This window comes from Haliotis rubra, unplaced genomic scaffold (assembly GCF_003918875.1).
Source record: "Haliotis rubra isolate DU_JTF1 unplaced genomic scaffold, ASM391887v1 Scf207, whole genome shotgun sequence".
Classification (NCBI taxonomy): domain Eukaryota; kingdom Metazoa; phylum Mollusca; class Gastropoda; order Lepetellida; family Haliotidae; genus Haliotis; species Haliotis rubra.
In genome coordinates this window covers 575,411-647,499 of record NW_025766081.1, presented here as the reverse complement: position 1 = coordinate 647,499, position 72,089 = coordinate 575,411, and the positions used below count along the sequence as shown (strand labels likewise).

The following is a 72,089-nucleotide window of genomic DNA, read 5'->3' as shown; positions in this document are numbered from 1 at the left end:
ATTTAGTATCAAGATCAACAGTTTATCCAAGGTTTTAAATGATTCAATCGATGGATCACTTTTTGTGGATGATTTTAACATTTCTTGTCGCGGTAAAAATATGCATACTATTGAACGGCAACTGCAGTTGTGTTTAAACAAGATAAATAAATGGTGTCTTGAAAACGGCTTTAAATTTTCTAAATCCAAAACTAATTGTATTCATTTCTGCCGTAAATACAAACCGCATAAAGACCCTGAACTATCTTTAAATGGCACACCCATCAAAGTTGTGAAGGAAGCCAAGTTCTTGGGTTTAATTTTTGACTCCCATTTAACCTTTCTTCCGCATATTAAATCCCTTAAAACTAAATGCCTGAAGGCACTTGACTTGTTGAAAGTTGTTTCAAACTCAAAGTGGGGGAGGGGATCAAACTACACTCCTCCACCTATATCGCTCATTGGTCCGCTCGAAACTTGATTATGGCTCCATCGTGTATGGTGGAGCCTGCAAAAGCAACCTAAACCTACTTGATTCTGTCCACCACCAAGGTCTGAGACTTTGTCTTGGGTCCTTTCGAACTTCTCCTGTTGACAGTCTCTACGTCGAGGCTGATGAGCCATCTCTTACACAACGCCGTATAAAATTAACTTTACAGTATATTACAAAACTTTATTCCAATGAGTCAAACCCTGCATATAACTGTGTCTTTAGTCCACTATATGAAGATCTGTATAACAAGAAGCCTTCTCTTGTTCCGCCTCTTGGTATAAGAGTGCAACCTTTCCTTTCTGCTGCTGGCATTGAGCTAGAACATATAGCTCCTTCCCGTCTTTTCTTCTCCGCCTTGGCAATTGGTTAGGCCACAAGTTGACCTAACATTAACTACATTTAAAAAAATCAGAAACAAATGAATTACAGTATAAAACAAGAATTTAGTCAATTAAGAAATAAATATAATACATACAAATCCTTGTTTACAAATGGGTCCAAGGATGGTGGCGCAGTGGCATGTGCCACTGTTATTGATCCCGAACAATATCTTCTAGAATACCGGATAACAGCTCTATATTTACAGCAGAAGCAAACGCCATCTTAACAGCTCTTAAATATATTCAAAGACATCCCAAACATAAACAATATATAATATTTTCTGACTCTCTTCTTGCCTTCAGGCTATTAAAAATCTCTTGCAAACATCCACTTTTAATTGAAATAATCGAATTATATAATGATCTTGCTACTGGCCAATGCGACATCGTCTTTTTGTTGGTTACCCAGCCACGTTGGCATTTCTGGGAACACGATGGCTGATATTGTTGTTAAGGCAGCCCTCAACAAATCTGTGACACCACTTCTTATCCCATACTCTGATTATAAAGCCAGCATTAGAACATACATCCGCGATCTAATGCAAAAGAAGTGGGACACCCAAGTAGGTATTAATAAATTACATGCAATAAAACCCTACATTGGTTACACCTACTTGGGTTGTCAGTCCAGATTTGAAGAGGTCATTATGCGGCGATGTCGCATTGGCCATACTAGATATACCCATGAATATTTGCTTAAAGGCGAAGATCCTCCGTTTTGCATCCCTTGTGATGAAAGAATCACAGTCAAGCATGTCTTGATTGACTGCATTGAATATTCCATCACAAGGGATATCTATTTCAAATCAAAAACTCTGAAGGATCTTTTTAATAATGTCAGTTCTCATTTAATTATTGCATTTTAAAAAAAATTAGACTTGCTAACTGATTTGTAAATAGATATATATTTTATTATTGGTAGTTTAAATTAGTAACTGAGATTGTTAGTGGCTGTACCCTCAAGGGGGATTGAAGTAGCGTAAAATTATTGTCCTCCTGAGAGGGTACGTAAGTCCCAAACCATTTAGTCAATTTAAGTGTACCAGGTTTTTAATCGTAGAATATGTGTACTTTTAATTTATGGCTGGGTTTCTCTTCTGTTGCCAATGGCTGAAGGGATGGTGTAAATCCAGCTAGGGTCCATGCAGGAAGCAAATGTACTGTAAGTCCCCATGGTCCCTAGTATGGTGATCTACCTTCAGTTGTTGGCGATCTATTGCCTATTTTTATAGTGTGCTGCCCCCTAAAGTTAAAATGTTTTAGATTTAATTACTAGTTTTACATGTATATCTGTGATATTCTAGTTGTTTTACTGTCCTTCGTCGGCAGGTTTTTATAATATCTGCATATATATTCTCTTTAAATGTCAAATGTTCTCGTCACGATATGGCTGAAATATTGCCGATGTGACGTTAAATATTAACTCACTCACTCACTCACAGCGGGGGACACCAGAAATGGGCTTCACTTACTGTACCATGTAGGGAGTCAAACCGGGAATTGGGCGTGACGAGCCATCGCTTTAACCACAAGGCTACCCCACCGCCCCTCCCCTGCGTATGAGAGACAGGGCCAATGAGATGCAGGTGACAGTGAGTGAGTGAGTTTAGTTTTACGCCGTACTCAGCAATATTCCAGCTATATGGCGGCGGTCTGTAATCGAGTCTGGACCAGACAATTCAGTGATCAACAGTGGACTAACACCTATCTGAACAAGGGTCAACATATGTTATGATATTTAACGGACGTCACTATTTGAGCTCTCCAGATTAAGTTTGTGTTTCTCTACATATTATCAATAATATATATTCTGATTGGCGACAAAGACCTATAGGGGGAATGAATTACTCACAGAATAACATCACAGCAGTAGGTGAATACCACATGTAATACGATATCCGCTTCTTACATGCATGAATTTTACAGCAATTAATCTATATTTCACAAGATTTACACAATTTTGATTCTGGTGAGCTCGTTTCTGGTCGAGGGGCGGTGGGGTAGCCTAGTGGTTCAAGCGTTGGCTCGTCACGCCGAAGACCCGGGTTCGATTCCCCACATGGGCACAATGTGTGAAGCCCATTTCTGGTGTCCCCCGCCGTGATATTGCTGGAATATTGCTAAAGGCGGCGTGAAACTAAACTCAGTCAGTCAGTCAGTCGTTTCTGGTCGCGGAAATAACGAGCTCTTTGTGTTTCATCCCGGTACATTAAGGGCAATTTGCTTTTTAGGTACATGAAACCAGGTGATTTGCTTTTTCGGGACATGAAGACACGTGACTTGCTTTTCGACTTAAAACTACGGTATACCTTGATGTCCAAGATATTTTTATGGATTAAACTTCTTTTTAATTTCTCTCACGACGTTTCGAGACCATTCCAGGTCCCTTCATCAGTTCTTCTTATTTTTAATTTTTCACGACAGTTCTGAGATTATTCCAGGTCCCTTCATCAGTTCACCTGATGAAGGGACCTGAAATGGTCTCGAAACGTCGTGAGAGAAATTAAAAAGTGGTTTAATCCATAACAATATCTCGGACACCAATGTACAACTTCTAAATGCCACTGAAAGACACGGTATACCTTGTTTATAATGCCACCGTTTGTCCGGGAGAAAATTTGGCATTGTATCCAGGGTGGCATTATAACCAGGTGGGACAGTCAGAGGCCCTTTGGCTTCAAAGAAAACAAGTCATTACTTTGTTGATCATTCTTAATTTCTCAGTTATATAGCACATGTACACTCGCACATACATCCAAACTATATTCTGCTCTAATGAATACACACTTCATTCGAATGCAATTTTGATCCACATTGATCTACAGTGATTTGAAGAAATCTTTAACTGATGTTTGCTTAGTATGGCAATGACCTTGCGGGCCTTGCAGGGTTTCAGAACATTTGCGGGGAGATTGTACATATCCAGTCTGCGAGGCTTCCAGCAAAAAAGAAAATCTTCAATGTGATCTTAAGTCATTTTCAAAGGGGGGGGGGGGGGTGTCGAACCCCCTGAACCACCCCTCTGGATCCGCCACTGCAGTCTCGTACTTTTGTTACAGAATATAATTTCCTGCGCCTATTGTTTTAAGTTTCGTTTTGCCACGACCAAGGAAACAGGTCGGCATACACACGGAAACAAGCCACGTTAGGCTTGAATATGACTTGTCAACATGTGGTCGTGACGCTTCCCTGTATGACACAGCACGTCACATGACAGAACATCTCTCTCAGTGTCCATATTGAAACTAAAATATAACCAAGGATTCAAAATGTACAAAATACTTAAGTGCCTTTATTAAAATTAACGTACGTGTACAAAATGTATATACATATTTCATAGTAAACAATTGACATGCATTTGCATGTGTTTGTCATGGGTGCCCCCAGTAGACAGGATGCAGGATACGCTCACTTTTTCGCAAACACCTGATGTCATCAGTCTACGATAGTGGGTTCATGCTATGCTCATTAAACATGTATAGTGAAATGTATATGGCACAGTCTACGCTTTCAGTAGACTGACTGAGTTTGGTTTTACGCCGCTTTTAGCAATATTCCAGCAACATCACGGCGGGGGACACCAGAAATGGGCTTCACACATTGTACCCATGTGGGGGTTCGAACCCGGGTGGTCGGCGTGACGAGCCAACGCTTTGACCACTAGGCTACCCCACCGTCCCGCTTTCAGTAGAGAACAGGGAAGGGTTGTTTCATATATATTTCCACAGTAAAGGCACTATGAATGTTGTGACGTTAAATATTAACTCACTCACTCACTATGAATGTGCCGCCATATAGCTGGAATATTGCTGAGTGTGGCGTAAAACTAAACTCACTCACTATGAATGTATTGGTGTTTACATAATATTATGTTACTGGATTTGTGTACTCCCGGCTTGGGATTCCGTCTTAGCATACGCTCCTTGTAAACTATGCCTGTCGAAGGAAGCGACCAAGGGGAACGGGAGGTCTGGCTCGCCAACTTAGTGGAATGCCTGCCCCAGTGCATGAATCGATGCCAACATAGTCGAGCACCGGATTGTCTGCAGAAACAGTATCTACAGACAGTCATCATGAAGCTGGATTGTTCTTTACTACCTTTACATTACTGTGGGAATAAGACAGAACCATTCCATATTCAGGTATTCCTTCTTGTCGAAACTCTACACAAGATCTTTCGCCGTTCAACGGCTTGTACAATGAGTAATATCTGGACTCATGTTAATATTCTCAACAAAAAAGTTAAGGATCACCCAAATATTCATATTATGGTCCATATGATACTTAAACATTGAATACTGGGGTGGTCCTTAACTGGTTTTGTTGAGTATATATTTACTGCTTATACACCTGCAGAAATCACTTGCTTATGAATATAACATTTAAATATGTAAAAAAATACAAAATATAAGACAGAATACAAGTATATATAAGAAGCACGAAATGAAAGAAATAACGTTCAGCAATAATGAAGTATTGATGATTCAGAACAATTCTGTTGTGTTAAAGATTCCTGTCTCTTTTCAGTAGATACCTAGAGATCACAGTGACATTCCATACCCGGACATAACATGGAAATGAAAACTCTCGTAGTCAAACAGGGCATTCAATCTGAATGTGAAACTTACATCGCGTTATATCCTTGTCATAATTGCATGTGTACTTGCAAAACTGAACAAAACGCTGCAGTGGTAGAGGTTCCCTTCGTCATATAATATTATGATTTCTGATGATTTCTAAGCTCGATCGTTTCTCAAGTACGTTGTTGTTTGTAAAATAAACATAGTGATGTTCAGTAACTATTATGTGTAATTCCTTAACGTATTTTATAATTATATCGATTCGTCAGCAGCAAACTGTAACACTAGATTTTTCCCGTCAAAGGAGAAACATATATTTGAGTCAATTCCTTTCAGAAAAAATGTCACATCCATATACAAATATTTACATATTACCGGACCGGGTCTATGGTTTAGATAGAGCGTCTATCTCATAATGGAAGGTCGGCAGCTCACGTCGTACCAAACAACGTTAAATGATGGTACTTGGTATTACATAGGCTGCAGGCTCGGCAGTAATAAAGACCGAGTTAGCATAATGTGTCTGAGTGGGGTATCATTGATAAACTGGGGCTAAATATACATGTACTCAATTAAAACAAGAACTGGAAGAAATACAGATAAAATGTCGCCATATAATAAAAGATATGCAAGATGATCTGGTCTGCTCCAATTATTAATTTTGCAAGGAACTATAGTTAACAGTGAAAACGATTAAAATTATCAAAGGACACACAACGAGCAAAACAAATAACAAAATATGCTAAAACATACTGCATATGAAACTATTCGAAAACACGTCTGTTTTGAGTATCTCACTATATTGACTTTCTCGTGAAAAACATTGTGCATCAAAGACTTTGTTGTGATAAAACATTGATCACATCACCAAACTAAGCTTGTATGACCTTGTGTACTGTTTAGTGATTTAGGGATACAAATGACGAAAAAACAACGTCTATCATCTGATCTATTTACAAAAAACTGTAAATCAATCTTTGATCAAAGTACATGCAGAAGGTGAGAAAGGTTTGTTTCTCTTAAAGAAAATCAAAATGGTTCTTATTGTTAAAGATACCATAAGAACGCTGTTTAAGGCTGTGTCCGCTATAAGACAAGATGTGTACTCCTGTCAGAGATTTAACCCTGAACTTGAAATAACAGACATTGACTTTCGAAGATATATGAACAGCTGGTTCAAACAGTCTGTCGACGCTTTGCCTTCTCCTCAAACGTGGCCTTGTCATCCTTCTTCACTCTGAATGTTACCCTGTTCAGTTGTCGTCGACGCCTGCAACGTGAAGAGTGAGTGAGTGTAGTTTTACGCTGCTTTTAGCAATATTTCAGCAATATCACGGCGGGGGACACTAGAAATGTGCATCACACATTGCACTCTTGTGTGGAATCGAACCCGGGTCTTCTGTGTTACGAGCGAAAGCTTTAACCACTAGTCCATTCCACTGTCCCACAATATGAAGATATTACAGCTGTGACGATATATCGTAGTATCGATTATCGTGATACTTTATCTGACGATAAATATATCGATACTTTTTTCGTATCGTGATATGTATCGCTGACGTTAAAATTACTACTTTTCACTAGAAACTGACAAGTATGTCAAAATTTACACTGTTACTTGCTATCAAAATATGCTTTATTTTTAAAGGAAATAACTAAAGATAGCATATCGTGATATGCATCGAATCGAATCGTATCGTTCCAAGACATTGCGATCCTATAGCAGACATGTGGAGGGAGTTTTATCATTTGACGTATCAGTGACAGCAATGATGTCCGATAAATTAAATATTTTGACTTGTTACACGCGTTTTCGACTGTTCCCAGGTGAACAACTGACAAGCCTTTGCATTTGGTCATGACATTAACGGGGAATCAACTCTTCGCGCACACCTGGTATCATAACTACACTCTTCAAAAAAAGAAACGCATAGGTGATTAAGAGAATATTTGACTCATGTAGCTGCGAAAAAGAACAATACAAATTTACTCTTTATTTGCAAGTCGTCATCTTTGTGTGATCATCTTCATCGCCAGAACGCGGCAATTTTTTTTCCCCCTTGTTTTAGAAGCATTTGAAAACGTCAAGCAAAATGCACGTGCAAGTCATACGGTATCGATCACTATAAAAAGACAAACGTTGTGTTTAATTTTGTCATTCTTTTTTGCCTGGAAAAGATGAAATCATCATGCCACGACTGAGTGCCGCCAATCGAAACATCGCCATAGGCCGCCTTGAAGATGGGGAGTCGCTGTCTGCAGTTGCCCGACATTTCAACGTTTATCAGAGCATCATATCTCGCTTTCCTGCAGACCAATTCCACCCAAGATCGTCCGAGAAGCGGCCGCGCAAGTGTTACCACCCAAGCCCAGGACTGCTACATCCGGGCTGCTCACTTCCGTCATCATCTTGCCATAGCCACGGAGACTGCACAACGCACCCCAGGTTTATGACGAAGTTCCGACCAAACTGTCAGGAATCGATGGCGTGAAGTGGGGATTTGACCAAGAAGGCCAGTGGTCGCTCCTGTTTTGAGAGACTTCCACCGGCGCAATCGCTGGCGGTGGTAAACAGAAACACAACAATAAAGGCTGTTGTTGGGTTGGTGAACTCTTTGTCTATAGACGTGTGAATTTTCACCTTTTTACCATTGAAATTACATGAAATAATTGCTTTTAAACTAACGCAATAAATTCGTCTAAAAACGGCTTCTTTTTTTTTCTTTTTCTTTTTGAAGAGTGTATTTGAGAAGAGATGTCTTTTGGATGTGGAATGGTTTAACGTTTTTAATTGATGTGATTGTATGATTCTTGTACACAAACAAAACAGTCTGTACAACTCGTAAGGCTCCGCAATGGGTTGTGCCGAATTGTGTCCCTAGGGCGTGGTTCGAATCCCAGTATGTATGTCAGCAACATTCCCATGTGCATGAGTTTCACAAAGGTCGTAAAACGTTAATGTACAATGTCAGATAAACCAGTTTCGATTATGGGCTGAACACGAATCCATTGGTAATAGTGTAACCATTACAGCTTCTCCCGTATAAACACGATGTAGATAACTGATGTAATTTTCAGAGTAAAGTGAAACCAGACTCACCAACTCACTCACGCACTCGTCCACCCAACCACCCACTCACTCACTCAAAAATGCTCATGGTTCGGCATACAGTTGAACATATCGATGTCATCACCACACACAATCTGACATTTACAGGGAACATAGCAGACTGTCCCAGCATTACCTGACCAGTATCATAAGTTACTGAGCAATGACGAACATACAAAACTGTACTATTTCACAACATTTTACCTTCAAATGACTAGCAGGCCAGTATGTGGTCAACTAATTTCAAAGTAATGGACTGACTGACTGACTGAGTTTGGTTTTACGCCGCTTTTAGCAATATTCCAGCAACATCACGGCGGGGGACACCAGAAATGGGCTTCACACATTGTATCCATGTGGGGATTCGAACCCGGGTCTTCGGCGTGTCAAAGTAAAGAAAAGAATAGTGGTAAATGTACGCCAGGGAAGCACCAATTAAACGGTACAATACAGACCATCTTTGGCGCAAGGAGGTCTCATTACAGTTGTCGGTCAGCTCTCAATCCATTTGTTGAGAGTGAGTGAGTATGGTTTTACGCCGCTTTTAGCAATATTCCAGCAATATCACGGGGGTTACACCAGAAATAGGCTTCACATATGGTGCCCATGTGGGGAATCGAAACCGGGTCTTCGGCGTGACGATCCAACAATTTAACCATTAGGCTACCCCACCCCCCACCCCCATTTGTGGAGAACACTCGTGACATTCAAACAGTTTATAATCTATTTCAGCAGATATAAAGTCTTGTTTCACACGGCATGCTGCTGAATAATAGGGAGAGTAATTAGAGACCGGTCACTGCCTAATTCGCAGTCAGGTATGATGAAGTGAAAGATCAATCTGAAATTATTCAATAAATTGGGCCAATCTAAACGTTCAAACTCACCACAGGAGGAAGCCAACAGACGCAGCTACAGCGATGATCAGCATCACCACTATAATGGCAACCAGTGACCCGACTGAGCTCGAACCTGGAGCATGAGCTGTTTGGAAATAAACATGTTTGATTAAATGAATGATTTTCATAAATTTTCGAAAACAAAATGAAGTGACTGTTATTGCAATGTACGTGAGGGCATTTCCGTCAATGATAATGATAACTTCAATTCAACTTGAAGTCTTTTTGGAGTAACTTGTTGTCAATGAATATCTGATGGAAATATGCCAGGGGAAGAAAGCCCATTTTAGCCATTAAAATACTTGATACTAGGCACATATTAAGTACTACTAGTAAGATGTTGGCACACCTTTTCCTGGTGGTATTTGAGTCGTTGCCGCCCATGTCGTGGTAGTGGTTGGTGGCAGTTCGCTGCTGTCATCTGAAACAGTTAAAGTAGCAAAACAATTCGTAAGTTTACTTAAATGAACTTGAGCACCACTCCAATGTGCACAGTATTCTACCAATATTTAAATAAGTAAATTTCATGATATCTGTACATTCTAACAAAAACTTGTTAAAATTGTTAAAATATGCCTTAAGTTTAAATATTACTATTACGTGTGAGACTGGTGAATAGTTGTGCATCTGGAATTTGTATAGCTTGTTTGTTTTAAGAACGCAACAGTATATGGCAAAGTTTATGTTCACTTACTGACAACTCTGAAACAGGCTGTTTTGGAGATGTAGTCGATGTTGTTGCTGATGGAGCAATGTACGCAGTCGTTGTCTCCCATTGACACGTTATGAAACGTTACTTGAGATTTGTCAGAACTTAGGGTCGCCTCCGAGTCTGTTGAACAAAGCAAGTATATATTTAGACCAAGGATGCACTCAAATTCTCACTCTCGCTTGGTTTGCTAGTTTTCTCACTGCACAATCGTTTAAAGCATGATCAATGTATGCTAATAAGGAAAATCAAGGAGATCCTGGGTACGTGGATACTCAGCTCTTCTCGGAAACCCACAAAGACAGATATTGTGCTGACTGACCAACCACCATTGCCAGTCAACTAACATGAGGCTGGATTTTTAAGTTGTTGGATGGCAAAGTGGGCGCAATAGAGCAATAGAAAACATCTGTATCGTAGCCTAAAAGCAGTTTTGTTTAGGACTCTTAGACCTCTTAGTAGAATAAATGTAAATATGGTACAGAATATATAGGTTAAAGACGAACAGTTTAACCAATCGGCAAACATGAGAGAAATCGTCACGAGTAGGTGAAAAATGGAAATATTATATTACAGTAAAACAATAATGATAAAACAATAATGGTAAAACAATAATGATAAAACAATAATGGTAAAACAATAATGATAAAACAATAATGGTAAAACAATAATGATAAAACAATAATGGTAAAACAATAATGATAAAACAATAATGATAAAACAATAATGGTAAAACAATTGAGAAGCCAATTCAACTTGTGCTGCTACTCACCAAAGTCGGCCCAAGATGTGACCAAATCCGACGTGGCACCAACAGCTCTTGCCTTGCACATGAACGTCACATCCCCTCCTTCCATCACTACCTGGGAGTTTGGTGCATTCACCCAGAGGGGGCCAGCTGGAAGTAAGGACCGTCATTGAGCAGATGAAGTGTCAACATGTTTGGAAAACAATTCCACCTTCTGTTGATCTACTTGTGAAGATCCGGGTTAGAATCGGTCTTCAACAACCCATGATCGTCCTAAGAGGCGACTAACGGGATCAAGTGGTCAGGCTCGATGACTTGGTTGACACATGTCATCGAATCCCAACGATGCTCATGTTGATCACTGAATTGTCTGACCCAGACTCGATTATCTACAGACCGCCGCCATATAACTGGCATATTGCTGAGTGCGGCGTTAAACAGCAAACCCACAATCAAACTTCTGTTGAAGATTCAGAATATTTTATAAAGAACGGAGTTTCAGATATACCATGGCGTAGTTTTAGAAACAACTGGTCGCCATGTTGACGAGCAATTGTGTTGATATCAAATATATGTTGATAGTATTCAACAACAAAAAAGTATGAATACAAAGATATCACAACGAATAAATCATTATAAAAAACATTATTATAAATATTAATGAAACTTTATTATTTGATAGCCATCATATTGAAATCCCATCCAAATAACAATATGTATGTGAGTCTTGAGGAATTTAACTTACAAACAATGGTCAACTTGATCTCAATCTGTTTGGTGCCAACAGGATTACTTCCTTCACACTTGTAAGTCCCCTGGTCGTCTTCCTGGACATTGTCTATCCTTAGTATACCGACATTTTGGTTGTCATCTTTGTCTGCTGACGTCTTGATGTCTTTACCGTCCAGAGTCCACTTGACGACGGGAACAGGTCTGAAAAAACGCCATCTTTAATCACCCCATCACATAAATGACTCCAATTGTGGATCTGTTTCGAGTTCTATAAGACCAATACTTACACATTCCCTTTATCTCGGGGACTGGCATTTCGATAAATTTATACTAACACCAGAATTCCATTCGAGTGGTTCTTGCGAACGTAAACTTCCACGACACTTCCCAATGCAAAAGTTTCGTGTTTGTGCTATACTTCAAGCCAATTAAAAAAAAACATTGTGGGTGGAAACAGTATCACATTGATTGTGTTTATTCCACATTTCCAATCACCATTCCTTGACAACCGATGTTGCAATTGTTTGTGTACGGCCGAGTGGACATTGAAACGTATGCAATCTATGCAGCTAACATTTGTGATATAGGTTTCGGCACGCAATGCTAAGGAGATGAGTAGGTGTAAATATCAGATTTCTTACTTTCCGCTGAATATGCAGTCCAGTTTCAACTCTGTACCTAGCACGGCTGTTGTTTCTTTACTATTCCAGATAACTTGGGGTCTAATTTGAGCCGGTGCTGAAACATTCCAATAATAAATTCCTCACACTGCAAGACAACTCAACTGAAGAAATGACGTTGTTTAGACCAGAGACATTCCACATGGAAGATAAAATAAATAAAGAATCCATCATCGTTCCTTGTTACCATACTACAACGAGTCTTGTAGACTTTGGTGAAAAATTATGCTTTTTTCAAACATACGAGGGGCGATCAAAAAGTACGTAGCCTAACTATATTCTCGATGCCCAATGTTCCAAAAGCTGCCATTTTATTTTGAAGGAATCATTAGCAAATCCGTATCCAAAATTTCACATATGTGGGTAATGTGGTTAACGAGATATTAGTCATCACAACACATTGGGGTATAATATTTTTGACAAAATTGCAGAAAATCAAAAACGATCTGTCATTTGGTACCTCTTGGATAATGGTGCGCCCTCAGATAATAGGGGCGGTGGGGTAGCCTAGTGGTTAAAGCGTTCACTCGTCACGCCGAAGACCCGGGTTCGATTCCCACAAGGGTACAATGTGTTAAGCCCATTTCTGGTGTCCCCCGCCGTGATGTTGCTGGAATATTGCTAAAAGCGGCGTAAAACTAAACTCTGTCAGTCAGTCAGCCTCAGATAATATCATATAAAATATGTTCAGTATAGTATTGGATGACTTCCCGTCATAATCAACAGCCAGAGATTTTGATTGTTTTGAACCCTTTGAAAAGTGTATGAAAAAGTGAAAACAGTAGAATAAGTTATGTCCTAATGATTACGTCATCTGAAAGGGGCTGGGTTGTGTCTTCAAAACAAGCTCTTTCAGTTAACATGAAGGGGAGTCACTTTAACAAGCGATTGTAGGTTCAAATTGCTTTTTTACGCACATTACTATCTAAGCTTGATTCTTGCCGACTTCTGTCAATCTCAAACACACACAAAATTTCTTGAATATTTTTTTTCCGGAAGTTTGTGACGCATTTATTTCAGATTTTGTGTGTTTGTAGTGTACCAAGATAACAAAATGCTATGTTCGCGAGACTTGAACTTAGCAAAACTAAATTGCTTGAGGCTGACAGATGATATGTAGATAAAAATAGAACATAAAAATAACTGCGTCTGTATCATTTTCTTGGTGAGGCTACATACTTTTTGATCGCCCCTCGTATACAAGAAATGTTGGCTACCTCCTCCTCTCTTTGACCGTGACCTTCACTGGACTGCCAAGCTTTCGAACGTCCAACCGTGTGTTAAAGATGCCGCACTTGTATAAACCGCTATCTGTTTCTTTAACGAAAGCGAAATGAAGTGTTCCTGCAAGTAAAAAAGAAACTACTGAGCCATTTTGATTGGAGAAAAATGCATTGTAAATATCATTTCCTTTAAAAGGATTGTCATACAGCTCATTATTTCACGTGTATGTTTCTTGAGAGTGAGGGAGTTAAGTTTTAGGCCGCACTCACCAATATTCCAGCTATATGGCGGCGGTCTGTAAATAATCGAGTCTGGACCAGACAATCTAGTGATCAACAGCATGAGCATCGATCTACGCACTTCGGATCATACGATGACATGTGTCAACCAAGTCAGCGAACCTGACCACCCGATCCCGTTAGTCGCCTTTTACGACAAGCATGGGTTACTGAAGATCAATTCTAACCCGGATCTTCACGGGTTAGTTTCTTGAGAGGCATACAGAAGTTGGTATTCAAGTATAACACAACACATTATGGATGTCAACTTCTTCTATATAAATAAAGAAATAATTGAAAATCATAATATTTTGTCTTATGCATGATTTAGTTTGTTTTCATACCTTTGCTGTCCATCATTACTCTGTCGTCCAAGCGTACATCATGGTCTTTTGCCAGACGAACGTTCCGGTGGGGGCGCTATAGGGAGGGTCCTTACATTCCAGTGACATGTGCTCTCCGGGGGATTTGGTCAACTGTGTTTCGGTAACATCCCACTTAGTTTGTAGTGCTGTAAAATATAAACCATGTGCCATTAGCGTTTGCTGGGATGAATTTGTAAGTACATGAATGATTAAATGACTTGTGATAATGATTAGCTATAGCACTCGTGACTCATGACGTTAAACGTCAACCATTTTGGTTGACGCTTGTGCAATTAAAAGTTTGTATGTCTTTTCAAAACTCAAACATCCTTTATGAGGAGGAATACTAATGCGATTTATCGTCGCGTTGAAGAATATTTCAGTTACATCGCAACGTGCATGCGTGCATGCGTGCGTGTGTGTGTGCGTGCGTGTGTGTCTGCCTGCACTAACTCTGGTCTATGTCAGTGACAGCCCATGAAGACACCATGTCGGGATTTCACAGATACCTCACGTACGTTTTATTGTCCCTTGTTTAGGCAGGGTAAGATCAAGTACCATTTCTTAACATTAATCGTATGACGAGGTCGGTGGATGGAATATAGTATACAATGTCAAAGCAAAAGAATACCCAGTCTTGACTATCCTAAGTAAGAAATTCATTTTGGCGTAAATGGAAAAATATACTTTTTTCCCAGACAGACACTATCCACTCCATCAAAGAGACGGTCGCTCCACAATTCAAAAGTATATAAATGCTTAACTCGAAACACACCTCACGCTTGACAAGGAATAGATCCATTAAATGAACCTATTGACATTGAATATTGCTGGCGTGAGTGAGTGAGTGAGTTTTACGCCGTATTTAGCAATAGTCCAAGTCAAAACATTGAGTACACATCAGTCTCGTTTCCTGTTGACTGGGTTCCGTCCTATTGCGCAACTTTAGTACAATAACCAGTCCAGAATGTTTAGACCAATTCATTTAACTGGATGCATAACTATTAATCAGTATTATTTGATAAGCACTTTGAACATTGCAAACATAAGCGTGCAGCGTGCTCTGTCGAATAGCGAGCACTGACAAACAGTAGAATCGTAGAAATATCAAAATGAGGTTCTGCCGCTAGAAACGTTTGGCGGTCTGGTACGGACTTGATATGACATCAATCACACTATCCGTTACAGAACTACACTGAATAAGCGCAAATAACACATAACAGCTGTAACCAGTGAGCCGGATGAATTGTGAATCATTTTACGACCTCATCAAACTGGGGCAGTCTGTGACGTCTTAGTTAAGGTATGCTGCCAACACCTCGCCATAAAATATAGAAATACAATGTTATTAAAGTTTAAAATTGAACTTCATTTGTAAATACCATTTTCTTATGAAACAAGAAATTTGAATTCAGTGTAACCATAGTTGTTTGTGATGTCTATTTTCACTTTCACAGGAGAAAATTCGGATCGGCTGAAAATTAGGTCATTGTCTGAAAAGGTTAATGAGACTCATGTTTCGGTTTGACCAATATCATGGCGGGGGACACCAGAAGTTGGCTTCACACATCGCTTTAGCCACAAGGTTATCTCACCTCCCAGGTTGTTTAACATGTCATATAAAACAAAACAACCCAGATCACATATAGGTACATTATCTGTGTTTAGACTCTTACTTGCTTGAATCAGGGTGACAACAGGAGAGATGTCATAGCCATCGTCATTGAGTACTTTACACGTGTAGTTTCCATTTTCACGCGAACTGAAACTGGAAAATGTCAGTGTCCCATTTTCCGAAACCGAAAGTTGCTCTCCATTTCGCATCCATGTGTAGCTGGGGAGAAAGAGTACAGAGTGAGTGAGTTTAGTTTTATGCCGCTTTTAGCATTATTCCAGCAATATCTCGGCAGGGGACACCAGAAATGGGCTTCACACATTTTACCCATGTGGGGAATCAAACCCGGGTCTTCGGCGTGACGAGTGAACGCTTTAACAACTAGGCTACCCCGCCGCCCCTATGTACAGAGTGGGGGAAATTGGAAATTGGAAAAAAGGTTAATGGTCATTACAAATACTAAAGTTAATATAGAGATCAATAATTTTAATATTTGCCGATATTCGTAAACCAATTACTGGCATTAGAGTTTATAAACAGATTTCAAGCACTCATTACATATAACAGTGGACAGTTGGCATACAGTAAAGTACGATTATTACAAAATTGATCACCAATGTAAGTTCATTACAGTCGTAGTTCTTAAACATTACAGCAAATGGACGGAACAACGAGAACAATACTGTTCGTTACATCCGTCTGTTCCGCATATGCGCGTTTGTTACAAACGTGGTTACTATGTCTTTTTGTTACGAACGTCTTCTACCAGAAAAATAGTTAGGATTCGGTTTCGCCTCGTTACTCTCCTACCAAGCCACCCGTGAAAATCCGGGTTAGAATATTCATCTTCAGTAACCCATGCTTGTCGTAAGAGGCGACTAACGGGATCGGGTGGTCAGGCTCGCTGACTTGGTTGACACATGTCCTCGGTTCCCAATTGCGCAGATTGACGCTCATGCTGTTGATCACTGGATTGTCTGGTCCAGTTTCGATTATTTACAGACCGCTGCCATATCGCTGGAATATCGGTGAGAGCGGCGTAAAACTAAACTCACTAACTCACTCCTACCTACCCATCAGATAACAGACGTCATGCGTACCAAACGTCCGTGTTAAATAACATTACATTAAAAAATGTATTTGTCATACAATAATACACCTATGTGCATGTTATTAAAATTATACAAAATGTATCTGGTTTTGAGATCAGATAAGAGTTCGAGCCAAGCCCGAATTTAACACATCCAATTCGACTCGCCGGTTTAATGTAGAGATGAATGATATAGTAAGAGTTTAGTCAATGTTTCGTGTGGGATGCACATGCACTAGTGTTGAAAGTAAGTGCCGATTAAGCCGTTGGGGATGGGGGTTGGAATCTGGGATGAGGTAACTGTCATACCTGTGTTCCTTAGGCACATCACGTCTCCGTGATGTTGGTTTTAGCAAAGAGGTTACCAAAACTGTATTACTTCGGGTTTCCCTCCCACATTAAACTGAGACGCCGTCATATAACAGTAAAACTAAAGAACACTCCGTCACACTCCACCGGAAAATTCTGAAAAAACGTTGCACTTTTCTTTAAAATTGTCACAGGACGCAGTAGAGACGCAGTGACATCACGAAGGACTCCATGGGGATTCCGTGCAAGCGCCGCCGACTACCAGTGCGTCCATACTGCGATCATGTGCGTTTTCGGTGCGCGCCCACAGAGCGACCCTACGGCGTTCCTACTGCGACGCATGTCAGAACGCCATGCGACGGCGCGTACTTTGTGCATGCTCAAAGTGCGCGCCGTCGCATGGCGTTCTAGGCGACCCTACCGCGTCCAATGGAAACACCACCGCGTTGCCGCGGTGCTGTGGGAGACCTTACTGCGCGCACCTCGGCGTTACAAGGCAACCTTGGGATCGCCGGTAGGTCGTAGCAGTGGTGTGAAAGCTATTTTGATAGAAAGAGTGAAAGAGAATTCGCACTACCTTAATGGTGGGTCGCCATCTGCCACACATCGAACTTGGAAATCGTTTTCAGAAAGCGGATACTGAGTGTTTCTTATTCGTGGCTCAGTAATTGCGGGTTGAGAGGAGGCTGGGAAAAAAGACGTTCATGTATTTTATTCCCATGAGCTATACGATTTTAGTCTTTAGTCCTTTAGTAAATTGTTTCAGTGATGTGTTTTTTGTCTAGGCAGAGAGGCATTGATAATTATCGAAGTCATGGCAAAATGTAATTAATGCTCCCTAAAATGTACTGACCGAACTAAAACTTCATGTTAGTTGTGGATTGTTGAATCTTATTTTAAACAATAACATCTTAAATCGGTCATTTGCAATTAACAGCTCAATTAGCTTTGATCAGCACCTATGTATATTTACACACAAAACACTTGTCTGAACAACAAAAATATATATAGTATACTAATTATCAGTTAGGCCTAAACAACAAACACAATGCATACCAACAGCTTCACCGAGCTGCCATATTTATACCAACAACCAGAATAGACATGACCAACAATAATGCGTTTGATTATGTCTAAACAACAGGCAAAACGCATTCTAGTGATTAAGGCAATAGGTTTAAGTCAACAAAACACTTCCTACTGACGCAAGTCAATAAGTGTAAGCCAAAAAACATTCTAGTGATGTAAGTCTATAGGCGTATGTCAACAAAACACATTCTAGTGATGTAAGTCTACCGGTGTATGTCAACAAAACACATTCTAGTGATGTAAGTCTACAGATGTATGTCAACAAACGCATTCTAGTGATGTAAGTCTATTGGTGTATGTCAACAAACCACATTCTAGTGATGTAAGTCTACAGGTGTATGTCAACAAAACACATTCTAGTGATGTAAGTCTACAGGTGTATGTCAACAAACCACATTCTAGTGATGTAAGTCTACCGGTGTATGTCAACAAAACACATTCTAGTGATGTAAGTCTACAGATGTATGTCAACAAAACACATTCTAGTGATGTAAGTCTACAGGTGTAAGTCAACAAAACACATTCTAGTGATGTAAGTCTACAGGTGTATGTCAACAAACGCATTCTAGTGATGTAGGTCTATTGGTGTATTCAACAAAACACATTCTAGTGATGTAAGTCTACAGGTGTATGTCAACAAAACACATTCTAGTGATGTAAGTCTATAGGGGTATGTCAACAAAACACATTCTAGTGATGTAAGTCTACAGGTGTATGTCAACAAACCACATTCTAGTGATGTAAGTCTACAGGTGTAAGTCAACAAAACACATTCTAGTGATGTAAGTCTACAGGTGTATGTCAACAAACCACATTCTAGTGATGTAAGTCTACCGGTGTATGTCAACAAAACACATTCTAGTGATGTAAGTCTACAGATGTATGTCAACAAACGCATTCTAGTGATGTAAATGTATTGGTGTATGTCAACAAAACACATTCTAGTGATGTAAGTCTACAGGTGTATGTCAACAAAACACATTCTAGTGATGTAAGTCTACAGGTGTATGTCAACAAACCACATTCTAGTGATGTAAGTCTACAGGTGTATGTCAACAAAACACATTCTAGTGATGTAAGTCTACAGGTGTATGTCAACAAAACACATTCTAGTGATGTAAGTCTATAGTTGTATGTCAACAAAACACATTCTAGTGATGTAAGTCTACAGGTGTATGTAAACAAAACGCATTTCAGGGATGTAAGTATACCGGTGTATGTCAACAAAATGCATTCTAGTGATGTAAGTCTACAGGTGTATGTCAACAAAACGCATTCTAGTGATGTAACTCAATTGGTGTATGTCAACAAAACACATTCTAGTGATGTAAGTCTATTGGTGTATGTCAACAAAATGCATTCTAGTGATGTAAGTCTACAGGTGTATGTCAACAAAATGCATTCTAGTGATGTAAGTCTACAGGTGTATGTCAACAAAACACATTCTAGTGATGTAAGTCTATAGGTGTATGTCAACAAAACACATTGTAGTGATGTAAGTCTACAGGTGTATGTCAACAAAATGCATTCTAGTGATGTAAGTCTACAGGTGTATGTCAACAAAACGCATTCTAGTGATGTAAGTCTATTGGTGTATGTCAACAAAACACATTCTAGTGATGTAAGTCTATAGGTGTATGTCAACAAAACACATTCTAGTGATGTAAGTCTACAGGTGTATGTCAACAAAATGCATTCTAGTGATGTAAGTCTACCGGTGTATGTCAACAAAACACATTCTAGTGATGTAAGTCTACAGGTGTATGTCAACAAAACGCATTCTAGTGATGTAAGTCTACAGGTGTATGTCAACAAAACGCATTCTAGTGATGTAAGTCTACAGGTGTATGTCAACAAAACGCATTCTAGTGATGTAGGTGTATGTCAATTAAAATCCGCGAGTGGATTGCTTTTACTTTCAACAAGTACATTTCCACGAATGTTTAAATGCACTGAGTAAAACGAACACATATTTTTAACCGAATTAGGTACATATCATCTTCATTGTAATACTGCTATAACTTCCGATGCCACGCATCCTACACCTCTGTTAAACGAAGGTCATTTCCCGAGAAAGATGAAATTGAGTACAAGGATATTAATTCTACATGCGTTCTGGTTATGCTATATTTCTGTGACCACGCCGTGTTTGTGTAATGGTATTGTTTCCATTTTCCGTTTATCAACCCTGTTATGTTTCGTGGACGATTAAACAGACTTCAGTATATTTCCTAGATACATAGGGCCAGTGTGCTAGTTCACCGCTACTGGGAACAGTGATTCTATTATATAACGGTAACATGTTTGCTTCACCGCTACTGGGAACAGTGATTCCATTATAGACTGGTAACATGTTTGTTTCAACATGTTTGTTTCGCTACTGGGAACAGTGAGTGATTCCATTATATATTATAGAATGGTAACATGTTTGTTTCACCGCTACTGGGAACAGTGATTCCATTATATAACGGTAACATGACCGCTACTCAGTGATTATATAACTGGTAACATGTTTGTTTCACCGCTACTGGGTAACAGTGATTCCATTAAATAGACTGGTAACATGTTTGTTTCAGCTACGGATTCTTCATTATATAACGGTAACATGTTTGTTTCACCGCTACGGGGAACATTCCATTATAGTGGTAAATATGTTTGTTTCATTCCATTATAGAAATGGTAACATGTTTGTTTCACCGCTACTGGGGAACAGTGATTCCATTATAGAATGGTAACATGTTTGTTTCACCGCTACGGGGAACGCTTACGGGGAACAGTGATTCCATTATAGACTGGTAACATGTTTGTTTCACCTCTACGGGGAACAGTGATTCCATTATAGACTGGTAACATGTTTGTTTCACCGCTACAGGGAACAGTGATTCCATTATAGAATGGTAACATGTTTGTTTCACCGCTACTGGGAACAGTGATTCCATTATAGACTGGTAACATGTTTGTTTCACCGCTACTGGGAACAGTGATTCTATTATATAACGGTAACATGTTTGTTTCACCGCTACTGGGAACAGTGATTCCATTATAGACTGGTAACATGTTTGTTTCACCGCTACTGGGAACAGTGATTCTATTATATAACGGTAACATGTTTGTTTCACCACAACGGGGAACAGTGATTCCATTATAGACTGGTAACATGTTTGTTTCACCGCTACGGGGAACAGTGATTTCATTATAAAATGGTTACATGTTTGTTTCACCGCTACGAGGAACATGTTTGCTTAACGCGGAGAAAAATCCGAACTGATGTCTGATGCGTTTACCACTTTGGTGAAATTTACGAGCACAGTTTTCTTGTTATGATGCCTACAAATAAAATTCAGATCAAATCTTAAAAATGAAACTCACGATCATAGCTTCCTGGTGTGGTGAAGGGAAGTGATTCTGCATAATTATTTGGAGTATCATAGACGATAAATGCACGCATATCACAACGCATATCACAACTGCCACCAAGCTACCTGTGTATAATGAAACCCTAGTTATCGGTGTTTCTGTTATAACGGATATCTACATTAAAGTCCTCTCGGTATTATTGCAATAGGAAATAATTGTTGACTTTTTAACAAGTAACACTCAAACTTAACTGTCCTTTAAGCATCAGTATATAATTTCAGCACTAACAGATCATATATACTTTGCAGTTCCTAGTAGCTGTTCAGCGGACAGTGGTTTCCGAAATACTAGTAAAGTAATAGACACCCAAAGGTTAAGTTAGCTTCCGGAATTATTTTGTCCAGATGTTATTAATTATTAATGATCTCACGATTGGCGGAACGTCACAAGACGTCATTGGCATCAACAGCGGCACCGCTGGACCAACTGTCGTTGGGCAAACGCTATGTTTTCGGATAAATAGATTTACTGTTCAACAACAGAGCTTCATGTAGACTGAAGGAGCGTTTTCAAGCCGTTAACATTAAAATTTGATCGATGGTTTGGGGATGGCTCACTCATGGTGTGGAGAGGGATCTCCGTGACTGGCAGAACACAGTTACGTGCTATTCATGGACGTGTCATTGGGCAGTGTTACCGTGACAACGTCCTGGCACAAAGGGTGCCATTACCTAGCCTCCATTGACGCCGTTTTGTGTTGCAGGATGCCAACGCAAGAACACAGGGCTCATATTGTTACCACCAACAGGAGGACATATCCACCTAGATATATGTGACACTTGCCGAGTACAACACACGTTTGTCAGTTCCAGTTGGTTGGTTGGTTGTTTAAACGCCGTACTCAGCAATATTCCAGCTATATATGTCAGCTTTTTTTCTGAAAGTGGCGTAAACGTACCCATTAGCTTTAGTGAGTGAGTTCACTTTTACGCAACCCGTGAAGATCCGGGTTAAAATGAATCTTCAGTAACCCATGCTTGTCGTAAGAGGCGATTAACGGGATCGGGTGGTCAGGCTCACTGGCTTGGTTGACACATGTCATCGTATCCCAATTGCGCAGATCGAGGCTCATGTTGTTGATCACTGGATTGTCTGGTCCAGACTCGATTATTTACAGATCGCCGCCATATAGTTGGAATATTGCCGAGTGCGGCGTAAAACTAAACTCTCTCACTCACTGACTTTTACGCCGCTTTTAGCAAAATCAAGCAATACCACGGCCGATGGCTCTAGCAATGGACTTCACACATTGTACCCATGTGTGGGGAATCGATCCCGGGTCTACAGCGTGACGAGCGAACACCTTAACCACAAGGCAACCCCACCGCCCTCATTCACATTAGTAATTATCTTATAAAGTGGATAATGGAGAAAGATCGTACGTACCTGTATGCGCTATCACAAACGCCAATAGTGACGTAAGAGAACCACCCAACATGACGGTGCTGAAGGCAACGGTACACTTGTACAATGATGAGGCAATGGCAACACAGCTGACGGTATTGTGTGACTTATATACGTTTATCTATCAGTACATTTCAAGGAATGAGTCACATCACAAGGAAATAGTTACTGAGTGTGTTGTTTGAAATAATCGACTTTTGGCAACGTTCTGCATGACACAGATTGCTGATTTTACAACTCATGGAAGAGCCAGGGTAATAACGCTAGTCAATAATTACAGGCACTATTGAAAAAGAAATAAAACTAAATCAACAGTGGAGGAGTCTACTGAGTGAGTGAGTGAGTTTAATTTTACGCTCCACTCAGCAATATCCCAGCCATATGGCGGCGGTGTGTAAAGAATCGAGTCTGGACCAGACAATTCAGTGATCAACAGCAGGAGCATCGATCTATGCAATTGGGATACGATGACATGTGTCTACCAAGTCAGCGAGCCTGACCACCCGATCCCGTTAGTCGCCTCTTACGACAAGCATGGGTTGCTGAAGACCAATTCTAACCCGGATCTTCACGTGTTTTTACATAACGAAAGTTCGCTGCATTAAATCATAGTCTGAGACTGCAGCTTAACTTATCTTGTTAAATATATATCCCGTTTACCATATACTTGCACACTCCACTCTTACAAATTATGACGTTACAGTGTAATGTGACTTTGCATGACCTCACTCCCACCGCCTAATCTGCATATCACGTGACCGGACACATTTTTCTCTTGTTTGTAAGCAAACACGCTTATTCCGTAGTCAGACTGGCAGCTCTGTTGACTTATCGTATTATCGTTCGTTAAGCCAAACTCAATCATAGCAGAAAGATTTAGAATAAAGGTGAGGTGAACTTGGGTTTAACGTCGTGCTTGAGAATATTTCGCTCATATGACGACGCGCATGCGTGTGTATGTGTATGTGCGGCTGCTTGTACTAGCCCAGACTTAAGCTGGTTTTATAGTGCTAGCCCACTGAGATACCATGCCGCAGTGACGCATGAATACCCCGAGCATACCAGTCCTAGTTGTACCTAGTAATGCCTTTAGAATAAAGAATAAGCGGGGCTCTTCACTTTACACCCGGGTTCTATAGCTTCATGTATGACGTACCAGTGCCCTGTGTTGTGAGTTTGAATCACCTCTCACCGGGATGAAACAGAAAACCTTGACATGTAGAAACCGGAACATAATAGTTGCATCCGGGCAAAACCTGTCAGCAATATTTAATATTATATTCTGACTCATCGCAATCCCTGTATCAACCGAATTTATACTATGCATTTTTATGATAAATTTGTAATAATCAGACTAATGCTAGGTTTACACTATGTTCCCGGCGGCCATGGTAGCCCGGGCCGTTTCGCCGAAACAGGGACAAAACGGGATGGACGTGAGACAACGTGGGGTTACTGAATGAGCAAACGTGACAGTACGTTTTTCCCAACGGCACATCACGGATACCGTGATAGACCGCGAGACAACTTAGCAGGTCCTAACAAAACTTGACTTTGAAGGTAGCAAATGGAAAATTCCCACGGCACACTACCAGTGTTCGAAATAATCGCCGGCCCGGAGGCCCAGCGCCGGTTGTTATTGTATCGGGCTAGCAGTTTCAGATATTTGCAGGCCCTTGTGGCCTTCAGTAAATTATCTGTCCTTTTTTCAACTGGAATCTTTCCCATCATTATTTTCTTTATTAACGTTCGGGAATCATCCATGGTCCACCATGTTACGATAACTGACAGTTTCATCAATCTTACAATTTCTGATTCCTTATTCTTAGAAACTTTATTAATGAAAATTCGAGGAAAGACCATATCTTTCTCATCCTACATAAAAAAAAATAAAAATACCGAAGAACTGGAACTAAAAATAAAACAGGTTGAGGACAATATTAGAAAAACTTTCAAAACATAGATGAAGAACTTCTTAGTGAATTATCAAAGTATAAGAAAGAAATGGAAGAAATCAAAAATGGGGAAATGAAAGGAGTACAAATCCGAAACAGAATTCTTTGGTACGAAGAAGGAGAAAAACCTTCAAAATATTTCTGCCATCTGGAAAATAGAAATTTCTCAAAAAAATCAATCAATAAATTGATAACTAATGATAACAAAGAAATTACAGACAGTAAATCAATACTTAATGAAGTAAAGTTATTTTATAAATATATCTATGCTGCTCAGGAACAGAAAAAGGAGGAATTCTTCTTGAATCACTCTTTGAATGATATAAACCTCCAACTCTTAACAAAACACTAAGAGACAATCTTGAAAAAGAAATCAGTATGGAGGAAATTAGCAATGCTGTTTACAAGATGAAGAATAATAAAAGCCCAGGGATTGATGGATTTCCTATTGATTTCTTTAAAAAAAATTGGAAAGAATTAAAAATATGGATTTATAGATTCGTTAAAAATGTATCAACTAAGAATGAAATGTCTTTAAATATGAAAAGGGGTGTCATCACCTGTGTTCCAAAATCCAATAAAGACAGAACATTTCTTAAAAACTGGAGGCCTATCACTTTACTCAATGCTATTTATAAACTTATCAGCTCCTGTATTGCACATAGATTAAAAGCTACTTTAGATAACCTTATTCATTGTAATCAAACTGGTTTTATACCAGGTAGGACTATTAGCGAAAATACAAGACTGCTATATGACATAATGTTCGAAACAAAGAAACAAAACATTCCTGGCTTGCTAATTCTGATTGATTTTGAAAAAGCATTTGATACTGTTTCTAAAAAATTGATCAACCTAGTTTTACATAAATTTGAATATGGCCCCGAAATGATAAGATGGATAAATATATTGACTTTTGAAACAACATGTGTCATCCAACATGGTAATCTCTCTGAATTCTTTGCTAATGAACGAGGATGTAGACAGGGAGACCCACTTTCCCCATACATTTTTCTTTTTGTAGCTGAGATTCTTGGTTGTATGATAAGAAACAATGAAAACATTAAAGGTATTGTCATCAATGATAAGGAATATAAACTGGCTCAATACGCTGATGATACCGAACTATTTCTCGATGGAACGGAGGAGTGTTTATATCGTGCTATCGACACAATTAATGCATTTTATAAAATGTCAGGTTTGAAAATAAATTTAGATAAATCAAAAAAAATCTGGATTGGATCAAAAGCTAAATCTACTGATAAAATATGTATTGACCTGAAAATTGAATGGGTAACGGGTGAATTCGATGTATTAGGTATTAAATTGAGTCCAGATCTTGAAAACCTATGGGTAATCAACACCAGAAAGAGACTGGAAGAAATTAATAGACTCTTAGCATCTTGAAGAAAAAGACATTTAACACTTATTGGTAAAATTACAGCAATAAAAACCCTAGCAATCTCCAAACTAGTTCATATTTTCAATTCCTTGCCCAACCCTCCAGCAGAATTTATTACTTCGCTTGAAAAAGCTATTTCTTAAATTCATTTGGAATGATAAAAATGATAAAATAAATAGGAGTGTAATAAAAAGTAGATATGAAGATGGAGGATTGAGAATGATTGATACAAGTAGGTTTATTGATGCTTTGAAATTATCAACCTTAAGATTATATTTTTAAAAAAGTGAAAATAAAAATCCATGCAATATACCTTTCAAAGACATATTTAACTTTGGAGCTAATTCTGAAAGTTTTCTTGAGATTGAAAACCCTTTTTGGCATGATGTGCTAAAAGCATGGAAACTATTTCACAAACAACATTATGTTGACCCAAATAACATTAATGAAATTCTATCCCAACCACTATGGTTCAATCACAACTTCAAAAACTCTACATATTTTATAAAGAATTGGGCAGAGAAAGGGATTATGAATATTAGGGATATATGTGATGAGAATGGATTACTATCAATAGAATCTTTAAAAGAAAATTATCATATCAAAGGCACTTTTTTAGATTTCAGATATTTACTGAACATATTACCTGAATCTTGGAAATATACTTTAAAGCACTGTCTCTCTATTCCAGTCAGTAATTTGAATGTTAACCAATGCCAGATACATTTAGTAAAAGCATCCAAAGGCTGCAGAACTTTTTACGATAAACTTATTTGTAATGATAAATATCCAAACATTTGTAATAAATGGCAGCTTTTATTTCCTGAAACTGACTTTGATTGGAAAAATATATGATTTAAACATATTTTTTTTCATGAAGCTGAATTGGGATTGGTGAACAAGCATTACTGCTTATATTAACACCGCTCCCATGCAACATATAATACATGAAAATGGGGGATTTGACGTCATCGATACTGACCATTGCATAAATATAATATTTTTAAAATGTATAAATATATACAGATTACATGAAATACAACTATTCTCTAAGTAGTCATATGTTAGAGAGTTACAGTTGTGTGTGTCTCACAAGCCATTGTAGAAATATAAATCAATCTTGAGAAGGTTGTTGAGTAAATTTAATTATTTTCCTGAGAAAATTTAAAGCGTTGTGTCTTGGTTATATAATCGTGGACGGATTCAATTATTTTCTGGTTTACACAGGGGAGTAAGTTCTTTGTTTCCCTTAAGAATGGTATCCGGGTTATAACCGGTAGTGTAAAAATACATATTAAGTGTTATCCGAGTATAGTTACGGCAAGTGAGGAAATAGTGTAGGGCGTTTTCACTCTGATGTATTTACAGTATATAGAAAGGGATTGCAAGATACAAAGCTTATGGACTTTCAATATAGATTTCTACAAGGTATTATTTACACAAAAAAGGAATTGGTCAAAATGAAAAAAAATTAACAACAGTTTGTGTTGTTTTTGCAAAGATGTAAATGAGAGTGTGTGTCATGTGTACTGGGAATGTCAGGAGACTCAAACATTTTGGATAAACCTACAAATTTGGCGTAACAATTATTATCCACATCCATTGAAATTATCAAAAAAACATGATTTGGTTTGGTACTCAATATGAAAATAGATTACTAAATCACATCATCATTGCTGCAAAGAGACATATTCACTTATGCTGTATTAAAAATATGCTTCCAAATCTAACTTTCTATATATAAACTCTAAAAGAAATATTCTTTGTGGAAAAACATATATCAGCAAAAATAATAAAATAAATAATTTCCATCATAAATGGAGCCTTCTCTCCCCAGTACTGAGATGACTCAAACTGACAGTTTCACTTCCTGGTATTTCAGCGCTCTGCGCATGGGAATGTCAACACATTCGCTCATTGATTTTTGTAGAAACAGTGTGAAACTGTGTTCAGTGTAGTCTATTTAGTATTTATTGGTTTGATAAGGAACACGTTTTTATGGATAACAACTTCTTTATTTCGTGAGTGCGACGTTTCGATACAGAATCTTGTACCGTTGTCAAGCACGAGTGATACATGAAGTGGAGGAGCTGCATATATATACTGTATATAACAATGAAACAACATACATTGTAATTGACAAAGGAAACAACATAATTGCCATAATTGGTTAAGCAGTAAGCTGATGAAGCCAGTGAGTACACAAGGGATAGTGAATGGAAGCCAGAGATGTATAAATACAGGAGTAGTTACAATGAAGGAGATGTTTATACAATAGGTGCGATGTTTATACAATAGATTGGGCTTGGTGGAGGAGTGGATCATAAGCTGATGGAATGAAGTATCCTTGGTCACGGTTGATGGTGGGCTTATGGCGTTTGATGTGAATGGCTTCGTTGAGCTTGCGTTTAGTGAAGTCCGTTTGGTTGTTGGCGAGAATGGTGAAGTCAGACTACTCTATTTGATGATTGGGGTTTGCTTTGATGTGGTCAGAGATAACTGATTTGGTGTCGGAATTAGCAACAGAGGTGCGATGTTCTTTGACTCGGGTGTTGATGGGTCGGGATGTTTCACCTATGTAGCTTTGTCCACAATCACAGTTTATTTTATAAATAACACATTTCGGGTTGTTGTTGTTGACGGTGGGTTGTTTTCTTCCGTTGGCATGGAGGAGGTTGTTGAGGCTGGAGGACGCTGAGAAGGTTGTGTCTATGCCTGCCTGTTGTTTCAGGAGTCGGCTGATTTGATGTGATGGTTTACCTATGTAGGGAATGGATATCTTGATGGGGGCTGATTCTGGTTTAGATCTTTTGGCAGGAGGTGAAAGCGTTGCTTCGTTATCCATAAAAACGTGTTCCATATTGTACGTCTCAACTTCTAAAAATGCCACTCAAACAAGTTATTGGTTTGACTTTAACAAAATGGGCAGATTTCATTCAGGGCCTGTAGATTTTAAAGCCTGCAGGCGGCAGCAGGCCCTGATGGCCAACTGGCAAATTAAAGTATTGCAAACACTGCACACTACGTTTCGGGGAAACGGGGCTACCGTGGCCGCAGGCCACATAGTGTAACCCTAGCCTAACCTGGGCTGCAGCATCTCCCTTTGACCCAGGTACATGTGCGGTCATCATTCACCTGACCGCCTCCGTGGTGTAGTGGTTAGAACGTCCGCCCGGAGAGCGGAAGGTCGCGGGTTCGATCCCGGCCGCGTCATACCTAAAGACGTTAAAATATGGTACTTGTTGTTCCCTGCCTGGCGCTCGGAATTAATGGGTATAACAAGGACTGGTCGGCTCGGAGTCAGTATAATGTGTCCAGTTGGTTACCTGGTTGGTTGGTCGTTTAACGCCGCACTCAGCAATATTCGTGCTTTACTGAGGTATGGTATCTCTGTGAGCTAGCACTATGAAACCACTTTAAGTCTGGGCTAGTACAAGCAGCCACACATTCACACTCACGTACGTCGTCATATGAGCGAAATATTCTTAAATACGACGTTAAACCCCATTTCACCTCACCTCATTCGCCCGAACAGAGAGTTTCCACACAGACCATTAAGGTGATAACTCAAATATCATTTGTGAGTTTTATTGTTTTGTAGCTTACATGGCGATATGTTGCATAACCTTCCAGCTTTTTGCCAAGTCCATCTCTCTCACCCATTGGCACACCTGAGCTTTCCGAGATAAATTATATAGGACATGTGAAACCTTTGCTTTATCGTAGGAAGCGACTACAGGTACTGATTGTCAGGATTCGATGAGTGCGAGTTATTGTGTTCGAACAACGTGGGACTATGCTCATAATATCAGTCACGATGACGCCAGTTTCAGACAGGTTACAGATCGTTGGCGTACACCTGGAATTAGGCGAGAACAAAGGATACACCATTTTAACAGTTAGGCCAGGTGCGGAAGACCCACTGGAGTGGCCTCTGTCATAGTTACACTTCAATCCAACGTTTTATACGTCAAATGTCAATCTGGCTGGTGCCGACTTTGCAACCTTTCCGATGTGGTCTTTACTCGTTTTCAGAAGGAGGGGTGGAAACCCCTGAAACACCCACACACACACACACACATCCAACCCCACACGCACCACACACACCACACACCACACACCACACCACACACCCTTGGATCAGCCAGTTCATCACTGGCAAAGGTTGTTTAAGAAAATAGTATGTTGTTATGCGTACAAGTTCACATCCCTAACGAAGCGGACACGGATAGGACGTGCCCCCAGAGGCGTTGCTACCTTTACTAAAAAAAAGCCCGGCTTACACATGATTTTTGCTATGTAAGTTGAGCAAACCATCAACACTATCTAAACATAACCCTCGCAACCTATCGGGCTTACACGAAAAACATGGCACCTACGCACCTGACCGCACAACGGTACATCGGATGAGTGAGTTAGTGAGTTTGTATTTACGCCTCATTTAGCACTATTCCAGCAATATCACGGCGGGGGACATCAGAAATGGGCTTCACACATTGTACCCACGTTGGGAATGAACCCGGGTCTTCGGCGTGATGAAACCGGGTCTTCGGCGTCAGGGATGGTGGGGTAGCCTAGTGGTTAAAGCGTTGGCTCGTCACGCCGAAGACCCGGGTTCGAATCCCCACATGGGTACAATGTGTGAAGCCCATTTCTGGTGTCCCCCGCCGTGATGTTGCTGGAATATTGCTAAAAGCGGCGTAAAACCAAACTCAGTCAGTCAGTCTTCGGCGTGACGAGCGAACGCTTTAACCACTAGGCTACCCCACCGACCCGTATAGCGAATGGGAGCGTAAAAGGGTTGTCTCATGAAAGTAGCAGCCATAATAGTGTCTTAGAAAATTTTGTTCAGAGATGCGTATACATATAACAGTAGATATCGTTGAATACCGTATTGACATTTAATAGACTATTCCTGACTTTGCGTACTTTTGCAATTCTCATTAAGAGACAACGGGCTGAGACAGAGTGTTGATATCAATGTGCATTAATATTTTGTAACCCGTAAATACCCGGGTTAGAATTGGTCTCTAGCAACGATGCTTTTCGCGTGAGGCGACTAACGGGATCGGGTGGCCAGACTCTCTGACTTTGTAGACACATATCATCGTGTCCTAGTTTCGTTGATCGATGCTCATGATGCTGATCACTGGATTGTCTGGTCCAGACTCGATTATTTTACAGACCGCAGCAATGTGGCTGGAATATTGCCGAGTGCGGCGTTCAACAACTAACAAGCAATATTTATATTTTCACTACATTATGTTGGTGATTTCCTTCAAAGTCCTCATCGTAAGTAAGGAGTTAAAATAGTGACACTGTGATGTTTATACATATTCGCTACTAACCGCGAAAGAAATGAACAGAAAACAATGATAAATTGATTATCTGTCCCGTTTCCTGACAATACAACGTCTTTAAATCACTTTGTAGCAGTTAAAATGTGCCACAAAGCCCACATTGCTACACCCATTAACTTAGATTTTGAAACTTTCAAATTCTATCTAACTGACGCGACATAATATGATTCATAATTCTCAGGAAAACGAGCAAACAAAATGACGTATACTTGTATAATGGGCTAGCCACACTTTCAGGTCCCTGAAAATAGCATAGTGTCGTGACTAAGAAGTTGATGTATTCAGTATTCGAATCCGTGTTCTTCTAGAATATACATTATGTTGATGCCATTTTGTGGGCGGTGGGGTAGCCTAATGGTTAAAGCATCAGCTCGTCAAGCCGAAGACCTGGTTCCATTCCCCATGGATACAATGTGTGAATCTCATTTCTGGTGTTCCCCGCCGCGACATTGCTGGAATATTGCTAAAAGCGGCGTAAAACCATACTCACTCACTCACTCACACATTAATTCAATATTTAGCTACATCTTTTATTTTTATCTGAGGAACCCGATAATCCCCACGCTTACGTTCCTTTGATAACGTTCGGATTAGCTAGTGTCCGGATTATAAATAACGAGCTAATGTTACTGTATGCACCCCCAGTGTTCTCAGCTGGTCTTGTATCTTCATAAACGGGATTAGCAAGGTTTCACGGTGTATTGTAATATACAGTGTCACATATTTTGCAATTGAAGGATTAAAGTTTTCGTTTTGTTTGTTGCTTAACGCCTCATTCAGCAATATTCCTGCTATATGGCGTCGGTCTGTAAATAGTCGAGTCTGGACCAGACAATCCAGTGATCAACAGCATGGGCATTGATCTATGCAACTGGCATACGATGACATGTGTCAACCAAGTCAGCGAGCCTGACTTCCCGATCCCGTTAGTCGCCTTTTACGACAAGCATGGGTTGCTGAAGATCAATTCTAACCGGGATCTTCACACGTCTGAAAGTTATAGTGCAGACAGGAAAATATGACATATATGTCGCAACATATACTCATGCCAATAATGGTTGTCACCCCCTTCAATTTTTTAATTGGAGAGGGGGTGTGGGCTCGGGGTGTGAGGTGTGTGAGGGGTTCGGGTGGGGAGGGGGATGACAACCATTATTGGCATGAGTAGAGATGCAGCGCATCTTGTTGCTCATTGTATCACAGGGGCGGTGGGGTAGCTTAGTGGTTAAAGCGTTGGCCCCTGGTTAAAGACCAGGGTTCGATTCCACAAATGGGTACAATGTGTGAAGCCGATTTCTGGTGTCCCCCGCCACGATATTGCTTGAAAATTGCTAAAAGCGGTGTAAAACCATACTCACTCACGCATTTTAACACAAAGTCAGTTTCAGATATTCCCTTTCAGATTTAATATTCCTTCACGGAAAACGAAATCAAGCTCCATACTTGTACATACCATACACAACATACTATGTGTCCCAGTCCACCCAGCTGCAATTGGGAACTTTCTGAGGATGAGATTGTGTCATAACTCGCTGCGCCTAACAGGCAGCATGAGTTGAATACTCCCCAGGGAGTTGAGTGGGTTAAAAGAGTGCCAGAAAAAGACATCCGTTGATCAAGGGAACACTCCAGCGCCTTGAGCATGTACTTGTTGCGTGGATATGTGCGCTATATAAATATCCTATAATAATCATAAATGATAATCTTTGTAAGAATATCTTTCTTATTTCATTATGTCGACATACACAATGCGGTTTGGCTAATTACCACCATTGTATAAACTGAACAGTTATCACCTTGTAATATGACTCTTATTATTGTATAACGTGGAGGTCAATACTAAATTCAGAGTAGTGTAGTGTAAACAAACAACAAGGAAATTATATATTCACATGAAGAACACGATAGTGAAACAGATTTCAGGGAAATCTGGATACATGTCCTTGTCAAATCGGGCAAACCGCCAACAGTCCTTATTTCATTTGATCCCATCTTCCTTGAGTACGGGGACGGTGGGTTAGCCTGTTTTGTTTCCTGGAAGTTGTTAAGCTTTTGCCGCTCGTCACGTAGAAGACATGGGTCTGATTCCCCATCTTCCTTGACAATGTGTGCAGCCGATTTGTGCTGTCCCCGCCGTGCTATTGCAGGCATATTGAAAAAAAATGTGCGCCGTAAAACCCAACCCGTGCTCACTCACTCACGCATACACCTTTCCGAGCGCCTCCGTAATAGTGGGTATCGAGCCCGGGTCTTCAGCGTGACCAGCGGACGCTTTAATCACTAGGCTACCCCGCCGCCCCGAACAACCCTAATGAAAAACGCTTACAGCCGTGTGTGTCATAAGGACTGACTGAAGAAGAACGAGGCGTTCGAAACAGTAACTTTGTCAAGTCATGTTATTATTTCCTTGTCGATCAACGGTGGTGTAGTGGTCTAGGGTTGTTGAAGGTAGGCACACCAGGTCATTGTTTCTTGTGTTCGTGTTTTAATATTGATTCAAACCGGCGTATGTATAGCACGGAATACTACCATAACTAAGAACTTGCATTTCATATAGTTGATAGGCCAACATTTCATATAGTTGATATGACGACATTTCATATAGTTTATATGCCGACATTTCATATAGTTGATATGCCGACATTTCTTATAGTTGATATGCCGACATTTCATATAGTTGATATACCGACATTGACTGTGAAGGAAGGAAATACAGTAAGGTTATAAATATGTCAGATGCGGAAGATACATTTCTGTTTACTGGACTGGCTCATGCATCAGTAATATTCGATCCACATATTCTGTAATTATTTTACAGAAAAAAAAGAATTTCTCCACACCGTTAGGCTTAAGCTAGAGACACAGTGGGGAGATGTCCTGTACTTCATGCTAGATGTAAGTGGGTGAGTTTAGTTTTACGCCGCATAATTATAAAGAAGTTGAAATTTTACAAATGTTTGCATGTAAACGATTTCTTGGGGTTAAATCCTCAACTTCGAACCATGTTGTCAGAGGAGAATGTGGACGTTATCCAATATATATTTTTACTTATAAAAGGGCCGTTGCCTACTGGCGTAAAATATGCAATATGTCTGATACGAGATTTGTGAAAAAATGTTATAAGTTATTAGTTCTAGATTGTATCAAGGGGAAAAGTAACTGGGCCGCTAAAATCAAACATATTCTCCTCATGTATGGATTTGGCTATCTTTGGGAGGAACAATGTGTAGCTGGTGTTAAAAAATTTTATGTCGGTGTTTGTATACAGACTTAAAGTATCTTATGAGCAAGATTGGCATTTAGAATGAATATTAACCATTTTCATATTCCCGATTGTAAGATTGATATTAATTCACATGTATGTCTTGTTCCAGCCTACCTTGCCTTCCCCTTCTCCCCGTGTTCCCCAAGTTACCAAATGACTATGCAACTGCTGATATTCGCTTTACTGGTGGAGGGGTCAACTGTCGTGCTGAGTTCAACCAAACCAGGTAAGGTGTCATACACATGGCCCCGATTTATCGAAACAAACTTAAGTCTGAGATTTGATTTAAGTTTTACTCAAATTTGAGAAGTGCAGGAAAATGCATTTCCCAGCATGAATTTAAATCAATATTTAACTCAAACATAGTTGAGTTTGGTGGATATGGTACTTAAGTTGTTTGGGATTTTGTAGTTGAGTTAAAAATGCAGCTGTTACAAATTGTCAAACTCAGTTTGACATTTGAGTAAAATTTCAGTTTGTTTCGAGAAATCGGGGCATGCTCGTTAAATGCCCCTATTCCACACAGACCACGAATCCCACGAATCGCCACGATTTGACATAATTGAGGATTCGTAGTTGAATCGTAATCAGTTGGTGAAGTTCTTACATAATTCGTATATACTCGTAGTCAGTTCTTGCAATTCCTGAGCGAATCGGGAATTCGTGGCAAAAGTTTTGAACTGTTCAAAATTTTGGCCACGAACTCCCGATTAAAAAAATCGTAGTTACTTCGAAACAAATTCGTAGTGCTTTCTTAAGCATCATAACTGAATCGTAATCGATTCTCAGGCAGTTGTAGGTATTCTTAACTCATTCGTGGATTCGTCAACTTGTGACTTGACCACGAATCGGCTACGAATCCGTCACGAATTCCACAAATACACGCCAACGCAGGTACGAAGCAAGTGAGAACTATCTACGAATCACCTACGATTGGCGGCAAATTGGGTATATACGGAGTTGAACATTGACTTCAGGCCATTAGCTGCTGACGATTGTGCAACGAAATCCACGAATCAGCAAGATGCCTAGAAGAGCTGTAGGCAAGGACAAGGGGAGAGGGAAGATTAGCAACAGAAATAAGGAAGAGGGAGAAAAGGCAGCAAACCTCCCACCCACCCCTCCAACTTCCCAAGAGTAACTACCCCTCCACCTGCAGATGAACCAGCTCCAGAAGTGGTTTAACATGTGGCTGGTGATGTTGCTTCTTCCCAGTCCAAGAGCATGAAGACTAGGTTCTTGTCCAACCTCACAGAAAACGAACAAGAGGATGTGACCCTCTTCCTCGAGAGGAATGACTACAACAAGAGGCGGTTAGACCACCTCTGTGTCTCTAAAAAGAATAAGGCGCGGGACCATCTGGCCCATTATATGGGAAAGGAGGTGACGGCACTGACTACGTCTTTTTGAGAGCATCCATTCCCAGATAGGGAAACTCAGGAGGAAGAACAGTGGGCAGGCAGCTGTGGAGATGACAACCGCCAACGGTGGACATGGACCAGATTCCAGGTCCTGATGCCTCACATCGGACATGTCAGCCACCGCAGTCCAGAGCTTCCGGAGAAGCGCCAACACGAGCCAGGGTAAGGAATACCGGGAAGAGGAGCCTTAGTGTCCAGTGACCACCACACCGTCCACAACCACTCCCGGGAGCTCGTCTGTGACGGTGTATGGCACCAGGGGCGCCAGAGGTAGAGTGATGGGGGTCGAAACCCTATACCAGGAGCTGCACACCTACAAGGACCACCAGGAGAAGCTGTTACAGATTCTGCAAGATCCTGCTGTGCCTGAAATACCCCACCCAGAGACGTTAAATTCCAACGGGCATGCTTCCAGAAACTACCTGAGTTGTGTGGTTTCCAGATGGCTATGTGATTGCCATTGAAGGCCCCCTGGGCGTGAGGAACATTCCACCGATATTGGAACTGCTGGACAATGGCCTTCCAGTCCTCCTGGGTCTCGGGTAGTGGCATGACTTCATCCTTCAGTTCCTGTATGATGGCCTTACAGACTTCCTGCACAATCCATACCACTGTGCTGAAACCACATCGGAAGTCATACTGGATAGTGTGACACCGGTCTCCTGTAGCCAGGTATCTGAGGACTGGTTTCAAGTGGGTGTCTCTCCTCTGGATGACTGGGCTAATCCCTTTGAGTAGCTCATCAAACATGTGGAGTGGCATTCTCACATAGTTGGCAAAGGCATTTTCATCTTCCCCCCTCATTTCCTGCATCAGTCAGTTGTAGTTACTATGTTCTTGCCTTCTACCTGGTGTCAGCCACGGCCTAACCCACCACCTATGTGCTCTTCTCCTCCTTCTTCGAAGCAGTCTTCTTCAAGCGATCAGCAGCTGGTCTTGATACTCCAGTTTGGAACTGATACCCAAACAGAGGTTACGGCCTCTTTTTATACCAATCTCCCATGAATTGTCAAAAATAGCCACGAATTCATATATTCGTACTTGATTCGTACGTGGATTCGGCGTATTCTTAACTGATTCGTAACTGATTCAGTTTGATTTTTCGACGATAACTGAAAAAATACTGACGCATCAAAGCCTAAATTGTGAATGAAGAATTGACAGCAAAAAAAAGCGTGTCTGCTGATGAGGTTGCCATATTTCGTGTTAAAACGATCATTTTCCGCGATCTTGTTTCGACACTCAGGAGGGTGCCCTCGCTTAAGACGCAATTGCAATAAATAGAGAGGGTGTCAAGCTATTATAGAACGATCCTGTGAAGCAGTAAACTAAGTTAAGATCCAGGGCCCCGTTTCTCAAAGCTCTCGTAAGCCTAAGACCTCGGAACTTTTCTCGTAGCAATCGTACCTCCTATACTGTAGCATAGACTTACGACAGTGGTAGCGCTACGGTAGCATTGTGAAATGAGGCCCAGTACTGAGAATTTTAACACTGTGAAAAATAATATCGATGGTTTTCATTTTTTTAGGGTATATTTAAAATCTAGTAATAACAGCTTCCCGATTTCCAATTTGAAAACCAGAACAAAATGTGCGATGACTTCTGACATTTGACGAAAATATCTGGTGATTGCTGACAGTTGACGAAAATATCCGGTGATTTATGGCAGTTGACGAAAATACCCGGTGATTTCTGACAGTTGACGTAAATACTCCAGAATTTCTGTAGTTGACGAAAATATCCGGTGATCTCTGACATAAGACAAAGTATTATGGATGTCAACGTATCTTTTCAGCTGACGAAGGGGCAAGGAAGAGCCCTGAAACGCCGTGTATACAAATGAGAAGTTGACATCCATAATATTTTGTCTTATATTTGAATACCAACTTCTATATGCCTCTCAAGAACCTGATCTCTGACAGTTGACGAAAATACCCGGTGATCTTTGACAGTTGACGAAATACCCCGTGATCTCTGACAGTTGACGAAAATATCCCATGATTTCTGACAGTTGACCAAAATGTCCGGTGACCTCTGAGAGTTGACGAAAATATCCTGTGACCTCTGACACCACATATGCTCATGACAGCACGATCCAACGTAAAGAGCAAACCTATCATTAATGCCTTTAGAGGAATAACATAATGAAACGATGAACTGTTCATGGAAATTGTTTATTGTTATTGTTTTTGTTATTTACTGTTAGGTAACATGTGACTGATGTGATGATGATATTGGAGTTTCTCTATGTTTGTAGATATCGATGCTAGTCTAAGAGTCTCCAGATCTTCATTCGCCGTCAACCGGAAGTTTGTGTACGTTAGAGAGAACAGCCCAGTGACCTTGAAGTGCAACCCTGAAAAGGACATTAAAACGGATGGGTGAGAAAGTTTTGTTCTCGTTGATAGGGAAATATATTATCTTCGAAGTATTTTCGTGTCTATTTTCGATCACGCATCAAACAAGTTTGGACAATAATCGTTTGTGCGTATCGTCTAGTGATTTTTCTGCTACATTCGTGGGTGGTGGGGTATAATGGTTACGGCGCGATGGGGTAGCCTAGTGGTCAAACCGTTCGTTCGTCACACCGAAGACCCGGGTCCGATTCCCCTCATGGGTACAATGTGAGAAGCCCATTCCTGGTATCCCCCGCCTTGATATTGCCGGATTATTGATGTGTGCGGCGTAAAACTAAACTCACTCACTCACACTCTGTACAACAACCACGACACTCTGTCTGTTCAGTCGACTAAATCAGACACGCGGACCCAGGGTCGTCGTGTCCATCGTCTTAACGACAGAATGCTAGCCATTACAATTAATATTGTGAACTTTGGCATCAGCAAATTGTCCCTTCTGTCAGAAAAGATGACGCCTGATTTTTATTAATTGGGCGTAAATATTTAACTATACAAACATAAGTTTCCAATCACAATTCACTCGATCTTAGCGGTATTCTTCTCAGGAACCAATCTCTGGCTTAACCCGTACCTTTTACCATGGTGTTTGAACAGGTTTATTTGGCATCACGAGGGATCTACAATACACAAAGACAACAGGTATGACACTGAGAGACAAGCAGGTATGATCTACATCAACAAGGTCTCTGACGAGGAACTGGGTACTTACAACTGCCTAGTGAATACCTCCCAGGGAAGCCTCCTGTCTGAGACAGTCATACTTAGGCTTGCAGGTAGGGCTTTTACCCGCACGTTGCTGTTTGCTTCTTCTTGCTTTGCGGCTTGAGCATGCCGCAAGCGTGGACCTGAGCGCATTATAAATGTACAATTATTATTATCATTCTTTTACTTTTGTTCTCCTACTTCTTTTCTTTTCTTCTATCTTCTCTTCTTTATTCTTCATTTCTCCTTCATTTTTCTTTCTTTTTCTTGTTCTGTGTTCATTAAATCTCGTTCTGTTTTCTTCATCTTTTTTGTCTTCTCCTTGTCCTGTCTTCTTCACTTTCTCTTCTTCATTTTTCTGTCTTCATCTTCTTCTTTTAAACCATCAAAACAATGGTAAAAACAATTTTGCTTGAGTTAATTCCACAATGTTTTTATAATATATAAGTTAGAAGTATTTGTATTTTAAAATCGCTTCGGGATGCTATAATGGGTATGTACGCTTCTAGGAATCCAAGAGCCGCATATTGTGAGTGGAAAAAAACGGAAGAGTGGTGTGGATTCGTTGCCCTGTGACGTATTGGCATATTCTGTACCACGTGGTAAAGTGACTTGGATGAAAAGCGGAAAAGAACTACTTCCTTCAGAAAACGTCTACATAAACATGGACGGTTTGTATTTGTAAACAGTACCGTTAAACCTTTCTGACTGTAAAAATGCATGAATTGTCATATATATTGGTTCTATATCTTTGTCTTGCCATAACGTTTTGTGCCATTGAAGAATTGGATTAGACTGGTCTTCTGGAACCCATGCTTGTAAGACGCATCTAAAGTGACTTGGTGTCATCGTTCTCGGACACTGTTGGCACAGGCCAACGTATCCCCATAGCCCTTGGTACCTTGGCATCTTACCGGATATACTAACTGTATCGGGTGGTCATTCTAGCTGACTTTGTTGACACAAGTCATCGTATCCCAATTGCGTAGAATTGCTGGTTTTACAGACTCCATTATTTACAGACCGCTGCCAAATAATGATATTATGAGTGCGGCGCTAAACAACAAGCAAACTAACTTTCTGTAAGTGTTAATGTCTGACTCAACAAACGTCTACCACCTGAATCAGAGTCCACTTTGATCGTTCCACAATAACAGCTGCCAGGATGTGAAAGAACTGAAATACTCATTCAGTATAAAATGTGATAACCAAGATCATCTCTCTGTTACCTAATCCAGGTGCCCTTGTCTTCCTGTACCTGACAAAAGAGGACATCTTCAAGCTGTACAGTTGTAATGTGATAACCAAATTCATCTCTCTGTTACCTAATCCAGGTGCCCTTGTCTTCCTGTACCTGACAAAAGAGGACATCTTCAAGCTGTACAGTTGTAATGTGATAACCAAATTCATCTCTGTTACCTAATCCAGGTGCCCTTGTCTTCCTGTACCTGACAAAAGAGGACATCTTCAAGCTGTACAGTTGTAATGTGATAACCAAATTCATCTCTCTGTTACCTAATCCAGGTGCCCTTGTCTTCCTGTACCTGACAAAAGAGGACATCTTCAAGCTGTACAGTTGTAATGTGATAACCAAATTCATCTCTCTGTTACCTAATCCAGGTGCCCTTGTCTTCCTGTACCTGACAAAAGAGGACATCCACAAGCTGTACAGTTGTAATGTGATAACCAAATTCATCTCTCTGTTACCTAATCCAGGTGCCCTTGTCTTCCTGTACCTGACAAAAGAGGACATCTTCAAGCTGTACAGTTGTAATGTTTACAACAGCATACTGAACAAAACCATCGTGGGAAATACAACTTTTCTAACCCAGGATGAAGATGTTGGTAAGTTATTCAGCCAAGTCAAGTGTATACGGTATATCTTACTTTAAATTCAAGTACTACTTTCTAATTGGTTATAAAGTGGGCTGGAAACTTTCCGTGTAGACCTCTCACAGGCTGCGTAGACATCAGTTGTAGCCCGCCGAGAAATCAATCCGAACACATCTCAGATAACTTTCTCCGGTAAGAAGAGCTTGTTTATGAGAATGCAGTGGATAAAGGGAAATAACTCGGTTCGTTGCGTGCTTCACAATTTACATATCCAGTACATGTATGGATGAATTCCGGTGGGTATATGTGTACGCCTGAGGGATCGCTGGTCCTCAGGTCACGCACGGGCTACATCACATTATATACCCCTGGTGATTGATAATTCATAAACATATTTAGATAACCCATTTACCTCAAAACACTATGTTACGTTATTATAGCCACTTTTAGGGTGTGACCGCCTCCGTGGTGTAGTGGTTAGAGCGTCCGCCCGGAGAGCGAAAGGTCGCGGGTTCGATCCCCGACCGCGTCATACTTGTTGGTCCCTGCCTGGCGCTCGGCAATAATGGGTACAACAAGGACTGGTCGGCTCGGAGTCAGTATACTGTGTCTGAGTGGGGTATTCATGCTTCACTGCGGCGTGGTATCTCAGTGGGCTAGCACTATAAAACCAGCTTAAGTCTGGGCTAGTACAAGCAGCCGCACATACACATACACACGCATGCACGTGCACGTCGTCATATGAGCGAAATATTCTCAAGCACGACGTAAAACCCAATTTCACCTCACCTCACTTTTAGGGTGTAAGAGGCGACTTACATGATCGGGTGGTCAGGCTCGCTGACTTGGTTGACACATGTCATCCTATCCCGGTTGCGGGGATCGATGCTGACTGGATTGTCTGGTCCAGACCCGATTATTTACAGACCGCCTCCACATAGCTGGAATATTACTGAATTCGGCGTTCAACAACAAACCACCCAACCAGCTATTAGGGTATTTATTCAAAAGAAACAATGACAACAGAAACAAAACAACTATGTATAGAATTCATGTTATCCTATTTAACAAAAGAGCTTCACGAGATAAATTTTGAAAATACGAGTCCAATTATTAATTCATCAATAAACAATGAAACTCTATCTTGCCTATGACTATCCCTAACGTGTTGTTCATGTAAGCTGTTTACTAATTAAGCCAGAATTTAAGCTGATTTACCAACTGGACAATGCTAACGAGACATGCCATTTACAGGTACTGGGCTACAGCGGCCACAAACCAGACCAAAACTCATCAGCAGAACTGGATCCGTATCGGTAGCGGAGGGCGATGACGTCATACTGGAATGTGTCTTCGGGGGGGAGTGAGTCACACATGTTTCAATATGATTATTTTTTATTCTTTATTGACAGATTAGTAAGGCAGGGTGATATACATAATGGTGAGGTGAGGTGAAATTGGGTTTAACGTCGTGCTTGAGAATATTTCGCTCATATGACGACGTGCATGCGTGTGTATGTGTATGTGCGGCTGCTTGTACTAGCCCAGACTTAAGCTGGTTTTATAGTGCTAGCCCACTGAGATACCACGCCGCAGTTAAGCATGAATACCCCACTCAGACACAGTATACTGACTCCGAGCCGACCAGTCCTTGTTGTACCCATTAATGCCGAGCGCCAGGCAGGGACCAACAAGTACCATATTTTAACGTCTTTTGGTATGACGCGGTCGGGGATCGAACCCGCGACCTTCCGTTCTCCGGGCGGACGCTATAACCACTACACCGCGGAGGCGGTCATATACATAATGAGAGTGACTGAATGAGTTTGTTTTTATGCCGCTTTGAGAGAGTAAGTGAGATAGTATAGTTTTATGCCGCTTTTAGCAATATTCCAGCAATATCACGGCGGGGGACACCAGAAATGGTCTTCACGCCTTGTACCCATGAACCCGTGTCTGACCACTAGGCTACCTCGCCGTCCCTATGCCGCTTTGAAACGTATTCCATCACGGTGTCTCAGCTTAATGTGGGAGAAACACCCGAAGTAACGCAGGTTTCAGTGAAGCCCACGAGCATCGTGCTGACAAATCCAGAAACATAACGTTGCCCTATCAGATTCGAACGAACGACCATAGATTTCTGTCGTTATAAAGGGAGGCAACTCCGCACTACCAATTGCGTCGCCATTGTCGACTGTACCATTCATACCCTCTTGCATTTTGTGTATTGGTAGAGACAATACTGTTTGTACCCTGATCCTATTCTCCGTATCTCTCCAGGCCTGAACCCACGGTAACATGGACAAGGAAATACGCCCACGAGGCCCGTCACAAGTACAGCTATCCTGCGACCAAAGGGAAGCAACTCCGTATAGCCAGCACAAGCGTCAGTGATGGTGGTGACTACACGTGCAAGGGGAAGAACACATTAACGAAGGCTGAATCAACAGTGACTGTACACATCGAAAGTACGTACTTGTGTGTTTGGTTGTTCAGCAATATACCAGCCATATGGTTGCAGTCTGGAAATAATGGCGTTCGGACTATACAATCAAGTGACTGGTGTAATTGGCATAGATCTAGGCAGTTGGGATACGACGACATGCGTTAAACATATCAGCAAATCTGACCACTCGATACCGTCAGTCGCCTCTTACTACAGCAAGAAGCTGTGCAGAAAGTACGGAAAAGATTTACCAGATGGATCCAAGCACTAAGTTGTTACAATACTGTATAAACCTCTAATAATGAGGGGCGGTGGGGTAGCCTAGTGGTTAAAGCGTTGGCTCGTCACGCCGAAGACCCGGGTTCGAATCCCCACATGGGTCCCATATTAGTGAAGCCCATTTCTTGTGTCCCCCGCCGTGATGTTGCTGGAATATTGCTAAAAGCGGCGTAAAACCTAAACTCAGTCAGTCAGTCTAATAATGAAAATGACCTCAACAACTTTGAAAAGCATTTATTTTAATGATGTATATCTGAAATGATGATAGTCAAAAACATTTCATATACATGTACATCTACAACTTCAACCCCGGCATAACCGATCCAATAAATACTGTCTCTCTGGAAGTGGACATTGTTCATAGATGATGATGATGATGATGATGATAATGGTTTGGACATTTTACGTGCTCTTTCCGACATCATTCATATCTTGTCATGTCGAAATTTAACTGACCTACGTTAATGCTTCGAATTAAACCAGGTTTAGGATAACTGCAAGATGATGACTAACGAAGGACCGATGCCAAGCTTTAACTTCGTGACTGCCGTAAGTTTGACTCATCAACATTCGACAACGGTGTTTACATTTTTTTCAGAAAGGCCAGCTTTGCTTATTCCGAGTTCTATCGAGTCACGTTTCCTCGTCGCCGGAGATAATATCACCTATGACTGTGCTCCCGAAAAACAAGGGATGGAATCCAAATGGCTTCTGGATGGCAAGCCAGTCGTTGAAGGTAAATGCAAATAAAACAACAGCAAGGTCGTTTCGAAAAAAAATATATTTAAATCAATATCCGTAAAATGTAGAATCCATAGTAAGGAGCGATGATATCAAGTGTTCGCAAAGAGGTAAGCGAATCCTGCACCATTGGTGACATGCATGGTCTGTATCACAAATACATACAAAGGCTAATCAATAACCCTGATTCATGATGTGTAAAATAATTTAATATTTGTTTGTTTGTTTGTTTTGATTGTTGTTTGAGACGCCGCTCTAAGCAATAATCTAGCTACATGGCATCGATCTGTAATTCATTGAGTCAGACAATCCAGTGATAAACATCATGAGCATCGATCTACACAATTAGGATACAATAGCATGTGTCAACCAAGTCAGCGAGCCTGACCATCCGATCCATTAGTCGTCTCTACAACAAGCATGGGTTACTAAAAAACATTTCTAACCGGGATCTTCACAGGTTCTGGTTTGTCAGATACCCGTGAAGGTCCGGGTTAGAATATTGATCTTCAGTAACCCATGCTTGTCGTAAGGGGCGACTAACAGGATTGGGTGGTCAGGCTCGCTGACTTGGTTGACACATGTCATCGGTTCCCAATTGCGCAGATTGATGCTCATGCTGTTGATCACTGGAATGTCTGGCCCAGACTCGATTATTTACAGACCGCCTCCATATAGCTGGAATATTGCTGAGTGCGGCGTAAAAACTAAACTTACTCACTCACTCTGGTTTGTCAGAACCATACCCAGACAGGTGGGTTTCCTGTTAGTCGCCTCTTACGACAAGCATGGCTTACTGAAGATCAATTCTAACCCGGATCTTCACGGGTCAAATAATTAGTATAGAATATCCTACTTATGTTGTTCTCTTAACGTGTTGGTAGTGTTTATTTTGCACAACTGAAAAAATGCAAGACCTTGAATTGCCAAGACAAACTCACACTCACGTGTTAAATGATTGCCTATTTTCCAGGAATGGACATGCTTCTTTTAAGCAGCAACAAACAGTCGTTGACCATTACGTCAACCAGTAGTGACCGAGATGGGCTCTGTGTCCAGTGCAACGTCAGTAACGACATCGCCTACACCCTGTACAGCGCCTGTGTCAGATACGTGGGTAGGTATGCACACATACATAGCCAGTATGAGGTTACATTGGTAGATTGAAACATGGTCATCGTATTAGTCAAACACGGGTTCGAGTAAATACTGGGTACAATGTGTGAAGCCCATTTCAGGTGTCCCCCGCCCTGATGTTGCTGGAATATTGCTAAAAGTGGCGTAAAACTAAACTCAGTCAGTCAGTCGAGTAAACACATGAGCAATCCCTGTGTCAGATACATGGTTTGTAAATATGCACATGTTGCAATTTCAATATGCGAGATAGAGGGGAGGGGGTAGGATGAATCAGATGTTAACCAATTTCCCTTCACCTCACCTCCATCACCATTGTGTTCCAGCCACAGAAGCCGATCTACCAACGACAACCCAGCTCATCCCTACTTCCGACACGCAAGGTAATCAATTTCAGAGTGTTATACCTACTGTGTGTTTTTTAAGTTCACAGATGTGTTTGTAATGACACTTCATTATAATATTTGAAAAGGAAGACAAAAATGAATAAAAAACACGAAAGTGTATCTTGTCGTCCTCTTTTGGACATACAGCTGACTTAACGTGTTTTGAAGAACAAACTTCAGATGAACGGTTTACCTAAAAACAGGAATCAGACTGACGCAGTTTTCGATTACTTTAACACGGTATTGACAGCATGAATTTAGCGACAATAAGTTTCTTTGTTTCCTGTTTAATGCTGCACTCAGCAATATTCCAGCTATATGACGGCGGTCTGTAAATAATCGAGTCTGGACCACACAGTCCAGTGATTGTCATAAGTATCGATCTGTGCAATTAGGATACGCCGTCGATGACATGCATTAACCATATCAGCGAGTCTGACCACCCAATCCGTCAGTCGCCTCTTACGACAAGCACGGATTGCTGAAGATCAATTATTGTAACAAGCATCTCCACAGGTCAGCGCTAACATGAGTCTTGGCAAAACTGAAACAGTCTGTGTGATGACAGATTTCTTGATTGCCAAGAAATTTCGTGTTTTTTGTACACTGGCCTTACTTTTTCTTCATGTTTTTGCTGAAAAGGTACACAATCGACGGAGCTGTGGTGGATTCCTATTCCCGTCGTTATTGTCACTGCCGCCGCCATCGTCATCGTCGTAACCGTCGTTTGTGTGAGGTATGTATTATGTATCTAAGTACATGTACAAAAGTACAACATGAAAATCACTCTCATCATGTTTGTTTTTGTATAAATGTCAACAGTCAATATTGACTTGACCCCTAACAGTGTAAATTTCAGAAGGCAAAAACTTACTTACCCAACTTACTCACTCACTCTCTCATTTTCAAGTAAACTCTGCCATGCGATCACATTCGTGACCAACTCGTGTTATTCCGGGACAAGCCGAATAGCGACTCGTGCCCCTCTGGAAGGCATTCGTCACCACTCGCCCTTTTCCGTAACCTCCATTCGGCTTGTCCCGGAATAACTCAAGTTGGTCACGAATGGGGCGAGTGGGGACGAATGATGCGATCATGGACACTTTTTCTTCTTTACTTAATTATCAGGCGCCGAAGGGCAAATGAGAAGAAGCGTCTGTCTACCGTCGGGAGTACAGTGGACCTTCCCAACAAGGCGAGCATCTACTGGGAAGCCCATCAGATGATCGAACAGAAGCCCGACAAAGGGCGAATCGCACAGATCGAGAAGAAACAACAGCAGGACGACCTCTGGAACAACATCATATAGAGTGAGTTTAGTTTTACGCCGCTTTTGGAAATATTCCAGCAATATCACGGCGTGAGACACAAGAAATGGGCTTCATACATTGTACCCATGTGGGGATTCGAACCCGGGTTTTCGGCGTAACGATCGAACCACTAGACAACCCCAACGCCCCTCATCATATAAGATGAAGATGCGATTTATGTCACTGACAATTCTGTCATGCTTAATGGTTTCACTCGTTGGTTACTGTCAGCAAATTGCTCGCTTCCCTTGCCATTGGACAGACACTGCTGTTTCCATTAAGATACAGCTCAAATGTATTGTGACACACAAACAGCAAACATAATCAGTGTTAAAATTTAACTGACGCGAAGGAAATATTATTACTCTGAAAGACAAATGATTTAAAGTATGGAAACGATCAACAGTCCATAACAACAGCGCATCATGCATATGCAAATGAGCCTCGACACAAGAGGGGTTCTCAATCCCCTTGAGTGTTGATGGAGGTCTGGCACCTACGTCTCACTGAGCCCACATTGGCGCGATGAGACACTGTATTTTGTGCGTACTGTCCAAGATAACATGATCAAATGTTCCTCGTTGTTTCTATTATAATTATTATGATTAGGATTGACATAACCATTTTATGACTGCTAATATTAAATGTGTGTATAATATATATATATATGTTGCTTGCCTTCCTCTGTAAATCAGGTTCTAGAAATAAATTTGAAATCACACAATCTTCTGATGTTACAGTGGTATTTTTGTAAAAGGCGAATCATGCCTTGGGTCTGTATTCAAACATACGTGTACAGACTTTGTGAGCTACCCTTTTACAGAACATTTATATCAAGTCTTTTCGGTGTAATGTAGAGAAAGCCAGCACTGATACACTGAGAAACAGTCACGCTGTCAGAACACTGTTATGGACCGACACGCTAAGGATCATTACCGGTGCTCATTTGGGATCATATCCCATATCCCAATCCAGGATAAAACCTCAGTGAACCGGTTATGGAGCGTTGCACCACTGAGATATCCACCACCACCACCATGGCTATGTGCACACCGCAAAACTGCTCTACCCGGCCGTGTGCTGGTTATAGTAGTAGTAGTAGTAGTAGTACTAGTAGTAGTAGTAGTAGTAGTAGTAGTAGTAGTAGTAGTAGTAGGTGAGGTGAGGTGAGGTGAGGTGAGGTGAGGTGAAATTGGGTTTAACGTCGTGCTTGAGAATATTTCGCTCATATGACGACGTTCATGCGTGTATATAGCGGCAGATTTATGGCGGTTTTATAGTGCTAGCCCAGTGGGATACCATGCCGCAGTGAAGCATGAATACCCCACTCAGACACATTATACTGACTCCGAGCCGACCAGTCCAAGTTATACCCATTAATGCCGAGCGCCAGACAGGGACCAACAAGAAGTAGTAGTAGTAGTAGTAGTAGTAGTAGTAGTAGTAGTAGTAGTAGTAGTAGCAGTAGCAGCAGCAGTAGTAGTAGGTAGTAGTAGTAGCGGCAGCAGTCATATTTTCATCAGGTTTTGTCTCCAAACATCACAGTGAGTTAAGTTTTACGCCGCTTTCAGCACTATTCCAGCAATACCACGACTGGGGACACAAGAAATGGGCCTCACACACTGTACCCAATCGAACCCGGATCTTTGGCGTGAAGAGGGAACGCTTTAACCACAAGCTGCCCGTGTCATCACAAACATATCTGTCATTCCATGTAAAGAAACACAAAAGGCTCTTTTGAAATAAACAATTTATTCAGCAAAACGATCAAAACAGGTGTGTGACTGGACATAGCTTTTTCCCTGTCTGCGGAAACAGACGAATCATGGTTCAGAATGATGCATATAAGCTGCACGTAGTTTATAACCTAGTCAGAAGCTGATAATGTTATTTTGAATTTTAATTATGAGAAGAAAATTACGCCTTTTCCGGTTTTTGGCCAGTTCAACAATTACATACACCCAGCAGATTCGCCCGATTTCGTTTGCTGTCGTAAGTGTGTAATTTTGATGTAACCACGCGTGGTTTTTGACAGTGTGTGTGATTGTGGCTTGCCTTGCCTCGCAAGTGTTGCGGGAATGCCGAATGCGTGTGCTGAAACGTGAATGCCAGTTAACTTACACGAACTACCGGCGACTCCGTCTTCTTTTCACTAGCAATATTATCTGTCCAAGTATTCCAGAACATATTATATACAACAATACACTAATACGAGCAAAGATAAAAACCAAGGCAACTGATCAACTTGCCCTGTATTAGGCTAGGGACACAACCTTCTGCAAAGTTTCTACATGTATAAATTGAGCGGACAAAATGTAACAAAATAAATAAAAAATCTTAAAAATCAAACAAGCAAGTTTTCTTTGGCACCTAATAAATACTAGGAAATTCCAAACCGCTAACAAAATGGTTCGCCATCTATTGTGAGACGGAAATAAATATATTTAACAGTAATATGATAACCGAGTTCATCCAAGTACCTAGCACAGAACCTAAATGACGTGATACACCAATGATATCGAAACCTGTACACATTTCATATAAATATTTCCTCGTTTGGTTTTATCACATGTCAGAAGGGTTGGGACATCATTTACTCACAAAAGTTACATACAACATTTGTCTGCTTCTGCAAAATCTAGAAAGAAAAGGTTTTTTTGTTGCTATTTGGAGGGAGCCCAGGTGAGGCTGTTAACCGTGTAAGAGTAAAAAATTCCAGGTGAGAACAGACGTATTTATAATTTTCTCTCTGTGTTTGAATCATGTATGAATGCCTGTCCATAACTTACGATAGCCAAATAATATATCGTTTGTTCCCTAGTAAATGTCTTAGTAAATGCCAGTAAGTGCAGCCCACATGGGAATTCTTTGTTCGATACAGGGGATTGGATGGTCAATGTAACCCTGGGGAATGCGTATCATCATTGCTCAGTGGCACGCGAAGTCACTGGATTGTCTGGTCCATATTTATGATTCATTCTGTTGAAACATTTATGATTTGGTCGTTAAACAAAAAGCAGCAATTTTGCTTTGTGTTTTACAGCTCCTCATCTTTCCAAGGGAATATGCTAATAATCAGAGGACAATAACTCACCGAATGACGAATTAGAATTATTTAAGACTTAAATTAACACCAATGATAACAGAATATTTTATTATAACGACAGAAAAATTAAATACGTAACGGTTGTTTTTCTGCACTACTGATTAACAACTTAGTCATGGAGTACATGTGTATAACCGGAATATTATTCACTACCAATGATTTGTTTTAAGTTCAGTTAAAGCTAAATGTAGACATCAAAACCTGACCGAGTTACATTCGATGTTTAACAACTAGTAGATATGGAAGTGGTGACTTCACTTCCGGAGCTATGTTGCCGAATAGGTCAAGGGCACTTTGAAAAATAGAATGGAGCTACAATATCTTGATCATCGAGGATGATTCTGTTTTTGCAGCGTCGTTATCCAACAAATGACTCCCAGTAAGCTGAGGTTAGTTATATGGACAGAATTGTTTCTTTATGCAATGGGCTGCAAAGACTCGAGGATGCCGGAAGCGGAAACAGACAGTGGGAACATCCTATTACACGCTCGGGTATCTCGTTCGGCCATCACTGTCAACAGTAAGGTTAATTACGTCAGGGAAGGCAGCGTGGTGACCTTTCAGTGTGACCCTGACGAGGAAGTTCTAAGTGGAATTCGAAGGTAAACAATGCACTGGAAAGGTACATTTCTGTACTAAGAACAACAGGGTAAACCGTAGCCTTGTCAAATCAGAAAATAACATGTATAAAGATTCTGATTGTTAAGTATAAGGAAGTTTTGAATAACATCGACAGTACATGTTATACTATGTGATTATTTTGCAGCCAGTGTCAAGTGAATATTTTTAAATACATGCATAAATATGCCATTCGATTGCGACTGAAGACAACGTCACAGATTCGACCCATTGTTAGCGACGAACATAACATGGTCCTGATGAGCAACCGCACTACCAATTTCACTAGTGGCTGTCTGCTATTGAATCTACAGTTCTCCATGCTGAGTTGCGTCCCTTAGTCCCATGTAAAGCCTGTGCTTGTGTATTTAACCATAGTGGTACACATTCTTCTAGTCTGTTTAGCTGGAGATATTCTCCTATCGTTTGCTCTTATTCAACATACTCTGTAAAGTTCTAATTTGATTGAGATGGAATACAGAAAATTAAAGATAATAAAAAATGGTAAACATATAAATCCTGCCGTGAATGAACCAAATTGCCCGTAAATAGGGAACTACGCCCGACCTGTTTGCCCTCCCAATACCCCGTCGTGTTTATCAATGGAGGATTGTAAGCCAGGTAAAGAGGAAACGTTAAAAACTGCACCATTTCAGGCTTCCCTCGTACATCTAGGTGACAGGACCTGATGTCACTGAAAGACTGTTCAAAGCGGTGAGACCCGTGAAGATCCGGGTTAGAATTGATCTTCAGTAGCCCATGCTTGTAAGAGGCGACTAACGGGTTCGGAGGGGGTCAGGCTCGCTGACTTGGTTGACATGTCATCGCATCCCAATTGCGTAGATCGATGTTCATGCTGTTGCTCACCGGATTGTCTGGTCAAGACTCGATTATGTAGAGACCGCTGCCATATGGCTGGAATATTGCTGAGTGCGGTGCAAAACAAAACTCAACTCACTCAAAGTGGTGATAAACCCTTCACGCACTTTGTTCAAAATTTGAGCTGTGTAATGTATGTGATTCCCAGATCATAGTGTTGGAATTTACACATTTGAGAACAAACGTTGCAGGATATCGTGGATCTGCAATGGCGCCATGGTAACAACAGACACGACGTATGACACCCTGACTGAAGAGGGCAGCATGTTCAGGAGGCAATTGGTGGCAGAAAACGAGGGATCTCACAACTGCCTGGTGAATACCACAACCGGATCACTATTGTCGGAAACAGTTATGCTGAAGATTGCAGGTGAGGCTGCTTCCTGTGAGCTGTAGTCTTACACCTATGACATACCGATACGTCTCCTGCTGAATCTACATAATCATGTGGTACACTTAATTTGCCAGCAAATCCCGGTGGGGTAGCCTAGTTAACCGGCTAAGGTGTTCGCTCGCCAGGCCGAAGACCCGGGTTCGATTCCCCACATGGATACAATGCGTGAAGCCCATTTCTGGTTTCCCCCGCCCTGATATTGCTGGCGTAAAACCATACTCACTCACTCACTCACTCACTAACTCACTCACTCATTTGCCAGCAGGGACCACACTTTCTACACATATGACACTGCACATTGTTGTGTAGAGTTGTGCCCCTTGGGGCGGCAGAGACCTATGATCGTGGATTCAAACATTTCGCCCAGATTAAAATATCTTTCCAGATTTGTCAGCATCATTCCGTTACACAAAAGGGGTACACGTCACAGACCTTCATCCCCTTTCTCCCCGATCAAGCTGACACGCTTATGTAACTGGAATTCCGTTACAGCCAACTCACTCATTCCACATATATGTTCCGTATAGATACAAGCATCTCTTTAGTTGAAAAGGATGAAATATACAATCTGAATTATGAATTAACGGGTTCAATTTGTATTAATTGTCATTGAAACGATCAAAACATAAGAGCCATTACATTTGTTACAAGATACAATCATGGCACCTGCCTGCAAACTGAAATCCAGTTACCTCACGTTTCTGCTGACTCTGAAAATCCACTCGTAGTTCAACACTAAGTATGTCGATTTAAAAGAGAAGTGCTAATCGCGGTTTTAATCTACGTCCTCGTGTGGTATTTTAATGCACACCAGTAAATTCAAGTTAAGCGTCTGTTGACTCCAAGAGTGAGTATTGTTTTATGCCTCTGTTAGCAATATTCCCTCAATATGACGCCAGAAATGGGCTTCACATCATTGTCCTCACGTGAGGAATCAAACCCGGTTTTCGGCGTGACGATCGAACACTTTAACCATTGTCCCCCCACCCCGTATGACGCTGTGAATACACACCGATTCGCAGTTCGTGAATGAATATCCACTTTCAGCGAGCTGGAGAGATTCGAATAAACGCATTCAATGTCCTATTGCAATTATGTCTCCCCATGCCATCTGAGGTTCCACCATCCGCTTCAGGACAAGAGACAGAATGTGTGTTTTCTTGATTTATTGCTCTGGGACAATCATTCTGATTTCTGGAAGGTTAAAGTCCATTGAAACTCACATTTGTTCATAACTTCCTTCAAAACATTTTCTCGAGAATCATTAGTTTCCACTAATTTCTTAAACACGTGATTTTTAGCATAGACGTCAAAATGGCATTTTACAAAATATTGTCCAACACTACGCCATATAATGATATATATTTTAGATTTTGTGCAATATGTTATTGGCTTTAGTAACTTACACTCTGATTGTAGACCCGTGAAGGTCCGGGTTAGAATATTGATCTTCAGTAACCCATGCTTGTCGTAAGAGGCGACTAACGGGATCGGGTGGTCAGGCTCGCTGACTTGGTCGACACATGTCATCGGTTCCCAATTGCGCAGATCGATGCTCATGCTGTTGATCACTGGATTGTCTGGTCCAGACTCGATTATTTACAGACTGCCACCATGTGAGCTGGAATATTGTTGAGTGCGGCGTAAAACTTAACTCACTCATTCTGTATGTTTTTAGTTCTCACACAAATACCCGTCGTTCACTTCTGGCATCATATCATCAGAGACCCACATCTCCTGCCCTGTGACGTCATGGGGTACTTCATACCACGTGGTGAAGTCACGTGGTTTAAAGACAAGAAAGACGTCACAGAATCAGCTCACTTGTACATAGATATTGACGGTATGCATTTTGTCGGTACATAACTCATAGTTAGGCATACGCTAGAACCTGTTCAGCACAATCATTAAATCTGTCATAAATACAAAATGCCATTTAGAAAGTGATCAAATGTAACATATGTTATATATGATCACTTTCTAAATGACATTGGGTATTTATAGCTTTCGGCTTCAGTTTAGATTATGTGGAAGCCGAGGTGACTGAATGGGCTAGGCGTCTGACTTTGTGTGCTGGCGATTAGGTGCCTGACTCTGAGGGTGTGGGTTCGAATCCCGGATGGGACTCAACCCAACAAAAGTACATAGAATATGTACTTTACTGAGAAAGTGTATCCGAAATACAATATATTACAGTAAATATGTCGTTTACAAATTAATATCTCTTCAATGCCCTGTCTTTTCGAACCCGTGTAGAATTGGGTTTCCGCAACCCATTCTTGTCGTAAGAAATGACTAACGGGATCGGATGAATTGGCTGACACATGTCATCGTATCCCATTTAATCGATGCTCATGATGTTAATTACTGGATTGTCTGGTCCAGAGTCGATTATTTAGAGACCGCCGCAATATAGCTGGAATATTGCTGAGTGCAGCGTTAAACCAAAAACAAACATTGAAAGCAAACAATCATGTTTTCGATGGCCTTTTTATAACATGACTGGACGCTTGTCTCACAATATATATCCTTTAGTGTCCAAGGCGTTCGATGCCATAAACAATTGTTTCAAGATGGCTTTAAAGTGGTGGTCCTGTACATAGAGCTCAGGTGACATATCAGTAAAAGTTAAGCAACGTTTGGTGCGGAGAGTCCTTGGATGGGTGACCGTGTTTGGCAGCTTGACTCCTAAGAGTTTCTAGGACTTCAGTCTTGCCCCACAACGAAGGACATGTGATAATGTGGTCTCACCTTAGGCGAGAGAGTTTGTTCAAATTTGCCTCTATTCACCCAGCAGAAAATGGGTACCCGGTGAGATAACTCATGTGAATATTAAGCTTCTAGCGCCTGACAGGCAGTTGAGAAAGGTGGGGTGCACACTTCATTTTCACGAAAGTTTCAGTGGTCATTTAATACACTTTCTGGATCCGCCAAGATGTAAATGTAACAACGCATAGACGCACACGAATAGTTCGTCGTCGGGATTTTGTCCATGACAGCTGGTCAGTGATGCCATTCACAGCTTTTGTTCACAGGATGCTATTTGTCATCACAGAACTGTACTGTTCATAGAAAGACGGATTGACTCTTAATATATAGATGTGTCACAGCAGGATATGTCCAGCTGAATCTCTTCCCCTTCCGTGCCTAATATAAGAACATACTTCCTGCTTTCGATCGTACAGTTACCATGGGCAACGAACAACGAGGGATGAAGAAACCATTAAAACACGTTAGGTGATAACAAGCTACACGGGAAATACATTGCAGTTTGTTTCATAAGAGCTACATAAACAACATCTACACGAAGACCTTGTAAAGAATACTATATTCGTCATTTGTTTCAATTTCCCATTATTTTGCCATGATCTTTTCACGTCTCTAAACCTGTTTTTATGTTATGTTTTTCTTCATGGTCTAATTTCCCACTATTATACCCCCTTATTCAAATTTTATGTTCTATTTTGAGTTGTAAATCTAAAAAAATGTTCGACGATGATTTCGCAAAAGATTATATTATGAGTAAAGGTGATGCACCATTATGCATGCGTAAGGTGAGGGCGGTTTCGCGTGTGTTGCTCCACACGCGTGTAAATATGTACTTCTATTAAGGATTTTATAAAAATAAAATTATGGAGTGAATCGGGGCCACTGAATAACTATAATGTGGATTGAACCAAATCTCAAGTAAACGAAACTTTGCCACCGTTTGTCCAAATCAACACTACACCGTATCTGTTTTGATGACACTTTAATATTTCACTTTAACATTTAAAGTTTCCGCATAATAAAATTCAAGGTTTTAGATAAACATAACGCGTTATTAATTCGCTCGGACTGTATACTCATCCTTGTTCTGGGCCCCGTTGCATAAAGCTATTTTAGTGTCATAAATTCACATAGATAATCGTGGCACTAAGATCAGTTTGTGCAACGGAGCCCAGAACACCGGATCTGAGGGCCTTAAAAGTACTTGCGCTTTTAAAACTTGGAACAATGTTATGTAATATATTCGTAAACGAGACGAGTCATTTTATGAATGTGAAAATTAAATCGCACCTTCTCTGAGAAGCTATTTCATTTAATATATGTGAACTTGCAGTAACTATTTTCTAAGTATCTATTTCTGATTTCAGGATCGTTAAACTTTCTCTACCTCACATCTGATGACTTTGGAAAGCCATATAACTGTGAGGTGCGCAACAACATACTACAACAGACCATTACAGGGAATACAACCTTTGTCTTGAAGGACTCGTGGACACGTATGTTGATTATCCGAGTTATTATCCGTCTACTAATGACCATGGAATTACCAACGTTATCAAAACGTCACAGTGAAATGAACGTCCAATACATGCCTGTTATTCATGTCCTCAAATACATTAATCATCTAATGATAAAGTCTTGTTTGTTTCATTTTTAAACATTAGCAAATACGGAATGTATGCACAAAGAACTTAATAAGCATCCCCTGTATATTTGCAATGATAGGTTTTCAACACGTGCATAAAAAAGGTTCTCGTGGTGACCAGGATGATAAACATTCTGACTGTATGATCCCTTGACTCATAAAAACGACAAAATGATTGGAATCCATGTTGATTTTAGGATGATAATTGCTCATTTAAAAACAAACAAATACAAAACCATCTCTGTACAAGTATGTTTAATGTTGAATTTATTGGTGAATGTGAACATTCAAAATGACATTTTGCGTGTCTTACACGATTCAAGGTCAATACCTAGTGTAACCTCGTTGTGACTGTATGACAGCCAGCACTCTCCTCCTCATACCCCCTGTCAGCGTCCTGATCTTCTAAAGGGACAGTCTACGCCATTCCTCGTGTAAAGCAGCTTCCAATTCATTCGTCACCACTCGCCCCTTTCCGTAACCTGCAAGAAGACTCGTCCCCCTCTCGATGCTTGTTATGTGCGAAAATACGACAAACCAATCAGAACGCGCGTAAATGACTGCGGTGCTTTGGTAAAATAATCCTGAGTACTTAACTCGTTTATGGCATTATGTCATTGTTTAAATTAAAAAAAATCATGAAAACTATATATCGTCATATTGAAAGTACAAAGAACTTAGCTAACAGGATTTTGCTGCCTATTATGGTGTTTTTGATAAGAATCATGCGATTGACGGCGAGAGATTCAAATACACGCACGTGCGTTTGTTGACATAACGGCTCTCATGGGTCTGAGGGTGTTTCTGACGATCTTGCGGGCTTGCTATGGAGATTGTACGTGCGCTTCCAACAATTTTAGGAAATGTAATCATAAATCGCTACGAGTTTCAAAACAATAATATTATATCTGTATGTAACTAATCAACTTTAATCTTTAACATTGGGCATATATTTCAATTCTCTGGGAATATTTTAGTCTGATCTTCTTGTGGTCAGTCATATCTTTTCAGCGATTCGCCACTTGTGGTTCAAGGTTACACGTATGTCCAGTTTGAAAATAACAAAGAGTTTTTGAGTTTCTGCTTTGGGATTTAATGTACGGGATTTTTTTTTCACACAAATGCTTCCAATAAAACAAATGGGCCAGGTTCTGTATCTGGTTGTTACGTCAGAATATGTCTTTAACAAATCATGTCTTTTAGTTGTACCAAGATAATGCCCAGCAATAGGGTTAAGATCGGGTATCATTGAATCAAACAGGAATAGAGATATGCCCTGGAAGGTTCTGATGTTCCTAACCTTTCAGAGGGGCACGAGTCCCTAATCGGCTTGTGTCTACACGAGTTGGTCACTTTCCATATACAAGGTTAAGACAAGCAAACAATGTTTAGAATCATTACGAGGTTAGTGAAACCGTTTAGTTAAAGTGAAACCGGAGTTAAAGTGTGTATATAATAATATACTGAGAGAAACAAATAAAGGAACACAGGAAAATGCAAAAGTTCCTTTAATATTTTCTAGTTTTCATCACCATCTTTGAATAGCGCTGTGGCGATGAAAACTGGAAAATAATAAAGGAATGCTTGAATTTTCCTGTGATTCTTTATTTGTTTCTTTCAGTATATTTCCGTTGTATATCGTCAGTTTACGCACCTTGTCAAAACCTAAGTGATGTGGGTTTTAGACATTAACAAGCAGGTAAAGTGCTTACAAAAATAATGTTCTGGTGAATTCTGGATTCGAACCCAGGACCATGATCATTCGATCGTTCAGGATGTCAAAATCTCTTTAACTGCCATCAGTATCGCCTTAGGAAATTTGACCACCCGTTAGTCGCCTCTTACGACAAGCATGTCCCTTTAGCAATCCAGGGACGGTGGGTTAGCCTAGTGGTTAAAGCGTTCGCTCGTCACGCCGAAGACCCGGGTTGGATTCCCCACATGGGTAAAATGTGTGAGGCCCATTTCTGGTGTCCACCGCCGTGATATTGCGGGAATATTGCTAAAAGCGGCATAAAACTAAACTCACTCACTTTAGCAATCCATGCGTGGGGAAAATAAGTGGGTGAGGTTACATGATCTGCCTAGATCGATGTTCATGATATCAATCACTGGACTGTCTCGTTCAGATTCGATTATTTCCAGACCGTCATCAAATAGCAGGAATATTGATAAATTAATAGTTAAATAACAAACAAACGAAACAAACCTAAACCTCAAGGTCTGAACGTTTTTGTCACTGCCAAGAACTTCATGTTTGTTGTCCAGATCGAATCGACAGAAAACCATTTCTCATCAGCAGTACTGAAACAGCTTCAGCTGCTGAAGGCGATGACGTCATAGTGGAGTGCAGCTTCGGTGGAGAGTAAGTGCCCGGTCCATGATATTCCTTAAAGTGAGTGAGTGAGTATGGTTTTACGCCGCTTTTAGCAATATTCCAGCAATATCACGGCGGGGAACACCAGGAATGGGTTTCCTACATAGAACCCATGTGGGGAATCAAACCCGGGTCTTCGGTTTGACGAGCGGACGCTTTAACCATTAGACTACCCCATGCCGCAATATTCCTTAAAGCATCTCTTATCTGTTGATGAACAGTTATGAATGTACATTAATTGACTGGAAATTAGTATATACTTGGTATTACTGTCTTTCATATCGATACCAAGCTGGAATATCACTGCTGTGTGACCTGTAGAAGGTTGTTAAGCTTCATCAATTGTGCGTTTATATACATGAATGGTATTATTATCTTTAACATATTTATGATGTTATATCCGTAGTAAACATAATCATCTATGATTCAGGTTACATATGTACATATCTCAAGACTGCAAATACAAGACCGCCTCCGTGGTGTAGTGGTTAGAGCGTCCGCCCGGAGAGCGGAAGGTCGTGAGTTCGATCCCCGACCGCGTCATACCAAAAGACGTTAAAATATGGTACTTGTTGGTCCCTGCCTGGCGCCCGGCATTAATGGGTACAACAAGGACTGGTCGGCTCGGAGTCAGTATAATGTGTCTGAGTGGGGTATTCATGCTTCACTGCGGCATGGTATCTCAGTGGGCTAGCACTATAAAACCAGCTTAAGTCATACACACGCATGCACGTCGTCATATGAGCGAAATATTCTCAAGCACGACGTTAAACCCAATTTCACCTCACCTCACCTGCAAATACAATGTAGTGGTATTATCGGGATAGTCACATTAGATCATCAAGGGGTGTAACGTTCAATTTGAAACACATATTTAATAATGTTATGGCACTCTATATAATAATACATGTGGTGAAGGAATTTGTAATGACCCCAAATCATATCATTGTAGACTTCCATTTCCTCAGCGAACGACGTTCATGCTCTAATAATATGGAGTGATGACGTCATTTCCATAGTAAATATAGAGAATAGAGTGGAGATGTTCTAACCGTCACAATGTAGGATGTCATTTAGTGTAATTATGTTGTTTCAGCCCCGAGCCCACGGTAACATGGACAAGGAAGTACAGTCATGAGGCTCATCGCAAGTACAGCTATCCTGCGACTAAAGGGAAGCAACTGCGTATAGCCAACGTCAGCGTCAGTGATGGTGGTAGTTATACTTGTACAGCGAAAAACCCACAAGGAGAAGCTCAATCAGAGATTCGTTTACGTGTTAAAAGTATGTTGTTTTCTTGTAGATATAATGATTATTGATAAGAAGCCATGTTGGCATAGTATTTTCGAGCATACTCATATTCAGCGTTAGCTTGTTAAATGGCTTTATTTAAAGGTAGGTTGGTTGTTTTGTTGTTTTGCGCCGCACTCAGAATTATTCCAGCTTTATGTCGATGGTCTCTAAATAATCGAGTCTGGACCAGACAATCCAATGATCAACAACATGTGCATCGATCTACGTAATTGGGATACGATGACATGTGTCAACCAAGTCAGCGAGCCTGACCACCCGATCCCGTTAGTCGCCTCTTACGACAAGCATGGGTTGCATGGGCTTTTAGATAATTGTTTTCTCATGCTGTGCGGGCATTATGCAATGTAGTTGAGTATGTATGTCAATATCATAAATCAGAACATCTACATCATATTAAACAGGAGCACCAGCCTTGGCGAAGCCCATAGAGTCACGTGTCCTCCACACCGGAACTAGCGTGAAGTACCACTGCGCACCTGAAGATGATCAGCTGCAATCCATATGGATTCTTGATGGATGGCCAGTAGATGATGGTGGAGAATCTAATCGCCCTTTCACAATGTTGAAAAATAACAAGGCTTTTTAAAAACATATGAACAAAATTGCTGTTGGCGATTACCAGTTCAATAACTTACATTTTTCCTTCGTTCTCACCTGAAAATTAAAATGGATATAATTTATTTCTTTTACATTACGTATATCTTAGTATACAGTATATATGGCTCTATATTTTTTAACCATCGGCCGTGAGGTATTAAGTTATTTTCTTTCTCTCAGAACTATTCACTCTAGTTTCAAAATTAGCTGATCACTTAACGCAGTTATATTATATCATTTCAGACTCTCAGATTAACTTGACTTAACATAATACAACCATACCTTTCTAGGTGTGAGGGACTTCATTGACGGCAAAACCCTGCTCGTGACCTCAAGTATTGCTTCGAGAGGAAACTTCTGTGTCCAGTGCAACGTCAGTAACGACATCGCCTACACCCTGTACAGCGCCTGTGTCACATACGTGGGTAGGTAGATAACTACAGCTACTGTGTCAGATATGTTATAGCTTACAGTACGATCACAAGAGCAATAAGATCGCTGCGTGGAACTGTACCAGTTTCAATTTTCCTAAAACCTTTAACAGATACATGAGGTACATTTGTATGTCCTTCTTGTATGTCTTCGAATGCCGGCGGACCAGTCACATCTTTCTTCTGCTTGAGTGTAGAAGCTCTGTAAAAATTCAAATTGGTATAATCGACATGATATTAGATATGTCAAGTTATTCATGAAATCTTATAGACAGGGCTTTTAATGCTATGTTTAATAAGTTGTGTGATATTCTTGTACTGTACAATGGTATGTATCTGATGTGCACATATTTATGGAATCCTAGAAGGGTCATTTGTCATGTTATCGCATTGTCGTCCTTTAGATGAATAGAAAAATATTATTCAAAGCGGGACAATGTGACAAATGACCAAAATGTCGCGTTGTCGCATAGTTGCACTTGTGTTAATTTTGCCACATTTGCTTGTTTCTGTGAGGCGACCACTCGACAATGCGGCAACGCGACAATGTCCCTTCTAGGATTCCATACGCATTACTTGAGGTTTAGTTTTACGCTGCTTTTAGCAATATTCCAGCAATATATTCTGGGGACACCAGAAATGGCTTCATACATTATACCAATATGGGGAATCGAACCCGGGTCTTCGGCGTGACGAGTGAACGGTTTAACCACTAGGCTATCCCACCACCCACATATTGCTTGAAAGTGCTACTGGCTATGTATTATTTAGATACCACACCTGACGCCCCGGTCACACCACTGCTGTCAAACTACATGTTTGTCACACGTTATGCCCCAGACACACACACTACTTGGCAGCAGAAAGTATTCTTTATCGTCATTTGACCAAAACATTACAAGCGTTGGTACAAGTTCACATTACCTGACTGGAAACAGTTTGGAACACATTGTAAGCTTAAGAGCAAAAGCACAACTTAAGCGCCCGTATTGATACAATGAAAGTATCAAATATATCACCACCAAATTTGGTGTTATCATTTTAACCACCTCCAGTCTTGGTTGTATTCTTCCTTGTCTTTTCCTTTGCGTTTTTTGAGATAATTAGACGGAATTATTAATTACAAAATATGTTTTGGTTGACTTACTCTTTACATAAATTTAAGGGTGTGTCATTCACATTGTACACTGTGCGCGCACGCACACACACACACACAAACCACCTCAGCCATAAATTTTGAACAGTCCCTTAAATGGCTGAGACCAATACTTCGGGCTTTCCCTCATCAAGCTGGTACTCCGTGATTTAAACTAAATACGGATCATGGCGGACGTAAACAGCGCTACATTTACATTTACTTATTGACAATTTGCTCAATTCTGTATTTTAAAGGCTTCGAATAACACATTCCATTTGTTTTCCTTGCTGTGGAAAGACAAGCTATGGACAATCATCGTTCCTGTCACCATTGGCAGTGTCATCATCATCATCATTGTTATCATCATCATTATCATCATATGTGTGAGGTAAGAGAAAACTCTGTTGGTCTATAAGTTATAGCATAACACTGCCGAGATAATGGAGAAAATGTACTTCGATTTAAACTGGATGAGTGACTAGTGCTACCTGTGGAGGACATGAAGTCTATTTCATTACTGTCATGGTGTCTATTTCATTACTACTGACATGGTGTCTATTTCATTACTGACTTGATGTCTATTTCATTACTGACGTGATGTCTATTTCATTACTGACATGGTGACTATTTCATTACTACTGACATGGTGTCTATTTCATTACTGACATGGTGTCTATTTCATTACTGACATGGTGTCTATTTCATTACTGACATGGTGTATGACATAATGTCTATTTCATTACTGACGTGATGTCTATTTCATTACTGACATGGTGATTTCATTACTACTGACATGGTGTCTATTTCATTACTGACATGGTGTCTATTTCATTACTGACATGGTGTCTATTTCATTACTGACATGGTGTCTATTTCATTACTGACATGGTGTCTATTTCATTACTGACCTGATGTCTATTTCATTACTGACCTGATGTCTATTTCGCTAACACCTGGTGTCATTATTGATTGTCAGTGATGTATACATATAATTTACATTACTGTTTTGCCTTTTATGCCCAGCGTAATCTGTTTCGCCTGAAAATCGAGACTTCATTGTGACCTATACTCAAAACAACACACTGTATTTAGACGCAGTAAAATGATCGATAAATTATCGAGCACCAATCACATTAAGCTTTTAGTTTTACGCCACTCTAATTATTAGCATACACTCTAGTTTCTCAGATGTGACCATGCGTCACCCAAGTAACATTATTAACTTGAATGCTTGTCTTCATTGGTTCAATGTTTAAGTGCATGGTAAACATCAATACTAAACCCCCGGATTATAATGACACAAAGACATGGCTTTCGTACGGAAGCCTAGAAGTAACAAATTGCCTTGTAGCATGTTCAAGCTTAAGTTCATTTTGTCACTCTTTGCTTGCTTTTGTAGGGGCGACAAAACGGCAATGTTCCTTCTATCATTCCATAGTTTTGAGTTTTATGGCGACATAAACACAAATATTTGTCTGCTGATTTTCAGTCGTCGTAAGAGAGGCCTTCCTACTGTAGAAACCGATCTTCCCATTTCGGCTAGCCTTTACCTTGAGGCCCATCAGCTCATAGAACAACAGATTGCTCATCTCCAGATGAATCACGACGATGGCCATCGGGACGGTATATGAGTATGGTGTAAGACTGAAGCGCCGTGTAGCTGACTGGAGCTGACCACCTGCAGGCATTGTGTGCTTGATTGGCGACATGGAATTGGTGGGAATGTTCTTCCCGTGGCCTGTTTCTGGGCTTCGTTTGCCCTTGATACAACAATGTCATCCTGACAAATTAATCACGGTTGCATCTCTAACTCATTGTTACAAGACCCCTGGAACAGTGCACCAAGACATGTTGACAACCGTATGATTACCTGTTGAAACTGTACCATGACTTGTTGAAAACTGTACGATTACCAGCTGAAATTGTACCAATACTTGTTGAAAATTGTACGATTATCTGGTGAAACTGCACCAAGATTTCTTGAAAAGTGTACGATTACCTGTTAAAGTTGTACCAAGACTTGTTGAAAAGTGTACGATTACCTGTTAAAACTGTATCAAAATTTGTTGAAAATTGTACGATTACATGTTTAAATTGTACCAAACTTGTTGAAAATTGTACGATTACATGTTTAAATTGTACCAACACTTGTTGAAAATTGTACGATTACATGTCTAAATTGTACCAAGACTTGTTGACAATTATAAGAGTACCATCTGAAACTGTACCAAACTTGTTTACAACTGTACGCATACCTCTTGAAACTATACGATGACCTTTAGAAAACAGTAGCGGGACCTGCTGAAAATGTACATTGTAAGATCTGTTAAAAGGTACTAAGACGGTACAATACCTAGCGTTTATAGAACTCTTTACAGAGCGTCAACATCGTAAAACTTTCCTCGTGTTTTCTGACGTTGACACCAAAAAATCTCAACTTTCGCGGCTTTCCTTTCAGATGGCATATCAGTCTTGTATATTGTATTTTTCCTGACCATATCATAAAATACTCACTCACTCAATGACGAAAGTATAGAAAAATAATATTCGTGATAAATATATGTTTCATTTGAGATCAGCGTCACTCGTCAGCGTATTATTCAGCGTCAGCGTATTATTCAGTACCATATGTTAATATAAGCCCTTCGATTCTCCACAGGGGCGGTGGGGTAGGCTGGTGGTTAAAGCGTTTTCTCGTCACGCCGAAGACCCAGGTTCGATTCCCCGCATGGTTGCAATGTGTAAAGCCCATTTCTGGTGTCCCCCGCTGTGATATTGCTAGAATATCGCTAAAAGCGGCGTAAAACTAAATTCACTCACTCACTCACTCGATATCCACATGGTTACAATATGGCGTAAAACGTTAATCACTCGCTCAAGAAAGCTCAATAGAGCCCCATCATAAATCACAAATAATAAGCCGCTATTGTTATATAAGGCCGGCATATGTCACATCCAAACAGTAAACACTAAATCGATCATACAGAATAATATTATCAACGAGACACGTATCAAGTCATCATGTTGATTCGAACCAGTTTCAACAGCGACTCTTACACATCACGATGTCGATGGAAGAAAGCGCTCGCTCATCCGGGTTTACCTGACGTTTCATGTCAAGGTCGGTCACATTTGATCCAGTTTTCGAGGCAACCAGGAAGTTACCCGTGCTGTGCAGTTTCTCTACTGTTAAGTTAACAGTAATGGATACACGAACCACATACCTGTGCAGGTAAGATGACGTTTTGTGTAACTGTCTTACCATCAAATTTCATATTTATGAACTAGCACCTATCGAGGTTACAATCGCTCTGAAAGATATGACTTGACAGCTTTTCTTCGTGGTGAGAAGAATCTGAAAGACTAAATATATTCAGCTACATCCGGGATGTACAGGTGAACTTCTATCGGATTAAACTCCGGTGTTCATCTTTGAGGTGTGTTGACATTGTGATAACAAGATGTACAAGTGTGTCATCACTCCTGCCTGTATAAGCTATTGTGTACACAGAACCAAGTTATCGTGCTTTCACGTGCTCCAACCGTTGTGTTATTGTGTTACTGTGTCATGACACAGGAGGGCCGCATTAGTGGCGTAGTGGATAGGACGCCCATCTGATGACGAGAGTTCACCTTTCCGTTCCCTATCAAAATACGTTCAAAGATGGTATTTAATGTTACCGAGCCTAGTGCTGGACATTCCGGGCTAAAGCAAGACATAGAGTAAGTAGACTCTTCAAGGTAGTTAGTTCATGGAATTAATTCATCTTCATCCTCGTTAAGGGTAGTGGGATAGCCTAATGGTTAAAGCGTCCGCTCGTCACGCCGAAGATCCTGGTTCGATTCCCCACATGGGTACATTGTGTGAAGCCCATTTCTGGTATCCTTTCCCCGCCATGATATTGCTGGAATATTGATAAAAGCGGCGTAAAACCGTTGTTACGACGGACAGTGATTTACCACGATATTTTAGTGATGGATGTAACTGTGTTTGAAGTAGTGAGTGAGTTGAGTTTTACGCCGCACTCAGCAATATTCCACCTATATGGCGGCAGTCTGCAAATAATCGAGTCTGGACCAGATAATCCAGTGATCAACAGCATGAGCAACGATCTACCCAATTGGGAACCGATGGCATGTGTCAACCAAGTCAGCGAGCCTGACCACCCGATTCCGTTAGTCGCCTCTTACGACAAGCATGGGTTACTGAAGATCAATACACTAACCCGGACCTTCACGGGAAGGAAGTAGTGATAAAAAGCCATTACAAAATGTCATATGTGTGCATGTATATGCATTGTATGCAATACACATGTAATATTCTAATGTGCATTACCTTCTACGTTTTTTTTAAGATAACGAGAACCTTTTCACCCCACGGTAATGTTGAATTGGTGTTTTAACTACCGTGTTTGAGAATGCAAATACGGTTTGTCACGCACACACATAGTAATCGTTTCTATAGAAAAGTTTGAAAATAGAACTGGAATCTTTTTTGCTGCACAAATATGTCATTTTATCCCAACACTTCCTGTTAACTGCCACGTGAAGCATGACGCGATCACTCTAACAATGATTGTCGTGATGAGGGTTCACGTCCTCGAACATATTTTGATATGCATGGTTAATAGTCCAGTGTCCATTCTTCAAAAGGCCTATCGAATAGGTGCAAACCTAATGCAGGACGTGTTTTCGAAAAATTAATTTATTGTTAGTACTCCTGGTTGCTACTGTTAATTACACTCTTTGCATATCATCCTTACTACAAGCCTACTCGTGAAGATCCAAGACTGACTGAGTTTGGTTTTACGCCGCTTTTAGCAATATTCCAGCAACATCACGGCGGGGGACACCAGAAATGGGCTTCACACATTGTACCCCTGTGGGTATTCGAACCCTGTCTTCGGCGTGACGAGCCAACGCTGTAACCATTTGGCTACACCTCCGCCCATCTGGGTTAGAATTGATCTTCAGTAACCCATGCTTGTCGTAATAGGCGACTAACGGGATTGGGTGGTCAGGCTCGCTGCCATCGTATTCCAATTGCGTAGATCGATGTTCATGCTGTTGATCACTGGATTGCCTGGTCCAGACTCGATTATTTACAGACCGCCGCCATATAGCTGGAATATTGCTGAATGCGGCGTAAAACTAAACTCACTAACTACTAGAAGCCGTTTATAGAATATATATTAGCGCGCGCGTGCGTGCGTGTGTGTGTGTATGTTCGAGAGAAAGGGAGAGAGTATAAATATGTAAGATTATGCTATTTAAACAAAAACACGCTGAATACTTCCTCGCACATCATTCATTCGTATCACTAAACTGACGTGTTATATATACTTGACATATGTTCTGTGTATATTTGAAAGAATATATCGGGTATTGAAGTAGATCTATAAAGACATTGCTTACAAGGACATTACTAAGTACTATAATAAAAGCAACAACAAAAACCTAAGTACACATTTATGTTTTATAGACCGTAAATGTCATACATTTGGTCCTGTACTAAAATGTTAACACGGTGAGTGAGTTTAGTTTTACGCCGCTCTCAGCAATATTCCAGCTATATGGCGGAGATGTTAACATATATACCATAAACAGTTACTAAATGCCGCACGTCTGGTAAGATCCAAAGTTTAGATATCATCCCTTCCAAGAATACCAGTGGCTGTTAGCAACACAATTCAACATCTTCATTGTTATTTGAGTTTTTACTTTTTTAATTTGTATTTTTTTAAATAGATTCAAGAGAATAAAGCATGACAGTTTGACCATAGCTTATTAAAGTAATCTATGTTACAATTAGCGACAAAGATGCACGTTGGTAACTTATACAACTCCTATTTCAATACCAAAGATATATCTTAAAATCTTCAAAATAGTGTAAAAACATATACAAATGCAATTATAAACTAGAATACTATGCTGTTAAAATTGTCAAACTGAATGGAGATGGTGGAAGTTATATTAGTCTATTACTGTTGATAAACGAAATTACATTTCTCTAAAATATATACATACAAGTCCGACAAATAATTTTTAATTTGAATTTTTAATTTGAACTCTGTAGTTCATTAGGAAATAGCAGGATGTTTACAGCCATGAATGTAGCTATTACGGCATTGTAATACATGTATACCTAAACATTCAGCTTGAGGAGTTGTGAGGTGGGTGAGTGAGTTAGTATGGTTTTACGCCCCTTTTAGCAATATTCCAGCAACATCAGGGCGAAGGACACCAGAAATGGGCTTCACACATTGTACCAATGTGGTGAATCGAACGCGGGTGTTCGGCGTGACGAAGACTACCCCACCGCCCCTGTGAAGTGTGGGGACAGACAAGACCAAAGAATAATATAATTTTAATCTAATCGCAAAGTGGAGAAAAATAACAATATAACTCACCGATAACACCAGCGTTAGTACGACTCCATATCACTTCCAACTCCCGCCAATGTATATATAGATAGTTCCAATATGTCTTTTTATGGAAAGAGAACCGATTTAAGATCCACTAAAAATTATTTAAATACTACTATGGCATCGGTTTTAACCCAATTTTATTGACAAATGTGTATTCGAAAAGTTCCATAAGTGATAGATTTTAAACAATTTCGATGGATTAGGCATTACGTCTGTACATGTTTCAAGCTAATGAGGAATATCTGTTATTGAACATAGAATATAAGTGGTTGTGTGGTTTTGTTGTTTTTGCTTTTTATTGTTGTTGTTTGTTTTGTTGTTTTGTTTTTGGGGGTTGTTTGTTTTTATAGGGGAGAGGTATTTTTTATTTATTATATATTAATACATATAAGTAATTGATTATTATTTTATTTATTTTTTGTTTTGTTTGTTTTGGTTTGCTTTGTTTTGTTTGTTTGGTGTTTTTGTTTGTATATTTTTGTTTGTTTGTTTTTGTTTTTTGTTGTTTTGTTAGGGTTTTTTTGGGGTGTTGTATTTATTTTTGGGGGGGAGGCACGAATGTTGGCTGTCCTACAAAACTTCCTAATGGAAAGAGTTTTCTTACTAAGTCTTATTTGTTATGTGATGAGTTGTTGCTAAGTTTGTCAAACTCCAAAATGTCTTCCACTGACTATGCATCTGTTCAGTAACTCCAAATATTTAGTCACATTTAAATATAACAAATGTGAGTAATTTACTTGATAATTGCTTCAAAGCGACTGGCATTAACTTAAATGTGCTGAGTACAGTGATACCTCGTCGGCACAATCTCTCTGAATGAATGAGTAAATAACAAGTCTTGTTCAGTCTATTTAGACTCCTCTTTTGATTAATTCTCTGGGAGAAAGAAAAACTATAACGCATCGCACTACAGATGCTGCAACATGGCCTTCACAAGGACATGACGTTAACGATATGTATCCCTACATCGAGTTGACAATGATCTGTACGACAGAAGCTATCCTGTCGTGTTTACCTAACCGAACTGAATGTATACCCAGCCCGATGCTAGGTCAATTCACAATACAGCCTACTGCCAAGGAACATGTTACCTACTTGGGTGACTGCACGTTTATGTATATATTTAGTATTAGTATGGAGGGGTGCCCTCTCTCCCACCCCCACCCCTGTGGTTTTGGCAAGTCTTTCCATGACACATCTTTTTATCACGTGGACCTTATTGAATAAGACAACGTTGAAACGTGAGATGCGAGGACCCAACAATCGTGGGTTGGAATCCCAGATTCTGCATGACAATGATTATTGTGGTTGCCACCACTTGAAACTGTAACCGGACCGCCTCCGTGGTGTAGTGGTTAGAGCGTCCACCCAGAGAGCGGAAGGTCGCGGGTTCGATCCCCGACCGCGTCATACCAAAAGACGGTAAAATATGGTACTTGTTGGTCCCTGCCTGGCGCTCGGCATTAATGGGTACAACAAGTACTGGTCGGCTCGGAGTCAGTATAATGTGTCCGAGTGGGGTATTCATGCTTCACTGCGGCATGGTATCTCAGTGGGCTAGAACTATAAAACCAGCTTCAGTCTGGGCTAGTACAATCAGCCGCGCATACACATACACACGCATGCACGTCGTCATATGAGCGAAATATTCCCAAGCACGACGTTAAACCCAATTTCACCTCACCTGAAACTGTAACCCTCCCAGAAGGCATTACTTCGGCTTCATACGTCATGGGATAACAGAATACAGTTAAAGTCGACGTTACTCACTCACTATAATCATTGAAAACATCATTTTCCGTGTTTAATACTATTCGTGTGACTTTAAAATTCAAACATCCCACGATGGCAACTGTTTGTTGAAGATATAACGATTTTTAAAGATTCTGAAGTAGAGCAGGTAATATTAAAATCTTAAATATTCCTCGTTCAAAATCAATAGAATCCAAGCAGTGTTATACTATGAAATGGCAAAAATACAAGAACACAAGCCCTGTTACGGCTGGACAAATTTCGAAACATTTCTATGAAAAAAACAACGCTTGTTAATGACTAAAGCACACTGACAGAGAGTATATTTGTAGTATGATAAAGTTTCAGTAACTGTCTGATATCATAGAATTGTTCCATGTTGGTGGGATGAGCCAAATCAAAGAAGGTCAGTTCCAGTAATATGGTTGAATGCGTATAATGGTCCCTCCATGATCCGGTGCCCATTACATCAATCACTCGATTGTTTGTTTGTTTGTTTGTTTGTTGTTTTACGCGGCACTCAGCAATATTCTTGCTATATGGCGGCTGCCTGTACATAATCGAGTCTGGACCAGACATTCCAGTGATCAACACCATGAGCATCGATCTACGCAACTGGGATACGATGACATGTGTCAACCAAGCCAGCGAACCTGACCACCCGATCCCGTTAGTCGCCTCTTACGACAAGCATGAGTTACCGCTGACCAATTCTAACCCGGATCTTCACGGGTTCGATGTTTTGGTGTAGACGTATGTATTATAGGTCGACGTAATGCAGCTGGAGTGTCGCTGAGTGCAGCGTTAAACAACATGCAAATACAATCTTCCAACGAGACCTCCATGGAGGGTATGCTCACAGTTAGAAACACCTTTTGACCAAAACG

The 72,089-nt window shown here is 40.5% G+C and overlaps 3 protein-coding genes across 6 annotated transcripts; 2 read left to right on the top strand and 1 right to left on the bottom strand.

Moving 5' to 3' along the window:
• Positions 1–4,124: 4,124 nt before the first annotated feature.
• On the bottom strand, positions 4,125–17,700 carry LOC124276211. The gene is made up of 11 exons (XM_046711872.1): positions 17,673–17,700; positions 15,853–16,010; positions 14,156–14,322; positions 13,527–13,653; positions 12,271–12,367; positions 11,643–11,830; positions 10,922–11,047; positions 10,135–10,272; positions 9,790–9,861; positions 9,429–9,525; positions 4,125–6,702 (listed from the first exon to the last, which is right to left on the bottom strand). The coding sequence occupies exons 7-11, from the start codon at positions 11,004–11,006 to the stop codon at positions 6,609–6,611; spliced, it is 486 nt and encodes a 161-aa protein (XP_046567828.1). The 5' UTR covers positions 11,007–11,047; positions 11,643–11,830; positions 12,271–12,367; positions 13,527–13,653; positions 14,156–14,322; positions 15,853–16,010; positions 17,673–17,700; the 3' UTR covers positions 4,125–6,608.
• Positions 17,701–33,869: 16,169 nt separating this feature from the next.
• On the top strand, positions 33,870–48,478 carry LOC124276210 (hemicentin-2-like). Of its 4 annotated transcripts, none has more exons than XM_046711870.1 (14): positions 33,870–34,265; positions 34,636–34,712; positions 35,192–35,308; positions 38,761–38,884; positions 39,518–39,696; positions 40,135–40,296; positions 41,342–41,470; positions 42,713–42,821; positions 43,739–43,926; positions 44,782–44,919; positions 45,898–46,041; positions 46,385–46,441; positions 47,087–47,180; positions 47,573–48,478. In XM_046711870.1, exons 3-14 carry the CDS (start codon positions 35,236–35,238, stop codon positions 47,751–47,753), a joined length of 1,578 nt encoding a protein of 525 aa, XP_046567826.1. In that variant the 5' UTR covers positions 33,870–34,265; positions 34,636–34,712; positions 35,192–35,235; the 3' UTR covers positions 47,754–48,478. The 4 variants fall into 4 exon arrangements, with proteins under 4 accessions (XP_046567826.1, XP_046567824.1, XP_046567825.1 ...); XM_046711868.1 differs by having other exon boundaries at positions 33,871–34,265; positions 34,636–34,720; XM_046711869.1 differs by lacking the exon at positions 34,636–34,712 and having other exon boundaries at positions 33,871–34,265.
• Positions 48,479–50,340: 1,862 nt separating this feature from the next.
• On the top strand, positions 50,341–65,714 carry LOC124276181 (neurofascin-like). Its single transcript, XM_046711842.1, has 11 exons — positions 50,341–50,473; positions 51,214–51,462; positions 52,549–52,727; positions 54,430–54,594; positions 56,888–57,016; positions 59,434–59,530; positions 60,639–60,826; positions 61,258–61,389; positions 61,744–61,878; positions 63,320–63,410; positions 64,512–65,714. Exons 2-11 carry the CDS (start codon positions 51,230–51,232, stop codon positions 64,651–64,653), a joined length of 1,491 nt encoding a protein of 496 aa, XP_046567798.1. The 5' UTR covers positions 50,341–50,473; positions 51,214–51,229; the 3' UTR covers positions 64,654–65,714.
• The last annotated feature ends 6,375 nt before the right edge of the window (positions 65,715–72,089 follow it).

Bases quoted from the DNA above. Each gene is read 5' to 3' on its own strand.
- LOC124276211 (XM_046711872.1), bottom strand. From the start codon at position 11,006: ATGGAAGGAGGGGATGTGACGTTCATGTGCAAGGCAAGAGCTGTTGGT. The intron at 9,862-10,134 runs GTAAGTGAACAT...TAACTGTTTCAG, and splicing joins AGCCTGTTTCAGAGTTGTCA to ATGACAGCAGCGAACTGCCA. The intron at 6,703-9,428 runs GTGAGTTTGAAC...TTCACGTTGCAG, and splicing joins TCTGTTGGCTTCCTCCTGTG to GCGTCGACGACAACTGAACA.
- LOC124276210 (XM_046711870.1), top strand. From the start codon at position 35,236: ATGACTATGCAACTGCTGATATTCGCTTTACTGGTGGAGGGGTCAACT. The intron at 44,920-45,897 runs GTAAATGCAAAT...CCTATTTTCCAG, and splicing joins TGGCAAGCCAGTCGTTGAAG to GAATGGACATGCTTCTTTTA. The intron at 46,042-46,384 runs GTAGGTATGCAC...ATTGTGTTCCAG, and splicing joins CGCCTGTGTCAGATACGTGG to CCACAGAAGCCGATCTACCA.
- LOC124276181 (XM_046711842.1), top strand. From the start codon at position 51,230: ATGACTCCCAGTAAGCTGAGGTTAGTTATATGGACAGAATTGTTTCTT. The intron at 52,728-54,429 runs GTGAGGCTGCTT...GTATGTTTTTAG, and splicing joins AGTTATGCTGAAGATTGCAG to TTCTCACACAAATACCCGTC. The intron at 59,531-60,638 runs GTAAGTGCCCGG...ATGTTGTTTCAG, and splicing joins GAGTGCAGCTTCGGTGGAGA to CCCCGAGCCCACGGTAACAT.